General features: G+C 31.1%; 3 protein-coding genes and 2 long non-coding RNA genes across 5 annotated transcripts; 3 read left to right on the forward strand and 2 right to left on the reverse strand.

The window, feature by feature from the left end:
• The first annotated feature begins 7,473 nt into the window (after positions 1-7,473).
• LOC114166779 (protein ENHANCED DISEASE RESISTANCE 4-like) lies at positions 7,474-11,869 on the forward strand. Its single transcript, XM_028051601.1, has 5 exons — positions 7,474-7,961; positions 8,143-10,345; positions 10,558-10,618; positions 10,702-10,925; positions 11,529-11,869. The coding sequence occupies exons 1-5, from the start codon at positions 7,847-7,849 to the stop codon at positions 11,581-11,583; spliced, it is 2,658 nt and encodes an 885-aa protein (XP_027907402.1). The 5' UTR covers positions 7,474-7,846; the 3' UTR covers positions 11,584-11,869.
• Positions 11,870-15,840: 3,971 nt separating this feature from the next.
• On the forward strand, positions 15,841-17,545 carry LOC114166021. Its single transcript, XR_003599833.1, has 3 exons — positions 15,841-15,936; positions 16,054-16,127; positions 17,309-17,545. It is a non-coding gene; the product is annotated as an uncharacterized LOC114166021 (long non-coding RNA).
• Positions 17,546-29,811: 12,266 nt separating this feature from the next.
• On the forward strand, positions 29,812-33,624 carry LOC114166005 (protein trichome birefringence-like 25). The gene is made up of 3 exons (XM_028050661.1): positions 29,812-30,631; positions 31,086-31,363; positions 32,602-33,624. The coding sequence occupies exons 1-3, from the start codon at positions 30,361-30,363 to the stop codon at positions 33,367-33,369; spliced, it is 1,317 nt and encodes a 438-aa protein (XP_027906462.1). The 5' UTR covers positions 29,812-30,360; the 3' UTR covers positions 33,370-33,624.
• Positions 33,625-34,627: 1,003 nt separating this feature from the next.
• Positions 34,628-36,238, reverse strand: LOC114166309. The gene is made up of 2 exons (XR_003599891.1): positions 36,005-36,238; positions 34,628-34,994 (listed from the first exon to the last, which is right to left on the reverse strand). It is a non-coding gene; the product is annotated as an uncharacterized LOC114166309 (long non-coding RNA).
• A 10,605-nt stretch (positions 36,239-46,843) lies between these two features.
• Positions 46,844-49,158, reverse strand: LOC114167053 (probable WRKY transcription factor 46). Its single transcript, XM_028051976.1, has 3 exons — positions 48,608-49,158; positions 48,379-48,501; positions 46,844-47,717 (listed from the first exon to the last, which is right to left on the reverse strand). The coding sequence occupies exons 1-3, from the start codon at positions 48,913-48,915 to the stop codon at positions 47,078-47,080; spliced, it is 1,071 nt and encodes a 356-aa protein (XP_027907777.1). The 5' UTR covers positions 48,916-49,158; the 3' UTR covers positions 46,844-47,077.
• Between the last annotated feature and the right edge of the window lie 11,790 nt (positions 49,159-60,948).

Raw genomic sequence — 60,948 nt, forward strand, 5'->3', positions numbered from 1 at the left:
ACATTATTTAATAATTTGTGTAATAATTTAAACTAAATATACTAAAAATCACATTAATGACATTTTGACTTATTTATATTGTCCTCTATTGAATATCCATTCTTTTCATCATAATAAAAAATAATAATAATGCTTGAAGATCCGGCAAATTTGACAAAAAAAATCACTTTAAGGATTTGGTTTAAGATTGTTTCGTGTTTTTTGACTTTTCTAACTAAAATATAATAATTGATTTGAAATAACATCAATAGAATTTTAACTTGGTCCGGGGTTTGGTCCAAGAAAAGGAAATATAAAAAGTTTAAAGAAAAAAAATCAAGATAATAGGTAACATAAAATATTGTTTTTATATTTTAAAAGTATATTTATTAACTCATTTTAATCGAGCTGCAGCTGATTTAACTATTTAATCAGCTGGTAAACTAGTTACTTTTGTTGAATTTATATTATTTTAAATCAATATCCTTTAATAAACAATAATAATTTTAATATTTAACATTTATATATCTTTAAATATGTGTCATGTTTTTTTCCTGTGTATATATATACTGCTCAAGTAACAGTGTGACAAGTTTGGTAGTAAAATAAAAATTTAACACTTAAACCGGATGATTAATTATGAATTATAAAATTGGTTTAATAGTAAAGTAGAAAAGAAATGCGAGAGAAATTGTGGTTCAACTTAATATTAATGCAATATTATTTCCAACAATTTTCAACCGATAAAATGTATCTATCATAGTTTTGTCTTTTATTTAAATGAAGAAAAAATTAGTTTATTCAAAAACTCAGAAAACAAAAGGATATTTCAATGAATGAGTAAATAAAATATAAAGGATTTAAAGATATGAAACTTTGAGAGAAAGCAACGAGAGGCACACAAGGGGCAGAAAAGTCATTTTAAATTTAAATTTTTATAGTTGACTTAACTAATGTGTTGACCACTATTAATTGCCAACTGTCTAGAATATATAGTGATATAATATTAAAACATGTTTCATTGAAGTCCACATTTTAAATATTTTAATTTTTTTTAAGTTTTAATTTCAATATACAAACAATTGATTTGTTTTGGTGAAGAAGTAATATATGAAATGATGAACATTAATGGTTGTATGTTATACACGTTAGTTATAATAATCATGAGTCAATATATAATAACCTCACAATTTCGATTCGAAGGACCCATGAGGGGTTGGGTGTGTGGTTTGGTGTAATTACAATAATTAGATAATATTGTTGAAGTTGACTTTGTCTACAATTTGCATTACAATAAAAACTTGAATACACATAAAGTAGTGTCATTGCAACACTACAAAACATTGTAGCACTATAATTAAATAAATCTTGAGTATTATGGAGTTAAATCGGTAATTCTATGATTTGTGAAATATTGGAAGTATGTGTAGTGTTAATAACTATTTGTTTTGCTTGTTTTGGTAAGTTTAGTATTACCAGACAAAATTGAAGTAAAATGGTATATATTTCATGTATGAGAGAAAAACAAGTTTTGTTATGATGTTTAAAACTTGTTAGATAGATTATTTCATGGTTTTTAATCTATGATTTTTTTTTTACTTGTATCTAATGAGATTTGAACTCATTAACGAAAAACAAGTCAATTATATTACATGATTTATTTCTGACTAAAAAGAATATATCTTTAAAAAGTGCAGTTCTACATTTTACATAAGAATAACTTTTATGTTTAATCACAAGGATAAAAAGTAAATGTCGTTAAAAGTTTTAAACATGATGATTGTTCTTAAATTGTCATTAAAAGTTTTTCAGAAAAAAGGAAAAAGAAAACTAAACCCTATGAAAAAATAAAAAAATAACATGTTGCATATCACGAAGAAATTAACAAAGGCAAACTTACTGAAGCAGAGCATATGTACATCTTCATTTGAGTGTTAACAAAGTCATATAAGTTTTCCATATGTTTAGTATTTGCTTGCTTGTGAAGTCATAAAGATAAATCATAAACAAGTAAAACAAATCATTGAATAAATGTGAAGTACCAACCATAGGTAAGGAGGAAACTTTCAACGAAGGATTTGCGGAACGGTGAGGAGAGCTTCACGGAGGAGCCTCATGGTGCGGTGTGGAGAGCTTCATAGAGAGAAGTCTAGCGGCATGAGCTTTACAGCATGGTGCGACAAAGACCAACAATACTTCACAGAGATTTACCACTAGTGATAGCGGTGGTTGTGAAGATGCAGGGGGGAAAAGAAAATGAAAGTGTAAGAGAAAGAAAAAATTAAAGTTCAGGAAGAAGAAAAAATAAAAGCGTAGGAGAGAGGAAACATTTAAATGAAAGTTGCACGGAGGAAAGAAATACCTCTTCTTTTTTTTAATCAAAGTATTGCATATTAAACGACAGTTTTCTATATAACCATCGTTATTTCTCTGACTTTAATGACGGTTGACTATATACTCATCAATGTTTCTCATTTGTCACACTTGTAGCGATGGTTATTTGTATAATTGTCGTCATTTCCATTTTTAACGATGATTATTTAGCCAATCATTGTTAAAAAGTCTGCAAAAATTACAATTTTGCCACCACATATTTTTTTTTACTATTGTGACTTGTTAAATGTCATCAATTGATGTCGTAGAAAGCAGTTTTGGTACTACTAATGGGTGTTTTATGGTGGTTACTCTATTTGAATTGGAGTTTTTGTAGGTCAAGTGTTTTATATCTTTGCGATTATTTTTTGGGATCTTAATAACGAAAATGGATGAATATCTCTCCATTGTGACTCTCTTTCATTTTGCATATTGTTGTTTATTTGTGTTTCATGTAAGTAAAACAAAGTCATTGCAATTGATATTTTTCTGTATTTCAGGTTTTGCTTTTAAGCCAAAATCAATTTATAAAAAAAAACAAAACATTTACATCGAATATTATAAGGTTTGATGTTAATTACGTTGAAGATTTATTCCAACATAAATTTGTGTCACCATTATTTATGTAAGATTATTAACAAACATAAAAAATCAAAAATATTATATGCAAAAATCCTATTTTTTATGGTAGTGATTGGTTGCTGAGTAGTACTCATGCAATGGTAATAATTGTTAAGAAAGAGAATTCTCACTCAAGCACTATATTAATCACTTAAGGCTTCAAGTTCGAGCAAAATAATTGTTGGAGCAATTATTTTTTGTTTAAAATTGACATTACCTAAATGACAAGAGATCACTCATCATGTAATGAAAAATATAGTTTTGAAGTGGATTGTGCAAGTTTGTGACCGGATGTTATAAGTAATGTCATGCATGTATGGACCTTATATATTTGAGAAAGATATATCTTGGTTTTTAATTACATTAACTAAGTGTTTTAAGTGTTTCTAGAAATTTCAGGCAAAGACACATTGAAGGACACATGCAAAAACATCGGAGGAGGACACGAAGGAAGACACAATGGAAGTGCAACCGATCTGACAAGAGGCAATTACATTGCCAATGAGCAATGAAAACCATAAAGTTCTATGATTTTCTAGGTCAACATCGTCAAGATAAAGAGAAGATTTTGGAGTTGTGAAGCTTAAGAGAAAGAGATAAAAAAACAATTCAGACCGAGATTGAGAAAAATTTGTAGTACAAGAGAAACATTGTTCAATAAAAGGATCAAGTTATTACAGTTAAAATAATCTAATACAAATTATATTCATTCTAGCGGTTTAATACAACCAAAAAAAATATACCACTAATCAAAATTATTACTTTTAAGTGCTCCATCTCTTACCTTTATATTTTCCGTATCATTAAAGTGAGACTTGGTATATAATACCAACTCAAATTATAATACATGGTTTAAGCTAGCCAAATTAGGTCATACATAAATAAAAATCAAATAATTTTAAATCAAAACAATGTTCAAATAACTTAGATTCAAGTATTAAATTATTTAAAATATAAACATCCACTAAGCATAATAAATTAACTAAAATGCAATAACTTTTAAGCATAATACAACGAATTAAAAGTTTATATGCATTATTAATCAATGTTCAATACCACAACATATATATAATTCAATAATTTTCAATCACAAAATCTAATTTTAATGTGTTATGTAAAAAGTCTACTCTCAAATATAAAAAAAAAATCATAAATGTAACTTTTAACATAATTATTATATATATAAAAAAAACTTTGTATAAATTCCAAACACACAAATCAAAGGACTAAGTCAAATGCATGTCGGTAACAGATAGAGAAAAGGAAAAGTGATAACATATGGCTATTGATTCAAGAAAACAACACAGCAATCGCAACAAATGAAATCAAACAACATTAAAGAAGGGTGACCCCACTCAACATCACCCTTTGCTTCTTTCTAGGGTTTTGCAAGAAAATGAAACTAAACAGTGTCTCTATCAATTCAAAAACTAATAAGTGGTCTTGAATCATAGTTTTTAACTAATCTGTGTATAAGTGTGTCTTTAAAGTTTTCAACCTGAAAAAGAAGATGAATATCAAGTGATATAGAAATTAATAAGATTAGGTTAAAATATTTTTTTGTCCCAATTTTTTGTCATTGTTAAATAAATTTTAATTTTGGTTGTGTTCAAATAGGTTTCAATTTTTGTCAATTTTGTTCAATTTGGTCATTTTTTGTTAACAACGTTTAAATCATTAACGGCCATGACGGTCACATGTCACTTTGTGATTTTTGAATTTTATTTTATTTTATTTTTGAATTTTATTTTTATTTTTTTTAAATGTCCACGTGTCAACCCAGTAGCGTGTCACGTGTCAATGTCAATGTTCTATATTCAATTTGGTCCTTATATTTTATATTTGTTATTTTTGTTCAATTTAGTTCTAATTTTGTTTAAAATTGACCAATTTTGTCCCTATCAAATATGTGACCAAATTTAATTTTTATATCAAAGTTATAATGATGAGAATTTTAATATATTATATAAAAATATTTAATAAAAAATGTGAATTTTAATATAAAAATTAAATTTTGTTTCAATTTGGAGATGAACCAAATTGATCCATGTTAACAAAAATTGAAACTAAATTGAACAAAAATAACAAATATAGGGACCAAATTGAATATAAAATATTGACTTTGACACGTGGGGTTGACATGTGGACATTTAAAAAAAAATTCAAAAAAATTCAAAAAAATTCAAAAAAATTCAAAAAAAAAAACAACCGCAAAGTGACACTTGATAGTCACTGTTCATGACCGTTAACGATTTAAACGGTGTTAGAAAAAATATGATCTAATTAAACGAAATTGACGAAAATTAGAATCTTTTTAAACACAAAACTAAATTAAGACTTATTTGACAAAATTTGACGAAAATTAAAAAAAAAAAGGTATTTTAACAATAAAATTATGTGGTTCAGTTCGATGCTTTCTTATAACCTCCTTTCAAATAGTTTTTACATTGTTAAATGTAAAGTTTTAACATTATTAAATGTATATATTTCTCCATATGGAATTATTTACAGAGTTACGATTAAAAATAGAATCTAAGTTATAAATTTTAAAGTGAATAATAATTTAAATATAGTGATTGACAGATTGATCATAAAAAAAATACTATATCAATATATTTGAGGTCAAAACCCTATGATTTTCATATAAAATATAATAATAATTTCAAGAAAACTGATAATACTAGAAGTTTGGTTCATGGTGGAATCGTGGAAAAACGTTTGGAATTCTATTCAACACGTTTATAAAAATTGTGTCAAATTTGTGTTTTACACAGAAGTTACAGTGCATGTTTGAAAAAAAAAAAGTTACACGTGATTGATTATTATTTTTAAGCAACTTCAGTGTTATTTCTATTTTCGGAATATTAGTAAATGAAATTCTCGTATTCAAAATTGGGAATGTTAGTAGTGTCTAGCTTTTAGTATAAGTGAAAATTCATAATTTTGTTGATTGTTTCCGATGGTAAGTTAGCATTCACTTCTTTTTTAAATTTTTAATGATTGGCAATAAATACATATGAATTTAATGTTAAATTGAAATTATAAAATGAAGTTTATTTTTTTAATATATTTATAACATGGTTAAATAAATGTTTTTCTATCAAAATGGAAATTATGCATAAAAATAGGAGTTACATATTGAAAAAGAAAATTTATTTATTTAAATTAAAAAAGACATGGAAAGTTGAAACCCTCTAGGAAATTTCAACATTATATAATAGATATCCAAGATAAAATATATTCTGTATTAAATATCTGAAAATTCCAAAAAAATAATAATAAAAGGAGAAATGATATTAGAAATTTAGAGTTATTCCTCACTAAATGTATGGATTTATTAAATTTATGTTCTTTTCTTAATAATTGAATTCTTTATATATACGGCTTATTTCAATTCTCAAATAATTTTTCTTTAATTTATATTTTACTTTACCTTCGGTGTGTCAGCTCTTATTCATTATAACTTTACACTAAATTCTACTTTAATTAATTTTTTAAAAATAAATTACCTTTTTAAAAAATCTAGTTAGTTGTTTTTGTGTTTGATTTTATTATTTTATATACAAGTATAATAAAGTTTATTTTTGTCTGAATTTGAAAGAGCAAGTTTTTTTTTAAATAATAATGAATTAATTTGTTTTTAATTTTTAAAATTACTTTAAATTGAAAATCCAGTTTATACAAAAAACAAACTCATAAATCTTTTTATTTGAAATGTTCTATTTTTTATTTTCAAAACTTGATTGAAAATAGAACTACAAGAAGTTAGTATGATTTGGCATTTTTATATATAACATTCCTATTTGATGAGTTTTTGTGAATTTAATAGAAGTAGGTCAACTAAGAAGACATGAAAGAAATATATATACTACAGTAGAAGACTTTTTCACATAATAAATGTTGGTTGAAAGTGAGTAATTTCTGGAATTTCATCACTTCACACGTTTCAAAAGTACTTCCGTGAAGAGATTTTTCATGCCGCGTTTGGAAGCTGCGTTTTCAGAGACCATTTCCGATTCCTTTGGGTTGGGAACGTTCCAATCGAATCCATTAATTAACTTCGAATCGAATTCTTTGCGTTGACATGATCTCAGCCTATGTTTATGTCAGTTTTAACATTCTACTGAGGAAATAGCAGTACCATATTTTCTTAGGATAATTCTTAATGAATTAAAATTTTAAAAACTAATTAATATTTAAGAAATGTTTTCATTATAATTACTACTCGTTTTAATTTCATGTCCACATTTATTTTTTTTATAATAGGTATTTACACCTAAGTTACTTTCATTTTAAATTTAATGTCAAATGAAATTTATTAATCTTATATGTAAAAAAAAAAAAAAAGACACTTGCATGTTTTGTTTTGGTTGGAGACATAATTATTTGGTTTTGTTTTTTCTCCTTGCGGCCCAACTAACTCCACTCCGTACAACTATTTCACATTACTATTTTTCTTTCTCTGTCTAAAAATCTACCAATAATAATATAAAGCTGCGATTTTTAATTTCAGTAACTGAAAATGGAATGAAAGGATCAATTTTGCAAAGTTCTAAGATTCCGAGAGGAAATTTTGTCCCCACTGTGCTTCTCTCTTCATTACTCCTTTTTCGGTTTTTGGTGTTTGGATTTTGAGAAAAAAAACAAGAAAACCCAAAAGGAAAACCAGCACCAAAAAGAAAAAGCAGAAAACACATCAACACTCCTCTCTCTGACGTTGTTGTTGTTGTTTCCGAGAAGCCAAGCACTTCCTTTTGGACCTCTACGTGAAAGTTCTATCTTAATAAGTAACCAAGGATTCTGCTGCTGCGTCTTCTTTGTTTGGTTATGGTGCTTGGTTAGTGTGTTCCTGTATTATCTCTCAGCTTCAGCAATGGAGGACTCGGCCAAGTTGCGTTTGGTGAAGTGCCCCAAGTGTCAGAATGTTCTTCCCGAGCATGCCAATTACACTGTTTATCAATGTGGTGGTTGTGGTACTGTTCTTCGAGGTACCCTTTCGTAAATTTAGCATATGGTTTAGTTGTTTGATTTAATGTGCTTTGGAGCTTTATGTTTGTATTAAATTAGGACTTTTTTTTTTCTTTTTGTGTATTCAAAGGTCAAAGGCTCAAAAAGGGGTTGGATATTCTGATTTCTTATTGTGTTTTCCGCTTTGTTTTTCCTTTGTAGGAAAGCTTAAAAGTTCTGAAGGTGTTAGGTTGTGGGAAAGCTCAGATGAGGGACGAGGTGGAGGAGATGAAGGTAGATCAGAAAGTTTCTTGGGTAAAGGGGTAGTTGATTTGAGGGATAATTCAGATGTTGATGTTGGGTTCAATGGTGGTTTCTCAATGGAGGGTCAAAGAAGGGGTTTGGGGAAACCAAATAAAGGACTTGAGAAGTTTTTGGATGGTTCCATGGATGGGGATGAGAAAGGAGTTTTGGAGAGTGATTTTGTGAGTAAGGACAAAAGGGGTAAATCAATTGGAAGAGAGCAGCAGGAGCAGAAGACTCACATGGTAGGGGACCAGTTCTATGGGAGAGTGTCTAATTGGCCTTATGGGGAGAGAGGTGAGAGGGAGGGGTTTCGGAGAAAGTCTCAAACTGATATGGAAGGTGTCAGATTTCCCACTCATAGTTATCCTAATGAAGGATCTTCAAGTAGCTATACCAGTTTTTCTTATGGTGAACAGTGGAGGAATTTCAAGGACATGGATGGTGTGAATAAAGTTCAGCATCTTGAGCAAGATAGAGCCGATATACTAAGGAAGCTGGATGAGTTAACCAACCAATTGAACAAGTCTTCTGAGGTGGTTGGTAACCCCAAAGAAAAGGTTCTTCCTGATGGAAGAATGGTTCCTCCAGATCCTTATAATGGCCCTGAAACTTGGTTTCCTGAAGGATATGGATCATCAGCTATGAGCAGAACCTCAAGACCATTCTTTGGCCCTAATAAACATATGTCAGGTCCCCCTTATTTCAATTATCCTCATGATCCATATGCTTATGCAGCAGGTCCTGAAATGGGTATGCGCAACTTTCACCCTTCCATGCATAATCCAAATTATGCTTCTGGATATGGGGATCCTTTTGTGTCCCCAATGATGAGAGATTCACATCCTTTACCCCACCAGTTCCCACAAAAACCAATGCATCCCTACTTTCCTGGACGCTATGCTGATACTGATCCAGATTCATATGATCCATATGCTCGTAATGCCATGCTTCACCCACCTTCTTGCTCTTGTTTGCGTTGCTATAACAACAAAAGAAGAGAATCAGTGCCAGTGCCACCTGCTTCATTTGTTAACAGCAGATTCCCTCATACCCCTGCCCCAAAAGATCCTATGTTGTACGGTCATGAGATCCCAGGAGCAGTTGGTCCTTATGTTCATAATTCTAGAGCTGCCATCCATGAAAGACAACCTCGTACAAGATGGCCTAGAGACTACAATTCTGAGATGGGTGCGTTTGTTGGAAGCCATCTTCGAAAAGCAGTGCCTTTGAGTAGTACTCGGCAGTGCCTTCCTATAGCAGGCGCTTCTCCTTTCATCACTTGTCATAGTTGCTTTGAGTTACTGCAACTGCCTAAAAAGACACTGTTCATGCTTAAAAATCTTAAGCAGAAGAAAATGAGATGTGGAGTTTGTTCTTCTGAAATGAAACTTGCTATCATCAATAAGAAGCTAGTAATTTCTCCTCATATGGAGGAAGCTACCACATCCACAAGGGTTGATGATGCCACTGGTGAGGTTGTGAACAGTCGTGTTTCCCATTCCCGTGGTGATGGGAACACGAGTGCTGTGAACTTCTCATCTGATGATTATTCTGGTTATGATTTTCACTCGGTTGATAGAGAACCTTCTATGCTGGCTGAAGACTCAACCTTAAAGTCGCGAGCGACGCAAAGTTTCCATTCTTCATCTCCCAGTATTTCTGATGATGAAAATAGTCCAGAAATTATGACTGCACCGGGTGAAGCTACTGGGTCCATTCATCAGCCATCTAAAGCCTCTCCATCTCCTTCACCTGGTGGTTCATTCAATGACCATGCGGTTAATCGATTGGGGAAAGGCAACCAGAGTAGTCGCTCAGATCAAGAGCTGGAAAAAGTAGAGAAGAATGCCTCAAGGCAAAATTCTTTGAAAGAAGTAGTGCTTGCAACTGAGATGGATGTTATTGATTATTCTAACACTGGGGTCTCCCAGGATTCTGGTGATGCAAGCAGAGAACATGATCATCCTAGGTCTAACAGAAGGAGTGATTCATTTTTAGCAAACATTATTAAGAAAGATAATGGGAAAAGTAGTGTTACTGTAAATGGACAGCCAATACCAGATCGAGTGATTAAAAAGGCTGAAAAGTTTGCTGGACCAATCCAGCCAGGAAATTACTGGTTAGTATGCTTCAAAAACAGAAAAGGGTTCTTTGCTACATATAGATTCGGTTAAGTTCTTATCATCTGCACTGATTCATTTGACAAAATAACATTATCTTTTGGTAGTTTCACATGCCTTTTGCATATCATTTTGGCAAGAGTTATCTCAGTTTAGAGTGATAGTCTAAAAGTTTGCAGTGATTGATTTGATTACACTTTTGCTTCTGCAGGTATGATTCTCAGGCTGGATTTTGGGGTGTCATGGGTGGACCATGTCTTGGGATAATTCTGGTAAGTTATACTATTCTGTCACTCCATCTCTCATATGCTTATACTACGATCAATATAATTGAATATGTTATTTTCTGTTGCAGCCATTCATAGAAGAGTTCCAGCATCCCATGCCAGAAAAATGTGCTGGTGGAAATACTGGTGTTTTTGTAAATGGTAGGGAACTTCACCAAAAAGATTTAGAATTGCTTTGTCGTAGAGGACTCCCTCGCGATGGCAATAGGTCTTACATCGTTGAAATTTCTGGGAGGGTGAGGGATGAACACACAGGGGAAGAGTTGGACAGCCTTGGTAAACTAGCACCAACGTAAGTACCAAGTTTCTGATGATTTTGTTCCATTTATCAAATGATAAACTAGCTTGTGTTTCTATTCATAAAATGCTGGTTTCCTATTGTTAACAATCCATGTTTGTTTTCCCCTAGCACTCAGCATATTGATTAGTGCATGTCATGTTGAACCTATAGATAAGGAGGAATTTCTTCACATGCAGATATTTTTGTTAATAATATAGGTGTGAATTTGAATCTCACATCGAGTAGAAATAAAAAAGATGAACAACCTATAAAAAAATCCATAAATTCATTACTTTAAGGTTTCAGGTAGGAAGTGGCATCAGATATCTGATAAGAATTGAGTGAGAGGTTGAGTCATAGGTCATAAGCTCAATGAAGTGCTGAAAAGTTGTGTTTTCTTGAACAAGTGTTCTTAATCCAATTCAGGATCCCATTTGATGATTCAACAGATGTTTTCTGAGGGTGAGAAAGAAGAATATATATGGTTGACTAATATGGTCCTTGCATTTCTTACATAATTTTTATTCTTCACATTGCATAATTGATTAATATAAATATTTAGGAAGCAGAGCAGTTAGGATAGTTGCTAATCCTTTTGTTTTGGTAACTTGGCAGAGTGGAGAAAGAAAGACGTGGATTTGGCATGAAAGTACCAAGAACAGCTGCATAATAGAAATGTAGAAATAAAACTTCTGCTGAGACATGAGAGCATCTTTGTTCCACCTTCAACAGATTTGGAAACATTGTTTCGGATCATATCAGATCATGGGAAAATTTTGAAATCTTTTCATGATATTTTTATTAGAATTTTATGAGATGTAAATTTGTATTCTTGTACTGAAATTTTGTCATTCTTACGTGGTTTACCAAAACAAAGAGCATAAACATTTGTGCTCGCAGTCTTGTATGTGGTCCAGAATGTGATGGGTAAAAGAATGTAATATATTTAGTGATAATCTGGAATAACACGCAATAACAGCTAAAACAAATTCACAACTCATTCTATCGCGAACGCCTTATTTTGAGAGAAACTTTTGGGGAACATGACAATAAAACTGAATGAAACATCAGGTTATAATCACATATTATTATATTTTATAACTGTTTTCAAGCGTACAAGAAAGTTTTTTATCTTGATTTCACTATAATTGTTTGTTTACTTTAGATGATGCTTTTTCAATAGCATTTTATATTCTTATCATTCTAGTTTATGCTTAGATTAAAAATAGTGTTTATATTAACTAGATTTACGAACTTATCTACAGTTGTGAAACATAACTTTTAGGTGGTTGAAATTGTTTATATATATATATATATATATATATATATATATATATATATATTAGTGTAATATTATCATTCTATTTTGAATTTTAAAGTCAAAGAATGTATTTACACTTTGTAGTGAACGCCAGAACTATATTATCCATGTTTTCTGATTAAGATATAATAAAATAGATAGTATATAGTATTTTTAGGGTAATTCGTCTGCATCTTTATAATTTGATTAATACAGCATGACACCATTTAATAATTGGAATCTCAAAAAAAAAAAAATATATATATATATATGTATGTATATATATATATATATATATATAAAGATAATATTTATTTAAAGAAAAATATGAACTTTGAATATTTTTTCCAATAACTTTTACGTATTAAATTTGAAATAAAATCTAGATAAAATATACGCATAAGTTATCATAAACAAAAACATGAAAAAAATTGTATCATATAAATATGAACTATAATAGGCATCAAAATTAAAATAATAGAAGTTATACATAATAAAGTGAAATTATTAATGAAAAAAAAATATTAAAATTGTTACACATGTATAGGTAGAGATAAATTTCTTGTTCCAATATCACATGTGTGCAAGGTATCTTTGTAAGGAGTGAAGCGCAGAAAGTTGAACTCACTTTCATAATCCCAAAATTTATGAATTTTTTTATCTCTCAAACCATATTGGTAAACCTTCTTTTGGGTACTAAACACCAAAAGTTCTCCATTTAATAGAATAAAACTTTTTACTACTATTTGAGAAGGATCATTCTCCAACACTCCCATTGCCTTCACTCTTATTTTTAAAATCTTTCTCCACAAACTGGATTCATACTTTGTCAAAACCCATACAGTAAATACTCTCTTTCGCAATCTCACCAAACAAATGGATTGGTCTGAATCAGTGGTTTTTCCCCATTTAAAAATTCTCATCTCACAACTTTTGTCATGAGAACCCTTTCTTGCTTCCTTGGGTACCCTTAACATACTTGATTTTTCATCCTCAAAATTGTATGACATAATGTAAGGTCTAAAATATGGGTTGCTTCTTGTTAAGTAAGAAGAACAATCTGATATGAAATGAATAGCTCCTCTGTGATGCACAGGCATGTCAAATCTTAAACTTCTACTCCCAGTGGAAAATTTTTCTTTTGCTTTCCACACTCCATCTTTGTATACTTTGCAGTCAAAATAAGAAGACCACTCATCTAAATTATCAATAAAGTGATATATCATAAAATTACCATCTAATTCGCATAGAAAACCAATCTTATGATCATAAAAACTGCTATTTTGAATGTGGTCAGGAGTTGGAATAAGTGAGCAAGATTGTGTTGCTGGGTTGATGATATAAAAGTTTACCTCATTCTCACTAGCCACAGAACAAAGAACCAAACCGTTGCTTGAACATAAAATCTTGATCCGCTTGGAAAAATATGCTAGAACATTTCTAGACACCCCAGATGATGATTCTTCTCCAGGTAAGGGATGAAATTCAACTGGGAGATTGCACCATTGTGTTACTTCAATAGGAGTTTCTGGCTGGATGAAAAAACAAGTGTCATCCCTTGAGAATGCATGTTGAGCTTGTTTGGATGCAAAATAAGTTTCTTTTGGAAACTTTGACAATATCATGCATGTAGACATGAATTTGTATATGGCTTTTGCAGGTAATCTAGAGAATATTTCAAAGAAGTTGTCAAAAGACAAATTCATTGTGAAGGTACTAATGAGAGAAAAAAAGCCACAAATGTATGAAGGAAAGATGAAAAGCAAAAGAGTATGCAAATATTACTTCACAAATCTCCTTTTATAGCATTTTTTTTGAATCTTTAATTTTATTTGATCTCTAATATTTTATCTGTAATCTTTTATCTTTTATCTATTTAAAATAAATATTCATTATTTTCATATTTACAAAATATACATAGATATATAGATATGTGATAATGATATTTTTATCAAAATATATATATATATATATATATATATATAATACTAATACACAATTATTTGATAAATGTTATCTTTTTAATGTTTAATAATGAAAAGATAACAAGAAAATATATGAATTTAAATAACTAAATTTTAAAATCCTCATTATATTTTTAAATTTTTAAAAGATTATTATATAATGATTTTAAATTTGAAATATTCCTTATTTGTTATATGATGAACGCAAATGTGATATTCTGAAATATCGAATGATAGTTTTAATTTCTTTAAATTTGAATCTTCGATTAATATTTATTTTCATATTTACAAATATCTATCTATATAAATCTCTTCTCTCTCTCTCTCTATATATATATATATATATATATATATATATAAAATGATAAAAATAATAATACGTTAAGATATGAATTTAAATAACTAAAATTTTAAAATTCTGCATCATATTTTTAAATTATTTTTTTTAAATGTTTAAATCTGAAAGATTTCAATCCAGAAAAAAAAAAGAAATTTGGTACGAGTTCCTTATTTCTTTTACATTGTATGTGGTATTTTAAAATTATTTTCTTTTAATTATTTAATTGAAAATTTGCATTCAATGGGAAAATGTATCTATATTTATGAAAAAGAAAATCTTTTTTTCTAATAAATTTTGACAGTAATTATTTTGGATAAGATTCGGTTGAAATATATTCTCTATATAAATTGTTGAAGTTTTGAAAAAGAACATACAAATTCTTGTAAATATTTTAAAACTGATTTCAAATCAATATTTATATTTCATGAAAACATTAACATTTTTAGATTATATTTTTAAATATAAAAATTAAATAAATATATTATATGGTAATAGTATAACAATGTCCAGCACTAAATATGTATATCATTATTTTAAATTAATTGTGTTATTGTTGTCAGTTTGAATTAATGTATATTATGCACTATTTATTTTATATTTTAAAAATTTAAAAGAGAAAATTTTACATAAAGACATTTGTATTATGATATTTAGTTATAACAACTACTATTAAATTAATCAATAAATCTAGTAAATTTTAAATGAGCGTTAATGTTATCAATTAAAAATCGTTTCATGAAAATAATTTTTAAAATTAAAATGTATGGTATAATTATATTAACTCTTCTTATCTTGATACATATATGTTAAAAGTTTCCCTTTTAAAGACTTCCAAATATCGATGAAATTTCAAGTTAATTAGTCAAATATATTAATATTTTTTCTTACTAAACTACCAAAAGATAAAAAAAATGATACAATATATATATATATATATATATATATATATATATATAGGTATAGGGTATAGATATATGATAATGATTTTTTTATAATGATATATTATCTCTTTTTCTTTAATAGTAGATATTAAGTAAGGATATGAATTTAAATAACTGAACTCTTAAAATTCTGCACAATATTTTTAAAGTTTGGAAATATTATTTTATGAATGTTTTAAATCTGAAAGATTTTAAGATTTTGACCGAAGAATAAATTTGGTATGAGTACATTTTGTTCTTTTAAATTTGTATGTGTAAGCCCCATTTTCAGTTTTATGTGTTTGGGCCTAGCCTCTTCGTAGGCTCAAGACCAGTCCTTCCAGGGGACCCAATATCTTTGCTAGCCCCTAAACCTTTGTTGTATGTCTCATTTGCAGAAACCAACCTTTTGTTCCTCATACGTTCTCCAGCTAGAGTTCTGCTAGGGCACACGATCTCCTCCCGTCTCCGAGCTAGCAAAAACCCATTCTATTTCCAGGTAAGTTGAGCTTTAGAACTTCTCGTCTGTTCCTTCTCCTTTCGCACTGTTTAAGCACGTTGGTCAAGTTAGGGTTAAGTCTCTTAACTTCGTTTTGTACGAATCTTCCTGTTTCAGCTCTCTAAAATAGTTCTTGGAGCTGTGGTACTTTCTGTTGCGGGTCTGTGTCGTGTTGTTAGCATCTAAGCAAGGTAAGGGAAGCTAGTTTTCTTCGTCTTTCGTTGTAGGTGCCCTTCTGTTGTTGCATAAAGTGAGTTGGAAAATGTTTGCGCTTGTGTGAGATCAAAAGAAAAATGTTTGGTTTGTTTGTTCTGGGTTGCATGCGCGGAACAGTGGGGGAGAACTGGTATTCTTGCCCAGGCGAGCTCGCCTCGCCTAGGCGAGAATAGCAGAAGCTCACCCAAGATTCTGCCTCGAGTGCTCGCCCAGGCGGCCAGTCACGTTTTGAGCGACGCCTTGTCTCGCTCAGGCGAGAAGGCCTCGCTTGAGCGCGCTTGAGCGAGAGCTCGTGAATTCTCCCAGGGGCCACTGTTGCATGTCTCGCCTAGGCGAGAGCCCACATTTTGAGCGAGGCAAGCTCCTCGCCTGAGCGAGGTTCCTAGCTTGGGCGAGGTTAGTGCAGTGGTGAGTGCGGGCACTGTCTTCTTGACTGTTTTGATGATTTGATGCATGTATTGTCTAGATTATTCTTCCTAAATATGATGTACGTGAATATGCTTGGGTGTTTGGATTTATGAATGAAATTGGCATGCTTGGTATGAGGTTGATCATGGATTTGTGGCTTTGTGATGTCTTAACATGAGAATTGGATGAAGGAAATGAGAGAAGTGGAATTGTATGAGAAAAATGATTCTGAATGTGTGATAGGTGTAATTCCATGAGTCTCGTGGGGAGATCTCATGGTGGTGAGTAGTGTATATGTTAGGATAAGGATTCAAGTAAGGATCGCATCCCGAAACTCTAAAGGGTCAGTGAGTCTCAAGTAGAGCAAACTAACCTAAGTGGTGAGAGTAGCGGGAGACCCTAGTCTTTGGCAAGATAATGGCCTTAGACGCTTAAAGGCTAACCTTGTGTGTGGTAGGGTGAAACCCATTGGCAATGGCTCTGCAGAGCAGTAGAGGCCACCACAAGTGCAAGCGTCCAGTGAATCCGATCCTAGTATATGTATCCGGATAATTGAGTCATAGTGTCTTGCTTATTTGCTATAATGTGATTCTTGTGCCTACTGTGTTGTATTTTTGGACTGTTTCTAAATATTTCTCTGCAATAACATGCACAATTTAATTCACTGTAGCTTACCCTGTTATTTCTTCTGTGTGTGTGTCCTTGTTTTGATTTCCCTTTTGCGATGATCACCATATGGTGGGAGCAGATGGAAATACTTCTGGAGGTAGGCCTGATGGTGGTAGCGATGCAGCTTAGTGGGCTCGTTGATGTGGCCCGCGAAGGATAATTCTATGGCCCTGGTGCCTTTGTAATCCCTTGCTCTAGGAGCTTTTCTTTTGCATAACTGTGAACCTTGTTGTTTCTGTTTTGGCTATGGCATGGTTATATGCCTAGAACCCCTTTCAAGTACTCCTACGGATGACTATAAAAGTGTATTCCCTAACTATGATTTTTCATCAGTTTGCTTTGCTCTTTATTATTATGAATATGGGATGTTTTATTTAATAGATTAATCTATTTAAATGGGATGTCATAGTATGTGGTATTTTCAATTAATTTCTTTTAACATTAATATTTCTAATCAAAATATATGTAATGGAAAATATGTATAAGAAAAATTATTAATTTTAACTATTTTTTTCAACAAAATTTTGAAAAATTAATAATTTCGAATAAGATTAAGTTGAAATATATACTTTAGATAAATTCTTGAAATTTTGAAAAAATTATTCAAATTCTTAAATTTTGAAAAATTAATAATTTCGAATAAGATTAAGTTGAAATATATACTTTAGATAAATTCTTGAAATTTTGAAAAAATTATTCAAATTCTTAAATTTTTTAAAATTAATTTCAAATCCATATCTATATTTTATTAAAACATTATCATATTTTAAATTATATTTTTAAATATGATGAAAAAGCTTTTAAAACGGAATGAATATATTGTATGGATTAACAATATAACAATGTAAGTTATATTTTTGAACTAATTATATTAGTAATATTATTATTATCAATTTAAAAAATGCATATTATCCATATTTATTGTGTTTTTAAAAAATGTGATAAAGAAAAATTTATATAAAAACAATTGTATTATGATTGTAACGTCCCAAATAAATAGATAAAACTCATTTAATAAAAACGCCACATACATAAATATTCAGAGAGTACGAAGATTAGGGGTATGAAATACAATGTACCCCAACATATCCATAAAACATAAAAGAGGCCCCACACGGTCTAAAACAAAGTATACTAGTGAACTGATTATGCTAGGTCTTGTACAGATAAGAAAAAATCAAAACAAATAAATCCTTCAGCGATGGGCCCCATAGTGAGCCCAATACTCGTCTAGTCCATCAAGTTGTAGCATTCCTATAACCACTACCACTGCCAGGAGTTCTCACGTCTGCTCACATCAATAGAATCGATGATCATCGCAACAACAATCAACATGCAGTCTCAAAGTCAAACATGAATAGCAGACATTCACACATGGATTACCAAAACCATTTAAGACCCCCAAGACTTGACTATCCGGATACGCTTAATGAGGCACCACCACGTGGCAGTGGAATTATGTCCTAGCAATGAGGCATCACCACGAGGAATTCGCAGAATTATACCCTTACAAGAGGCACCACCAAGTGGCCTTCATGGAATTACGTCCTGGCCTTGAGGCACCACCACGATACTCACGTGGAATTACGTCCTTATGTTGAGGCACCACCAGGGACTCCCCTTAAGAAGGTCCATGGGATTACGTCCAACAGATGAGGCGCCACCAAGAGCTCTCACTACAAGAGTCATGGAATTACGCCCTTCCCACACTTTATACATGTTCCACCCACCAATTAGGAAGTTCCCATAACACTAATATCATGTATAAACAACCAATCATACAACTCATGCTTTCCAATTCATACCCAATAAAGTCACATACCATTTCCATCTCAACCTCATATATTAATCATGGCATCATCCCGCAATCCTTCTAGTAAAGCATTTAGATCAAACAAGCAAGCCACACATCAGTGAACCATTCAACAATAGCACCAAAACCTGCCCTCATTCTTGCTCAAGCTAACATGTCTCGCTCAGGGGAGAGAGACCTTCTCGCTCAGGCGAGACCCTTCTCACCTAGGCGAGGGCTCGAACAGGGGAACAATGGGTTCTGCGATGTCTCGCTCAAGTGAGCCCCTTCTCGCATAAGCAAGATTGCACCTCGCTAAAAAAGAAATCAGATCGCCTGAGCGACCGTTCGCGTAGAAAAGCTTGGGTGAGACTCTGTTAGTCTCGCCTAGGCGAGGCATGCTCGCTTGGGCGAGAAAACCAGTGTCCGCCATTGTTCATTCACAAAACAGTCACGCAAACATTAAACCCAAAGGCTACAACGACATTTTCATCAACTCACAGTAGCATGCAATTCACAGAATCATACAATAATATTAGAGCAAGCTAAAAATGACTAGACACACGGACCCTAGCTCCCCTTACCTGAAAATAGCTAGAGGAAGGGTTCAACTCCAACAGTGGGGACGCGACAGTTCCCGGGACAGACAAACAAGCTGGAACAAAAAAGCGGAGCGAGTTTTTAGAGTGGTTCACCACGAAACCCTAGATAGGAACACGAACATACGAATGGAAAAGGAATGAGGAAGTTGTAGAATACTTACAAAAATCAAGAAGACGAAGCTGGGCTCACTGGATCGAGATTGGGGTTAAACCCTAGCAGAGCTCTTGGAGAGAGTAGGGAACGTGACGGTTGTGTTTTCTGCAAAGTGAAGGGAAAGAGGTGAGACTGGGGCAGATTAGGTTTGAATCTCCTTTTTGGGCCAGCCTTTAGGCCCAATCGATTGGGGCAGCCCTTAAAATAAAAAGACAGAAAATAAATGGACCTTATAACAATTACTATTGAATTAATTAATAAATTTTAAATGTCTTTTAATATTTTTATTTAAAAATAAATTTATGACTTACATTTTATAATTATAATACATGGTATAATTATAAATTAACTATTTCTTATCTTGATTTCTTATTAGTTAAAAAATTGTACTTCCAAAATTTCATCAAACTTTAAATAAATTGAACATATATCAAGCTCTAACGGTAAGAAAATATCGTAATATCAAACAATTTCAGTTGCAAAATATTGTTAGTTATTATAGTGAGCAATTTATATATCAATTTAAAAAATAAAAAATTATTAGTTATTAAAATAGTCAATAAAAAATTATAGTTAGTTTCTAAATTAGTTTTTAAAATTTAGTTTTAAAGATTTTGACTACCAAAAGAAATTGATCATTGAACATTAGTTACAAAGATTTTTGTTACCAAAGGAATAATTTCTAAATAAGTCTCTAAATTGAAATAATTGTTCAAATATAAACATAAATGAACAACAAAACAAATAAAAAAGACAAGTAATTGAAACATGATCCCTACATAGTAAGTAAAAAGAAATTGTGTATTAAACAATAATAATAATAACTATTATAATAATTATAATTCTTATTCTTAATAATAATAATAACATAAATAATTATAGTTCATAACAATCATAATAAGAATAATATAAAAAAAATAATTATAATTTATAATAATAATGATAACAATAATAACAACTATATTTATAATAATAATAATTATTATTATTATGGATAATAATTATTATTATTGTAGTAGTTAATAATATAATATTTTTGAAATATCAATTATTTAAATTAAATATGATAATAAATATAATAATAATATAATAACTATACTTCTTAATTATAATTCTTATTAATAATAATAATAATAATAATAATTATTATTATTATTATTATTAATAGTGATAATAATAATAATTTTTTAGTACATCTTTTCTCATATAAATAATATATGATAATAAAGTTAATATAATATATATTAATAATACTAATAACAGAAATCATGTTAATAATAATATATAATAGTAAAATATAATAATAACAATAACAATTATTATTATAATAATATATGATATAATTTTACTATTATCACTACAAATAATATTTATAATCATAATATTATTAATAATTATAAATAATAATATTTATACAAATATTATAAATAATAATATTACTTATAATTAATATTATAATTGAAATCACAAATAAATGAAAAAAAATGACTTTTGTTAGATTTGAATCTCATCAAAACTTTAAAGTGACGAAAAAATTAATTTTTGTGATATTATTCGATAAAAAAGTAAGTAATATAGTAACATTAATAATATCTTTTATTTTAATATATAATAGATTATTTATTTGTCGGTAAGGATATTATCTAGACTAATATTATAATTACATCAAAAATATAAGAAACTGTATCATATTTGTTGTTATCTGGTCCTATGCGGTAATTTAAATTTCTAAAAATCTAAAATATTAATTTTAAAGACATTTTAGGTGTAACGTCCCATTTAATTATTAAGCGAAATTAAAGAAAAACGTCACACAATATAAGTACAGTAGCGTAGTCCTGGGGTCTTTAACACAACCCCGACAAAACTCGGGCACACCACGATGCCAAAGGAAAGCCGAATACGAATACGACATAGAGTGTAGCGTAGAAATACAGAAAGAGATACATGGGCCATAGCCCTAAATAAAACACAAAGGAAACTCCAACCCAGATGGCTAAGCAGCGGAATCACCATTCGCTTGTTGACCATGAGAACCTCGCCCATCTGCTCCCATCAACCAAGTTGATGATCATCGCAAGGAAAAACAGCCACATACAACACAACCATGCAACGAAACGGGTAAACTAGAGCCAACAACATATTCATATATTTTCATCATCTCATATCCACATAGCAACCAAACATGTTATGACTCTTCATTCAATACACTACGACTCGACTCGACTCATCCGGATACGTATAACTTAGTCGGATTCAGCGGATGCTTGCACTTGTGGTGGATACCTCTGCTCGACCCTGAGCTGCTCGATCCCTGAGCTATGTAATACAAGTGTTACGATGAATCAAAATCTCTCCCACCACAAGGTTAGCCCTTAATGAATTTCAGGCCTCCTGCTACTCTCACCACAGGAGTCAGTCCGCTCTAAGTGAGACTAACTGGCCCCTTAGAGTGTCAGGATACAGTCCTTACCTTGAATCCTTACTTAGTTATACAGATGGGGCACCACCATGGACACCCACTAACAGGGGCCATGGGATTACGTCCCGACCACTGAAGCGCAACCCCGAAAGTCTCACCTAGAGACCCCAAGGACTTATGCACTGACACATACAGGACACAACCGCACAACCAAAATGATATTCACTACGCATGTATATGTTAATTGTACCGACCTTTAAGTCTACGCCTTTCATGTTCCAGGCTCAACACATTTCATCTCATCATGAACCATTCATGTACCAAGGACTTCCAATTCATATCGTTATCATGCCTCTTTCATACCAACCCTTTCAATACAATCTCATGCAAAACTCATGTCAACCCTTTATACATAATTCACAACTTGCATTTCTCTATCATACTCACACATACCAAGCCTTTAACACAGATACTCAAAACCAAGCCAACATTATCCATACAAAACCAAGAAGAACCTCCCACATTACACTGTCTCGCCCAGCACCTCGCTTAGGCTGGAGGGTCTCGCTCAGGCGAGACGTGCTCGCTCAGGCGAGCCTCCCCCTCGCCTAGGCGAGAGCACAAAAGCAGGAGCATGAGCAACGCGGGATCTCGCCTGGGCGAGTTGCCTGCTCGCTCAAAAGTTGAGCGAGTCGCCTGGGCGACTTTTCGTGCAGAGGCCCTAGGCTAGCTCCCTGTTTCATCTCGCCTAGGCGAGATTGACTCGCTTGGGCGAGATTAGCAGGTCTCGCCACTGTTTCCCACTGCCACAACCATGTTTTCCGACCAAACAACACATGCAAAGTACTTTCACACATCCAATCGACAGATCCAGCCATACAATCAACAAATAACGCATAACAGTTCCAAAAAGACTCGAAACTAGAACCCTAACTTCCCGTACCTGGAAAAAGGCTAACAGTTGGGTTTTTGGGTACGAACAAGGACCACAGCAGCTCCTAAGCCCGATTCGCAACTGGAACAGTGGATGAAACGAGATTATAAAAGAGTCTCCACTATTACTGTGAAAGCTATACGAAACAGAGGCGGTAAGGGTTAAAGGTACTTACGTGAGCAGAACAATGGCCAAGCCAAGCGTGAATCTGAAGAACGTCGGAACCCTAGCAGAAGTGAAAGGCGGCTGCGGCTCTAAGACAAGGACAACAATTTTTCTGAAATGGTAAGGAATACTAGGTTTAGGGCAGACCTAAAGACTATATATGTTGGGCCGGCCTTAGGCCCACTTATAAGGGCAGCCCACTAACTTTAGGGCAGAAAAGCTAAAAGATTTTTAATGGGCCTTACATTAGGAAGTATTTTTTAGAATGTTAACCTATCCACCATTTTTTGAAGAAATATTGTACTTAAAATTTTAATTTCGAAATTCGTTTTAAAAAACAAGTGACATCAATTGCCATTATAAAACAACATCTTTCCGTTTTGTTTGGAATAATTCATTTTAATGACATGGCAAACAATCATAATATTTAGTTGCTCTTTTACTTTCCAATCTACAATGGTTTGAAATATTTATCATTTACGTGATTAAAATGTTAGATACATCACAAAATTTAGACATGTCAACACGGGTCGGCTTACCACGAGCCGGGTTCAAAATGAATGAACCCAACCCGATTCACTTTCTGGTGAGTCAGAAATTTTGTAATCCGGCTCAACCCACCACGGGTGGGTGGGTTAAGTGGGTTGGCTCACCAACCCACCAAAAAAAATTATTTTTTTTTTTTAGTATTCAAATATTTAAATAAATTTTTAAGTAACCCATGAGATGACAATCATAATAAAATCAAGGACCAATGTTTTGATCATGCTCACCACCAATATATGAAGAATTATTTCCAAGAAAGTATCCATTAGTCTAAGAAAGCATGGCTAATATTACAAATTTTCTGTCATGTTATTCAACAAAATATAAATAAAAAAACTATACATTTTTTTTCATGTTAATTTAGAAAAAATTGTTTATAAGACGATTACTTGAGTAATTTACTATAAAGATTATAGTTAAAGATTAAAGTATCAACATATATATAACTTGACAATCAAATTAATTAAACATTCAAACTATTCAAATATAATTAAGCAACATTCTAGCATTTAAAAATATGAAATTGTGAACAAATATAATAGGACTAGTAAATAATTATTAAATTTTTTTAAAAAAAATTAAAAGAAAATTTAAAAAAAAAATAAAAAAGTTGTAAAAAAATGTTGGTGGGTTAAGTGGGTCAACCCACCTTCAACCCGACTCGAACCTGTTTAACCCGTGAGTTAAGTGAGCCGGGTTGAGTTCAACCCACTTTTGAAAAAGTTGAATTTTTCTCAACCCAATCTGGCTCGAACCCGTGGTGAGCCGAGTTGGCTCACGGGTTGAAACCCATTTTGACATCTCTAACAAAATTCATGTTCCTACAACTTCTAACTGAATTTTATTTTTTTTAAATACAATATTTCAACTATCAACAAATAAAAAAATGATATTTGAATCTTACAAATATTAACAAAAATAATTGTTACAAACTTTAACAAAAAACTTCTAGAGTTTTTACTTTCTATAACTCCAAAGTTTCTTTATGCACCCCTCATATTTTTAAAATAACAATTTTAACCCTCATGACTTCCAAATTTTTGAAACAAACAGATATGAGTATTTCAAAACGCCCTACATGAAATTTGTTTGGGAAAGAAGTTTTCAGAATAAGTTTTCAGTGATGATGTAATATAGTGGTGAATAGCATTTGAATTTTTTTCTCTTATTATAGGGGTGCAGTTAGTAATTGTGAAGTTCCAAAAACAAAATCTAGTTACATTCATAAAAACTAACCCCATTAATATTTTTTTGCGAAACCTTCAAAATATTAACCGATAAATATTTATAGAAAATTAATCCTAAAATGTTATTTGTGAAATAATTCATATCATTATTGATTAAAAACAACTCTAAGTTTCTCGATAAAAAATTCTAGCTATAAAAAATTCTAAGTAATATGGGTTGAAAAATAATCTTAATTTACGTTAGGATCAACATTGATTTAAAATCGATATACTTCACATCGTCATTATATTCAACGCGACACTGAAATTATATATGAGGTTTCTTTTTCCCTTCAAATCCTTTATTTATTACTCATCCAGACATTTGATTTTGGTCCTGTCTTGTGGTCCTGTAACCTACAAGCTATTGTTCCACTTTTTATTTATTTAATTTTTTTTAAAGTGAAAAAGTTTGTATTAGAAAATGACTGTATTAATTTTAGGTTTAAATATGTTTTTATTGTCTTAATTTTTAGTGAATATTAAAATTAGTATATTTCGAAACTTTGGATCAATTTAGTTTTTCATTTTTCGAAATACATGAATATAGTTATTTTAATCAAATTTTGTTAAATTTATTTGAAATTTCAAGCGCGTTTCATAATAGTATTTGACTTAACATTAGAACAAAAATGTGTCAAACAATATAAACAACTCAAATACAAACCTGAGATGCGTACGAAACATCAAATAAACCTTATAAAGTTTGATTAAAAGAACTAAATTCACGTATTGCTAAAAAATAAAGGACTAAATTGGTCTAAAGTTTTAAAATAAACTAATTCCAAAATTTACTAAAAATTAAGGAAACAACAACGTATTTAACTCTTAATTTTATAACCTCATCGCATCATAATTTAAAGGTAACACGTTTTTGAAAATTTAACACATCATAAGTAATAATTTCATTTTTATATTTAAATTAACGATTTTCTTTGATTAACTTTAATAGTTATTAAATAAAATTAATCTGACTGTTAAATTAATATCAACATCGTTTAAAAATGATACGTAAGTTAATTAACAGAAAGATTAAATTAATTCTGTTTAAAAAATACTAAGACTAAAAATATACATGTGAATTAAAAATATAACCAAATTATATTATATAAATGAAATTTTATTAAATTAATTTTTTTAAAGTTGAATTAAAACTTAAATTTTATTATTTTAATATAATATGGTGATAGGAAAGAAAATAGAGTTGGTAGGTGGTTCCCTGGTAGTAGGGTCAGGAGTTGAGTGGTGCAGAGTGAAAAATTGTTGTAGTTCTCATTTGCCTAACAAATGATTGAGGAATAAGAGTACACTACAAAAGCACAAGACAAGCTTGTCACTGCTTTTGGAGGGCCATCTTATTACAGGATTTCACTTACAAAATCACCAATTTATTTAGAGGGTATAATTAATAATTTTAATCATTCATTAAAAAAGCAATTGATACTTTACGTTGAACATTTGTTTAAGTTACAATTTTGTCTCGAGAATTTGATCGGACTTAATTGAGACGTGGACTTATGAAATTTTAACAATATGAAATATTAAAAATCATATGATTAGAGAATGAAATATTATGAATATTGAAAATTTGTAAAGATTCTGAAAATATGAGAATATGTTATAAGAGAAACTTGTTATTTTATTTTATTCGTATATTTTCTTTATATATAACAAAATATAAAATCAAATAAAGATATGATTTTTTTCTAAAATAAAATCATTAAATTGTTGATTCGAAAAATTTCTATTTTCAAATGTGAATTTAGACGAAATATAAAGTGGATTTAAGGAATTGTTTATCATAATAATTTTTGTAATGTCTATAATTACTTGTTTTAGTTTCTAAACTGAATTACTTACTTTAACAAATTTAGACCTTAACTTTTCAAACTTTCCATATCCTTATTTGAGTTCAACTAAGAGCCTTCTAGATTGATTGATCAGTGTCCTTAACTAACATGAAGACAGGGTGAGACATCCTTATCATAGTATTAACAACTTAAGTATAAATAGCATATTATATACACTTTATGAGCCAAAAACATGGTTTCAAAAATTGGTATTTAATATGTTAAATGTAGTTAACATACATGGTTCTTTGCATACCTCTTTCATTTTATTCCTTTATTATATATCTCAATATATGGTATTAAAATCATTCAAAATATATTTTATTTAAGTTTTTTTTTTTTAAATTATGATACTATTGTTATTAAGTTATTATTAGATTATTTATAAATATTTAATTTCAGATTTAAGATATTTATTCTTCAACGTGAAAGGTATATTATATATCTAACATTAATTAAAAATAATATTATATTATAATATATGTAAATAGATATAGTTATTATTTTTAAAATTAATTTCATAAAATTGAAAGTTAGACATAAACTCACATTTAAAAAAGTTAAATAAATGTTAAATATAACTGATTATCAACATTAACTCATTTTGTTTTAACTCTTTTGTATTTGTGTATATATAGTTTAGCCAAATCCCCATTTTAACCTTTTCCGTGTCTTATTAGCACCTTTCATAAGACACCTCTTCCACCACATTTTGTTTTATGTGGTGAAATCGATGTATGAGTGAATAAATATGAAATGGGGTACACACATAAATAGAGCTCACAATATTTATGAGCCATTTGGAACAAAGTGAAGTTGGTGTTAGTGTTCTTCACAATTTATTTGATCAACTTTAATATATAAAAAGTATCTTCATACTAATATTTCATTTATTAAATAAAAGTATAAAATACGATATATTCTGATCTAGATTTTTTTTGGAATATTAAAAAGATAAAAATACTGGAAGAAAATAAGACTTTATATTGGAAGTTTCACGTCAATTAAAGATAACGCCAATTCATAATATATAAATGAGGTGTAAATTTCATCTTACAAGTCAGTTTTGTGGGCTTGAATTAAGTTTAAAGTCACTTCTAACATAGTATCAGAACTAGGTTAGAGTTATCCTAACGAACTTTTTTGAATATTTTATTCCATCCATGTGAGATGCAAATCTTATCTTACAAATCGATTTTATGGAATTAAGTTAGAGTTAAAGTCCTTTCATAAATAATGAAAAAAAAATACCAGAAGAAAATAAATGTGGAGTGAGATAGGATCCTTGTGAACGGCCTTGAAAAATCTATTATCCTCTCAATTACAAGATAAGGGAAGGGACATTTGGTCCCCACAAAGGGACTCAACTAAATTCAAGCCATTAATGTTCATCATGTCACACCAAACTCTTCAAATGCTAACACCAGAAGCTTCATTCTGCAACTTCGAGTTTCACACCTTCAATTTTTTTTATACCCTTTGTGGTAATTTTCAGTTTTGTTAGGGTTGTCTTGTCCTAAGAAAAATGTTTGTTGTTTAAGAATTTCGAACACAAAAAGGGTATGTAGTTGCCAAATTTCTGTCATACACCAGAACTTTAATAACGTTTATTATGAACTGTCATGATTGATTGGAACTAGCTGTTAGAGGAGTGTATTCTGACAACACTTTTTTTTTTTTGTAAAGGTCAAATGAATGTTAAAATTGTTTGTTCAATTCTAAAGGTCAACTAAATAAACTGAACAACTACTATTTTAATTGAATATTTAGATCTTATTTATACATCGTTCTTAAATAAATAAGCAAACTACTTCTTCACTCTAACTGTTCTCTGTTTATTATAACATTCATTACAAGTAGGTAACCGTTACTTATCATTTTGTTTTAACCAAGTTATGAGAGTTTCATTAAATGGACCTTTTCTTAAAGTAAATCATTAAAGGGGAAAATATAATTCTATCTGTCATTAGCACCGACAACCAAATAATCCCCAAATATTTAAGAATCTGTGCCCTTAATTTATAGCCACAAAAAAGGCAAAATCACTACACAAGAAGTTTCCATACATAGATCTTTGAAACTTCAAAAGTTATACCATAATAAAGTTGGTGGTTTGATCAATAACAAAAAAGGGATCAATTCAACCGAATCTCTTGTCTTAGAGGTTACCAAAACTGTTCTGAAACATACTATGTAATGTTAAAATGATGTTTGGTCATTGGAAACTATATCCTTTACAAAATATTAGTTTTTTTTTTTCTCATTTTAGATTGGTATATTCTTATCGAGTGTCATTTTTGTTGATATTGTCGATGTCTGGGTGAGATTACATTATGTTTCGGTATGCTTTATTAAGGAGTCAAGGTCAAACATAGTTTAAATATTTATCTCTTTTCACTCTCCGAAACACTTTTTAAAGATAAAACTATGACAGATCTTCATACACCAAAACAAACAATACTTTAGTTGTGACAGAACTTCATACTTCAAAGCGAACGATACCTTAAGAATATGATTATTATTATTAATGATGTTGGTGGAACACATTATTTGAACTTAAATTACATAAATGATTGATATTATTTTCAATTTAAAATTTTATAGTAATAAATTTATGAGTTATCTTTCTTAAGTTAATTTATTTCATTTTTATTAAATACACGATTAAGCTCACACTTTAATTCTCTATAAAATATATCATTAACTTTACTGAATTTATGAATCCAACTCAATATTTTTAGAAACAAAAGATGAATCATATTCACAGTGACTTTGATGTCACTCAACTAAAGACATGCAGCGTGTTTCATCAAAGAAATAAAAGTAAAGTTGGTAGCCTGCAACATCAAACTACTGTTATCTTTCCATTATGCTGTGCATGAGAGAGAAAAAGAGTGAGTGAGTTACATGTTGGCCAATAAATCATAGTTACAAAAATATTTTAATCAATTTATTTTACCAGAAGTACAATGCAAAATTCACCAAATCATAGTTTTTTTAAGGTAGAAATCTATGAACATCTCACGTGCAGATGGATGAAAAGATGAGAATTCTGTTAGACAGTGAGACCAAAGGACACACATTCTTCTCTATCAAAGGAAACGCTCTAATCACCAGAGACTTACACGCTGAACGTGTTCCTCATCGTGAAAAGTTGTTGCTTTTATATAAATATTTGTTTTTTCAAACGATATTATCTATTTTGGTTTTACTTTCACCATTAATGGCTGCCACATGGTACATGTCACGTAATGTGTTTTTTTTTTTTTGCATCAACATACATTATTATCCCAACAAAGAGTGTGCAGAAAACAGGTTCATTTATTCAATATCATAATTTGCTTCCATTTCCTATAATAATTACTCAGCAGCACCGTTTCATGAGAAAGTAGCAACAAAGTTGCTTGTGGCTGTGGTTTCATCTTTGCATCTGATACAAGATGGTGAAGAGAGTGAGGTCTGATTCGGGACCATTGTCTCTGCAAAAGCACAACCATGTTTGTGTCAAGTTAGGACTCTCAATTTTCTTGGTGGGTCTCGCTGTTCGTCTTCTCTTGTGGGATTCATTCAGTTTCTTATCAGTGGTGGAGTCACCTTCTGTGGAAGATGCAAAAGCAGAGTCCCCTGTTTTACCTTCCTCTGATCTTCATGCTTCTGATTCTGATGACTTTCCGGAAATTCATCGGAATCAGACTCAAATCTCAAAGGATGGTAAGAGAATTTTACTTGTTTTGTGATGATTGAATTGTTTTCTTTATGTGGCAAGCATGAAAGACTTGCTCGAGTTTCAAACCTGAAAATTTTGTCTATGGAAAAAATCATATTTAAGGAATAAGCACCACCCATTTCTGCTTATTTCTTCTCATTTCAGTTTGACTGTTTAGATCTTTTATGAACAATTTTCTGCAATATCAAAGATTAGGACAAAATGCAACTGTAATGGTAACAACAATTTAAAATCTTGATTCTTGGTTAATTTCCTACGATTGGACCAAGGATGGGGATTTAAGTTAAATGAGAAGTTCTAACACCAAATCTTATACAGCAACAAGTTCTTCTTTTTCTAAAGTAAGCACAGTCTTAGAGCAAATTGAGTAATGTGAAGTGCTTATGTTGATAGCTTGTAATGGGAATGGTAATGGGCATTGTAAATGTGTACCTGCAGAAAAATGTGATCTTTTTGTGGGAGAATGGGTGCAAGACAAATCTGGGCCAGTGTACACCAATGAGAGTTGCCGTGTGATTGAGCCTCATCAAAATTGTATGAAGAATGGACGTCCTGATTCAGGGTACCTGTACTGGAGGTGGAGTCCAAGAGACTGTGAATTGCCTAAGTTCAATCCCAAGAAGTTTCTTAAGTTCATGAGAAACAAGTCATTGGCTTTCATTGGTGATTCAATCTCTCGTAATCATGTTCAATCCCTACTTTGCATTCTCTCAAAGGTATTGTGGATGTTAATATCAGTTAACTAGTTTGCAAATTTGATATCATTAGCCTTTTTGCTTGAAAGATTTTTCCACCTTGAATCTTGATTAGTGTTCAGTATGTATACATTATTTGTGCTTTTGTTCACTTTCTCTTGCTTGCCAAATTTGAAGACATTTGGGTCCATTTGCTAGGAAAGAAAGAGATTGGTGGGAAATGATGTGAATGGGAATAGGAAAAATAATGAAAGAAAGTTAAAAACAGAATGGTTTAAAAAAAATATCAAAGAAGCAAAACAGAAATAATTAAAGGACCACACTTTTTTTTTCTCTTTTCATTTGTTATTTCTCACCTCTTGCTTTTTTTCTTTGTTCATAGATAGTAAAGGCCAAGATTCCAACAATTAAAAATGAAGCAATGTGATTGTTTTTTATATTAACCGAGGAGTTATGTAGTTGCACCTTCATTGTTAATTAAATGTCTTTCATTAGTAATCATGGTCATAATCAGGCAATACTTTAAAATGAAGCCATGTGATTCCTTGATTTTAAGTAGTAGTTCTGTAGTATAGTGTCTTTGTCCATCGATCATAAATCATGGTCAACATCAATCTACTATTAGTTGTTTTGACTTTATGTTACAAGCACTAAAGTTCAACAGCTTGCACTGCATGTCATTTTATACATAATCCTTTTCATTGTGAAAACAATCTGTCCATTCCTTTTTGTGGATGACAACTGTTGCTAATATTATACGATTGGTCCAAAGCCTTCACGATTTAAGCAGTATTTAGTGTCTTTTCCAAAGCAGCTTTGCCTACCAAACATTCAAGAATAGTTTTTGAATAATTAGAGTGAAAATGTTGAGATTTTACTTTCCATGATTGTAACACTTACTGCGTATAGTAGGTAGAAAAGGTTGTATCCATCACTGAACTACCTTATTGCATTGGATATTTCTCAGTTTGTGTTTGGCAGAACTCATAACAGCCCTTGTTCTTAGTTTTGTGGCAGAAAAACTTTTCTTCTTCTTCTTCTAATGTTTAGGGGAAGGGATTTCGTTGATCTGCATACTTTGTCTAACTGAATTTTACTATTTCAATTGCATTTTTCACGCTTTGGTATGTATTCATTACTGCCATTGACTTTGTGCCTACAAATTACTAAGCTGTCTATTTGTGGCATCGTGTAGTGTCTGCTTATTTGGTCCTACAAATTGGGTTATTAGATCAAATTGTGGTTATTTTATTCTGCAGGTGGAACCTGCTGTTGAAATCTACCATGACAAGGAATATAGATCAAAGATATGGAAATTTCGCTCTCATAACTTCACACTCTCAGTAATCTGGACCCCTTTCCTTGTTAAAGCAGCTATATTTGAGGATATGAATGGAGTTACCTCATCAGAGATACAACTTTATGTCGACACTCTAGATAAGTGGACCAAGCAATATAAGAACTTTGACTATGTTGTCATTGGTGGTGGGAAATGGTTTCTCAAGACTGCAATATACCATGAAAACAACACAGTAACCGGCTGCCATTACTGCCCTGGAAAGAACTTAACAGAGCTAGGATTTGACTATGCTTACCGCAAAGTACTACAAGAAGTTTTTAAGTTCTTCACAAACTCTAATCACAAGGCCACTGTTCTCTTCAGAACCACCACACCTGACCACTTTGAGAATGGGGAGTGGTTTAGTGGAGGGTACTGCAATAGAACTGTACCCTTCAAAGAGGGTCAGATTCATATGATAGATGTGGATTCCATCATGAGAGGTATTGAACTCGAAGAGTTTGAGAAGGCTGCTTCTCTAGGATCTCAAAGGGTGAACTTGCAACTTTTGGATACAACACTCCTTTCATTGCTCAGACCAGATGGACATCCTGGACCTTATAGGAAGTTCCAGCCATTTGCAGAAGACAAGAATGCTAAAGTTCAGAATGATTGTCTACATTGGTGTTTGCCAGGACCAATTGACTCATGGAATGACATAATAATGCAAATGCTAATCAATGCCTAATGAACAACGTGCTATCACCGGATCATTGAGGTTTGAAGCTGGTTACAAATATGATCATTTTAAATTCAGGATTCTTTGTTGCATGGTAGTTTCTTAATACCATTAGTAGTCTGCAAAAAAGGAAGTTTTATACACAAAGGCATTAGGTTGAACTCCGCTCTGTACATGGGACTGTATAGCTTAATAAAAGCTAGCAAGACACAAATGTAAACCGTAGCACTCAATATAAACTCATCTTATGTCCTTTTCATATAATTTTTGTGAGGAATATATACCTATTTTCTTCCATACTTAGATGTAGAAATTAAGTCTCAGGATTGAGTAGTGCTGAAGCAGCTGTGCTTAGTAAGCTGCAGAGACCAGTCCAAATTTCAAATTCATGTATTAAGCTTTTTAAAGCCCTTGATACGTTTCATGTGTACATAAAACATGTGTGAAATGACATTTTTGTTTAAGGCATCAATAAATCATACATGCTTGTTGCCTCCCCATATTGAAACCTGAAATTTCAACCTGTAATTCTACTACTATACTTTGATGAATAACAACCAAATTTTGAAATAAAACATTAGCTAGACCAGTGCCAGATTACTGTCATTCTATGATGTCCAGATACTATGTGTATAGGGATATGATTAGAATAGGTTTAAATACAACAACACAATTATTTTACCAATATATAGGGACAGTGTGGATGTAAGATATGTGTAAATATGTATAAGAAATTATAAAACAACATAAAAATACAATAACAATACTACAAATCCAAATAAAGAGCATATCTTTCAGACATAATATAATACTTTAAACAAAATAATTATAAAACATTTTTATTGTCTGCAAATAAAAATAGTACCAATGCCATTTTTTCTTGAAATTATCCAATTAGAAGACAATTTCAATATAATGTTCCTTAAAGAACAACGTTTCCATGTTTTATATTATATATGTTTTTATTCTCATATGTAGATATATTAGATTGTCAAAACAGATTTTAAAGGCTTAAATATTTCACCAAGGCATATAGATGAGCATACAAGGCAATCAGTTTCGGATTCGTATTTAATAAGGATAAGGAAGTAAAAGAAAATATCATCCTGCACATCTGCTACCCTAAATGACCAATATCCAAAACTGTGGAATATAACACCAATCTTACACTAAATTTTATAATCTATATCTATGGGGTATATCAGTCGGTCAATATAAGCAGTACGCAGAGAAAGGAGTGACTTTTGCCACAATAATTTTGCCATAATAATCCAAAAATGCAAGCGATAACAGTAAATTGATAGAGATAAAGAAAGAAATGGAAGATTAGAAACCACATTAAACATTTGCAGTTGACATTATACTGAAGAGATAAGTACGGATCTCTGAAAAATGAACCAGTTTTCCCGAACTTTGGAAGCTTAGTTCTAAAATAAGGGTCCAAGCTTCAGAGTCCAAACTTCATTGGCAATCTCAGTCTTATTAACTAGACAGCATGTCTTGCAAAACAGTATACAGAGCTCATAAATCAGGGTTTAGCTGACATCAAAACATAAACTTCCGTTATCTCTTTCCTCCTACTTGGTAGCAGGTTGATTTTCATACTTTCTCACATCGGGTTTGAGGAACGGATCCTGTAAAGTACAATAAAGATAAATTACAATCACCTAAATATATTTCAATCTTTAAAACAACAAGCAGAAAAATGCAACAGAAGAAGGTCTCAGATATATAACTCAACATTCACACATAGGAGAAACAAACCATTGAGAAAGTAGTTCTTTTAAATGATATTTGCTTTGATAGAAGTCAAAAGTCTAGGTTGATTGATGTAATCAATCTCACCCAGTAGGATACGATTTGGCTAGTACTATAAATTGGATGTCCCTTCTTCCGCCAACAAAGTGAAATAAGACATCTTTTTAGTGTAAAACTTATCTCTTCTTCATTTTAACTAGAAATAATGGATTTGAAAAACACTACTACACAATTTAGCCAGCAATTGACTCACATACACCAAAACAACACACTCACCAATCAGCACACATGCTACACCTAAGGAAGGAGCAGGAGTCCCTGAAGTTCGTACAATAAAAAACATCAAAAATGAAACCAAACCCAGTTCCCTTGTCTTCCTATGTTATGACACATAATAATCCATTTCAAAAAAATAAAGCTATATTCATTGAGACTTCGCCCAATTGATCACCTCACTACAAGCTCTAAATCAATCAATAAGAAACAGGGGACAACACACAAACCCCAATATCAAACTTTTTGTTTTAATTTTATTTGGAAGAATCCCTAATCTTCAGGATCAGGGGCAAACAAATTAACATCCATAATCCAATCGATGGAGGCAAATAAAATTAAAAAAAAAAAAAACTTTTTTCTTTTCCATTCAAAAATAAAAATTAATTAAATGAACATAGTTAATATCGAAGACTAGCGACTAGCGAGGTCACAGAAGCAAATCTCGACATTTTGCAAGAATTTCATTAAATTACTGGAAACCCAGTTCAAAAATCAGCACCCATATCCACAAAAATCAATCAAGGTCGATCCTTTGGACCGAATCTAGAAATGGCGAATTAAGTGCAGAGAGGGGGTGATGGGATTTGGATCGAGGAAGAAAGGAACTTACATTCTTGACGAATATGACGTTTGCGGCGGCAATGGCGACAACTACGCCGCCAAGGATGGTGACCGGACCGGTAAGGAGACTCCACTTCCGATAAATCATCTTCTTCCTCAAATTCTCTCTTTCAGATTCCTCTTGTCACGAATGAAAGAAAATCGGTAAAATAAACCCTGCCTATGTCCCCCAAAATATAAGACCGTGCTTTTTATTAGTTCCTTGAATTTCTACCACGACTTTAACGAGTTAGTTAAACTAAATAAAAAATAATATAGTTTATTTCTTTTATATTTGTCTTTCTTTTGAAAAATATAATTACCATCATTGAAATATAGTTTAGTTTCTGCATAAGTGAACAGATGATTTGATTTAATTTTATATAATTGTAATATAATTTCAATCCCTTAACTTTTATCTAAATTTGAATTTTGTTCTTATTTTAAACTTTAAATATTTTTATTTCTAAATTTTTTTAATGAATGATTTAATCTTCAGTGACCAAAAAACGTTAAAGGTTTGTTGGTGTGACAAATGATGATGTCATGTGGATACATGTGTCCACGTCTATATTTTTTAAACACATTGTAATGCTATTTACAACATCAATAAATCTTTAGTATTATCGGGTTAAAATGACTAAATATATTCATTAATAAAGTTTTGGATGGAACTAATTGAAAGTTTGAAACATAGACAAAATTCAGATTCGTAAAAATATTAAGGGACGAAAAATATAGTTAACCTAAAATGGTAAGGAATGATATTGTTTCCTAATGAATATTATATGTTTTATACTTGGTGTGATAGTTTGGAGTGCCATGTATTTAGTTTTTGTAAATTGAACTATTACATGGTTGAGTTTAATTTTTACAAAAAGTTTACATACACAAGACAAGAGAAGTTGACTCTTGTTGACCTATGGCACTTGACATACTAGGGAAGAGAGTTTTCTTCAAATATAGTCTTATTTCAACTAAAATCTCATTTGTACATTTCAGTTGTGGTTCAACACCAACTAGTGATGTCTCTATAGTTGTGATGGTTTTGTTTATATCGTAAGTATCGCTATGTAATATATTTGCATGTTCAAGTATTTGTTGGAAATTGTTCCTTACATATATATTTAATGTGAGTATGAAATAATCAAATAGTAACATGTTTGAACACGTTCGATGTTTCTTCCATTCATGATTCCAAAAGCTCGTGTTGTTCTCACGAAAACTTGGTCAATCTTAATTAAGTTCATTAACCATTCCACTAATATAATAAAATAAACACAAAATAATCATATTCTGAATATAATATCAAATAATATTATTAAGAAATAGAAAACTTACCAAAAAAAAATTTAGGTTTGTAGATGAGCACAAAGTTGGTTGACATCATAAACATTATGGGTAAAAAAGCTTGGTGGCCATCTTTGTGCAATTTCTAGTATTGGAATCCAACAATTGAACCATAAAAGAAGAGAGAAATGGTGAAGGTAGCTTTCAATTAATTTATTGTAAAATTTGATAGAAAATGATACTTTAATCATCTCAATTTATAGTATCAAAAGCTTTAGTGATTTTGCTTAATTCATACCAATCAATCCCCTTGGCTATTTTAACTTATAAAATAAAAGTCTCTTTTCCTAACATTCATAATTATTTATTAGTAATCCATAATCACATTAAATCAAATTCCTCTAAACTAACACACCAAGTCAGAATCATGTAATATTATTAGAATAATATCTCCCCTTTAAATTTTAAAAAATTAAATATATTTTTATTCCCTTAAATTTTTTTATAAAATTTTAAATATATTTTTGTGAACATTTTTATGAATGGATTTAGTCTCGAAACTATATGACATTAAATATTTGTTAATGTGACAAATTTCATTTATTAATAAAGTTTGTTGATAAAATAATTCAGAATTTTAACTAAAAACAAAATTCAATTTCACATTAAAGTTAAAAAGACTAAAAATATATTTACCTTAATTAATTTTTTTTATGACAAGACTAAATCTCATAACTTTTTGCTACCAATTTTGTTTTGTTGAATTAGGATTATAAGTGTATAAGGTTTGTTGGGATGTGTTTCGGGCCAAGTAAATAAGCTTGCATGACTTCTTCTATCCCATTCTTTTTCTTCAACCCTCGTTTTTTTCAATATTCATTTAGTTCTTGTGATTTATAATTCATATATGCTCCAGAAAGTCAATTGCTGTGCTACTCTCTCTGTTCGTGTACATCACCCTCTCTTTTGAACATTGTATTTGATAAAAAAATTATCTAAGATCAAAGTTTTTAAGAGTTTGATATTTGTTAGCTAATTGATAAGCACAATTTTTTCTAGTGGATTTGAACAATACAAGGTTGTCATTTATTTTTGAGTTATTTTTTGAACTGTGTAGTTTTGAGCTTTATTTAATACGAGACTAATAAAAACTTTCAACCAGACCATACCATAGTACTTTATGATATCAATTAAACATCGTACCAAAAGGGAAATAATAGGAGACAACTCCTAATCGTACCAAAACTAAAGCAGCACATCAAGACAAATCCCAATTTCTTTTCATTTTCATTTTCTTTTGTAATAATCAATTAATTATTTGCAATATGTCTAAATTTTAAAGAGAAGTACAGGGACTAATAATGGAGTATAATGCTTTTTAAGAATGATTCTTTTGTGTAGATTAGGGAAGTGTTAAGTCAAAATAGGAATAAAATACAATTTTTCATACTTGTTGAAATTGAGGACAAAACTAATATAAATAATATAAGGTATAATTAGTCGCATAGTATCCAGTTTGGTACTGAAGTTTCTAATTGGTACCCAGTTTAAAAAAAGTCTCAATTACGTACCCAAATTAGTTTAAGTGCACCAATTGAGTCCAAACCGTTAAATGTTCAGAAACGACGTTTAGAAAGTGGTGAGGTGGCAGTGCAGAAGGGATACGTGTCAAATAATAACACATGAGTGGTTGAAATTATAATTGTACAGTGACCACGTGGTATTTACATTTAAAGGAGATTTGCTCCCATTTTTCGTTGTCTTCTTCCTCCCGTATCTTCTGCCCTAATCCAGTGTTTTCTTCATCAATATCTGCACAGTAAGTGGTGCCCTAATTTCGTTTGTTCTTCCACTCATTTTCCAATTCCGCAATGTCTCGTAAAGAAGGTTGTTCGTGTTCTCCGTGGGGTTCCCAACAGCAGAGCGTCTCCTCCCCTGGTGGTTGGAATAGGGGTGGCGGAAGTTGTCGATCCACATCTGGCAGCAGAGGGAGATGTCGTCGTCTCTGGAGAGAGTGGAGGAGGAGAAACTGCGAGAGGAGGAGTGGGGAGGGTGTAGGATAGGAAATACTGGAATTGGCCGCAGGGGATTGGTGGGATTGGGGAGGAGTAGGTGGCGGAGGCGGCCGGAGAAGAGGGGCAGGCAGCGACGCATTTGGAATTTGTGTTGTCAGAGCATTGACTGGGAATGGAGTGAGTGAGGGAAGCAAAACCCACCAAAAACCCTTCTGCTATTCCACCACCTTCACTCTCCTCTTCCTTCTTCCATCTTTCTGAACATATTAAAATCATTTTAGAAAAATACTAAAATTATAACACTTCGCGAACAATCGTGCACCACTTCGTGGTGCCCTAATTATTTTAGAAAAACACTTCAGTGTTCCAAATCTGCCTTCAATTTCTCCACCACCTCGCGAATAATCGTGCACCACTTCGTCTCCCTGCCTCAACTTTCCCCAATTTCACGTCTTTATCACAACCTTCTGCCACTTCTTTTTAACTTCTCGCCCCTAATTTTTATTTTCGTTCTTTTCTTTTTTATTTTCGTTCTTTTCTTTTTTTATTTTTTCATTACAAAACATATTTAATATTCTTCCCCACATTTCCACGTCAGTAAAAATTAATCACCACGTGTTCCAAATTTAATTCAGAGACCAACTACTATCAGTGAACGTTAACTTTTCTAACAGCGTCAACTGAAATAGATTCAATTGGTGCACTTAAACTAATTTGGATACGTAATTGAGACTTTTTTTAAACCGGATACCACTTAGAAACTTCAGTACCAAATTGGGTACTATGCGACTAATTATACCATAATATAAATATCCTTTTTAATGTATTCAATCTATAACTGTAACATCACGAAAATGTTATTATAAATAGCATAATAACTCTCCTCTCACTCTCTCTCTCATTGATAATTACTTTTACTCCGAAAATGACCGAACAATTAAAGAAAAAATGGTTATCTTCGACTAATGAACCATCATATACTAAATTAACATCTATAATCTATAATTTATAATTATATATAAATAAACTTTAAAATGTGACTTTAATAAAATTACTTTAAAATGAAAAACCGTAGGAATGAGATTGAAAATTAGAAAAAACCGGAAACATTGCCACTTTTTTTAATAAAATTGTTCAGAAAAAAAGAAAGAAAGTAAACGGTTTTGACAATGCTTTATGCAACTTCTTTGTTGACCATCATTACCTTAACATTGATCTTTGAAAATGACGAAGCAGTTCAGGTAAAAAGAGAGTTATCTTTCATTGTGCAACTTTCATATCCTGAATTAACATGTGAAGAATCGTGTATGATAAAGAAAATAGAGATTTGGAATAGATCTTTCATTCCTAGTCATATTTCCCACAAAAAAAAGACAAAAGCATGTACCAAAGTAGCTAGTGTGTGTGACTTGGGTCAAATTGATTTTCTTTTTGATGTGGTCAAGGTTATCTTGTTGTTTTCGTAATTTTCATCACTTTTATTTGTGGATTGTCCCTGTGCCACGCCAATGCGAGAATAAAGATAATGTTTATTCACCATGTTCACAAATATGGAACTGTAGGATTTAGAGAAGCATGGTAGGTTGCTAATGGAGACAATCAACAGTTTTATGTCCAGACGCATATAAACTCCATTTATCCTAATGCATTTGTTTCCTTCTGAGGAATTCTGATTCCCTTTAGCCTTTTAGAGTTATGTAAGACGAGGGTTGTGACTTCATGAATGATGGTTGTGGTCTCACTAGGGAACTGTTTTTGAAAGGGAGATGGTCGGAAATTTAAGTGTGAGTTTAAGTCTCAAGTTAAGTAGAAATGAGAAAGTAAAACACTCTGTAATAATAAGATTCACAAACTCATTATCTTAAGATTTTGGGTTAAAAATGTAATTTCTTGTGTGATTGGATTCAGGTTTTATAGGTATTGTGTCTTCATTAATAGACCTAACCATGGTATGGTTGGTAATCAACAGTACAGAAAATGGATACTAGTGATTGAAAATGCTTCTGTAAGAGGGAAAATGTACCGACGTGAAGGCTTTCATCTAATAGGGCTTAATCTAGGAAGTACCTAAAACTCTGTCAATAACTATTAAAGCATCGGTTATAATTCTGTCTTTTCGTAGGTGAAATAGCTCATTGGTTACATTGTACGATTAAAATTGTTGTTCCATATGAGTTGTGAAAAATGCTGATCATAATTTTGAAAAGCAGAAGTGTGGAGGTATGTAACAGGTGTCAAGAAAGAAGGGAAATTAGTGTCAAATGTTGTTAGAAAGGGTGGACACGTGGTTGCTGATCCAGGTGAGAGGAAAATCAGGAAAGGCACTAGGCCAAGAAAAGAGAATATACGACTAAAGGATTACGTGGGAAAGACAGTCCAGGTGTTGCTCCCCTCTGCCTTGTCTCTCTGCTATTCTTTTCCTTTCCTGAAACCCTGATCATTCTTCTTTTACCCATTCTAATACTGGCTGTAATATCCATTGGTACAGGTGAATTGCAGAGCATTAGTGGAAGAAGGCAAACGGCTGATAGAATAGATTGAGTGCTGATATTCTATTTCACTGTTTTATTGAACCACTGCACTTTGTGCTTTCCTTTTCAATAAAATAATCAGCCTATGTTTCATTGGTGCTTTCATTGAGCTTCCATGGCAGACAACACTCGCCTAAAAGAGCTTCAAGCGGCGGTTAAAACCCATTCCGAGGAGATAGGTCGTATCGCTAATACGATGGATGTTAAATTCTCAGAACATAATGAACGTATGAATCAGATACAGGTACTGTTGAATCAGATCTTACAAAATACGGCGAAGACGCATGGAAGTCCGTCGAGCTCCGGGGTATCGGGAATATCGGGGATCACAACTTCCAGTGGAGTAGCGTCAGTTAAGGAGATTTCATTGGGTTTCCCCCACTTTGATGGAACTACACCAGTCTTGGAGTGGATTTTCAAGGCAGAAAAATTTTTCATGTATCACAATACTCCCGACGCTGCTAGGGTGGATATCGCTGCTATGCACTTCGACAAAGAGGTTGTTCCATGGTTTCAAATGTTGCACAGGATTGCAGCGATTAATAGTTGGTCAGATTTGACTAGAGCAATGGAGTCTCAATTTGGCCCATCTCCTTATGATTGTCCTATGGCTGACCTGTTCAAATTGACGCAAACAGGTTCTATTTCGGAGTATTATCTGCAATTTATGGCTCTCGCCAATAGATCTATTGGATTAACAGATGAAGCTTTGTTGAACTGTTTTGTTGGGGGATTGAAAACTGAAATTAAGCGTGACGTGGTAGCTATGGTGCCTCCTACATTGCTCAGAGCAGTGGCTTTGGCTAGATTATATGAGGACCGATATTACCCTACATCGAGATCTGTTAATACAAATTATACTCATCGCTATTCTGCTGTCACTGCAAATACAGCTACACCCAATGCTGTTATTTCCAAGATAGCCAGTAAACCTTCCTTACCGGGTCTGTTACCAACCCCTGTTGCACCACCATTGAAGCATACAAATGTGAAACGCATTAGTCCCGCAGAAATGCAACTTCGCAGAGAGAAAGGGTTGTGTTATTTCTGTGACGAAAAATTTTCATTCAATCATAAATGCCCAAATAGACAATTATTGTTCTTACAATTAGAAGATGAAAGTGAGGATTCTACTAAGTCCCAAGTGCAGTTGCAGACTGTTTCAGATTCTGAACAAAATATAGATCATCATTTATCCTTGAATGCTCTCAAGGGAGGTATTGGAATTGGTACGATACGTTTTTTAGCATACATAGATAAATTGGCTGTGACAGTTTTAATTGATGGTGGCAGCTCAGACAATTTTCTGCAGCCTAGAGTGGCTAAATTTCTGAAGTTGCCCATTGAACCAGCTCCCATGTTTAAAGTTATGGTGGGTAATGGTAACTACATGGAGGCCGAGGGATTGGTTAAGCAATTGAGAGTTCAAGCCCAAGGAAATCTATTTCAGCTACCTGTGTTTCTCTTACCCATATCAGGCGCAGACCTTATTTTGGGAGCAAGCTGGTTGAAGACAATTGGTCCACACATTGCAGATTATGATGCATTACAATTGAAGTTTTTAGTGGCTGGAAAATTTCACACATTACAGGGGGATTCTAGCTTGGTTCCTCAACAAGCTCAACTTCATCATATTAGAAGAATGATGACAACAAATTCAATTGCTGAGGTTTATAGCATCCAAGTAAGGGATGAAACTCCTTTACCTAAGTCCATGTTAGACTTACCTACACAGATGGAGCCTGAACTAGCTTTGTTGTTGCACACTTATAGTGTTGTCTTTGATACACCCACCAGTTTACCTCCTCAGAGATCTCATGATCACGCAATTCCCTTGTTGGAAGGATCTCAACCTGTTAAAGTCAAGCCTTACAGGTATCCGCATAGTCAAAAGGAGGAAATCGAAAAATTAGTGAATGACATGCTTGCTGAAGGAATAATCCAACCTAGCAAAAGTCCCTTTTCTTCTCCAATTATTTTGGTCAAGAAAAAGGATGGGTCTTGGAGAGTTTGCACTGATTACAGGGCCCTTAATGCCATCACCATTAAGGATTCTTTTCCTATTCCGACAGTAGATGAGCTAATTGATGAATTATTTGGAGCTAAATTTTTCTCTAAGTTGGACCTCAGAGCCGGTTATCATCAGATATTGTTGAATCCAGATGACAGGCATAAAACAGCTTTTCGTACACATCACGGTCACTATGAGTGGTTGGTTATGCCATTTGGCTTAACCAATGCCCCTGCAACTTTTCAGTCCTTAATGAATGATATTTTTGCTGGGTTGTTGCGAAAATTTGTATTAGTCTTCTTTGACGACATACTGGTTTATAGTGTAACATGGAAGGATCATTTACAGCACCTGGAAGTGGTTTTGAATATCTTGAAACAGCACCAGTTATTTGCACGATTCTCTAAGTGTTGCTTCGGTCTTCAACAAATTGATTACTTGGGACACACATTGTCGGGCTCGGGCATAGCTATGGATGAAATGAAGTTGGAGGCTATTCAAAGGTGGCCTATTCCAACCAATTTAAAACAGATGAGAGGGTTTTTGGGACTTACAGGGTATTACAGACGTTTTATTAAGTCTTATGCCACAATTGCAGCTCCATTAACTGACTTGTTAAAGAAGGATTCTTTTGTATGGAGCCCGTCTGCTACTCAGGCTTTTGAAACCCTGAAACAGGCTATGACTTTTGCACCAGTTTTGACAATGCCTAATTTTAAAGAACCATTTGTCTTGGAAACCGATGCCTCTGGCAGTGGAATAGGCGCTGTGTTGAGTCAGAACATGCATCCTATTGCCTATTTTTCCAAGAAGTTATCATGTAGAATGCAGAAGCAATCTGCTTATGCTCGAGAATTTTATGCCATTACGGAAGCGATGGCTAAGTTCAGACACTATCTTCTTGGCCATAAGTTCATCATTAAAACGGATCAGAAAAGTTTAAAAGAATTATTGGAGCAGAGGTTACAAACCCCAGAGCAACAACAATGGCTTCCTAAGTTCTTAGGATATGATTTCACTATTCAATACAAGCCCGGGAAAGAAAACATTCCAGCAGATGCGTTATCCAGGACTTTTTTTATGGCTGTTTCGGGACCCATTCATGCTTGGCCGAACCAAGTGATTGATATGACTCAAGCAGATTCTGAAATGAGGAAAATTTATCAAAGTTGTGTGCAAGGGAAACCGCTTTTCGCAGACTACATTGCTCATAATGGGTTATTGATTTTCAAAGGTAAAATTGTTTTGCCTAAAGATGCAGCTCTGCTAAAGCAAATCATACAGGAATTTCATGCTTCCAAAATTGGAGGACACGCTGGAATTAATAAAATAGTAGCTCGAATTGCAGCACAATTCTTTTGGAAGGGCATGCGCAACGATATTACTAAATTTGTGAGAGAATGTTCCATCTGTCAACAAGCTAAAGTAGATCATGTCCTCCCTGCGGGGTTGCTTCAACCACTGCCAATTCCACAACAAATTTGGAAAGATATAGCCATGGATTTCATTGTCCAATTACCGGCATCACAAGGGTTTTCCACGATATTGGTGGTAGTGGATAGACTCTCAAAATTTGGATATTTCATCCCTATGAAAGCTGATTTTAACAGCAAACTCGTTGCAGAAGTTTTCATTAACAACATTGTCAAAATACATGGGTTTCCCAAGACCATAGTATCAGATCGAGACAGAGTTTTTATAAGTTCCTTCTGGCAGCAATTATTCAAGGCTCAAGGCACAACTTTAGCTATGAGCTCATCTTACCACCCACAGTCAGATGGCCAGACTAAGAACCTCAATAAAACGCTGGAAATGTACTTACGCTGCTTTGTTTTTTAGCAACCCAAGTTGTGGGTTTCAATGCTTCCCTGGGCTCAGTTTTGGTATAACTCTTCTCATCATCAAAGTTTAGGAATGACACCATTCCAAGCTGTTTTTGGCAGGCTTCCACCATCCATAAGTCCATACATAGAAGATGGTCGAGATCCTAGTCAGTTACGAGACTCTTTGAAGCAAAGAGATCAATTATTATCCCAACTGAAAGCAAATTTATTGAAAGCTCAACACTATATGAAAATGCAGGCGGATAGAAAGAGGAGGGATTTGCAGTTTAAAGAAGGAGATTTGGTTTTGGTGAAACTTCAACCTTATAGGCAACATTCTGTTACCTTAAGAAAGCATCAAAAATTAGGAATGCGATATTTTGGACCTTTTCCAGTGTTGGCGAAGATTGGCACGGTTGCATATAAGTTGCAATTACCAGAATCAGCAAGGATTCACCCGGTTTTTCATGTGGCACTACTTAAACCATTTCAAGGAGTGATTTCGCAGCCTTATGTTCCCTTACCTCTTACATCAACAGAGATGGGTCCACTCCTCAATCCTGTTAAAGTGTGGGACGTCAGAATTATAAAAAGAATTAACAACGAAGTTTCACAAGTATTGATTCAATGGGAACACACTGATGCCATGGATGCTACGTGGGAAGATTTTCAGGACATTGTTGATTCTTATCCTCTGTTCAACCTTGAGGACAAGGTTTGTCTCGATGAGAAGGGCAATGTAACAGGTGTCAAGAAAGAAGGGAAATTAGTGTCAAATGTTGTTAGAAAGGGTGGACACGTGGCTGCTGATCCAGGTGAGAGGAAAATCAGGAAAGGCACTAGGCCAAGAAAAGAGAATATACGGCTAAAGGATTACGTGGGAAAGACAGTCCAGGTGTTGCTCCCCTCTGCCTTGTCTCTCTGCTATTCTTTTCCTTTCCTGAAACCCTGATCATTCTTCTTTTACCCATTCTAATACTGGCTGTAATATCCATTGGTACAGGTGAATTGCAGAGCATTAGTGGAAGAAGGCAAACGGCTGATAGAATAGATTGAGTGTTGATATTCTATTTCACTGTTTTATTGAACCACTGCACTTTGTGCTTTCCTTTTCAATAAAATAATCAGCCTATGTTTCAAGGTAAATATTCATTTATTTTAACAAATTTTCGCTGTATGAACCAGAAGAAGATACTTGATCATGCAACCACTGAAGAGAGAAACAAAACAACAAAAGACTATAGCTACAACCTGCAAATTATTTTCACATTGTACACGAAAATTCTTCTTAACCAGCATGAGAGGGAAAATTTACTGTCTTCTTCCCTCGGTTATGATGCTAGTTAGGATCTACAAAGCTCGCTGTTAATCCGCATATAAATTATATATGCTGTTAACTTGAGAGACATGTGATCAAATGCAAAGTTCTCTGGTGTTCATAGGGAAATCTATGTCGAAATCGATCTTATCAAGGAAGAAATCAAGGTCCATTATTGGTGAATAGGTGACTGAAGTTGGCGTGGAAACTATATCAGTGATATCTGAAGATGAGTTATGCACGTTTTGGCCAAGTCCAGTGCTCTCCCAGTGGCAGAACATGTCTGATTCTGAAGTTGTTGGAGACATGAATGAAGGAGAGAAGTTTTCCACCAAGTTGTTCTCAATCATGGAGTACGAGAATATGTTGTTGGTTTCCTCGTTTTCAGACCCTATTGATGGAGAAGAGAAGCAAAATGATGGGAAAATTTGGTGCTTGTGGTCCAAATCCAAGTCCAAGTCCTCTACTTTAACTTCACCTTGTGGTCCAAAGGAGAAAATTGTCTCTGGGGGTTGCTCTATTTTCTCTTGCGGTTGATTCTTTTCATTGTTTTGGTGCTGGTTTTCTTGGATTCTCACCTTGGTTTTTGATGGGGGCACCACTGTTGCTGCTTGGGTGCATGTGTGTCTTCCTATGTATGTTATCTCGTATATCATTGGATCTTCATCTGACTTTTGCACTTGCTTAGTGGCCAGACATCCTTGTATGTTCCTATATGTGCATCTGAAATATCCCCTGCAACAAAAACCAGTTTGTCAGAAAAACACGACCTTTAATGTAAAAAACACTTCAGTAAATGGAAGAATTAGCATGACACAGTGAACTTTTTTGCATGCTGATGCTACAGGAACACCAAAACTAACTATTTTGAACTGGTTTTGTGGTAAAAGCCTTAAACTTTTAGTTTATACCAAGAAAGGGTGTTCAGGCCATATTTTTTTATCTTCCCCCTATTGTACAATTGTGAATTCAAATATGAGTACTTTTTTTTTAATGCTTAAGAAAAAGTACATGACCTGCCAAGTTTTTAAGACCATCATAAAACTAGTAGCTTGCAACTTGCAAGATTGTCAGATTTTTCTAATGTCTGAATGAATAGTTTCTTGCACCACACATGGTGAAGCCTCTGCCATAAAAAACTGCATTTATTAAAAAGCTGCTATTGTAGTGAATTCAATCTAGCTAATATTGTCCTTTGGGTAAGTTTTTGTTGTCTTTTTAAAAGCACCTTGTCCTATGCATTATGTGGCTGTAAAGTGAAAAAGGTTACAAATTTGTTTATTTTTTTATTTCCTCCATTGGCTAACAACATGTCAAGTTCAAATCACAAATTATGCAAATTTTAATTATGGTAAAAAAGAATGCATGTTTGAAGAAAAAAACAACAAATATTTACCTTGGAAACTTGGCTCCAAGAATGTCTTTCTGCCCATATTTTCTCCAGTTATAGCCATCTTCTTTATTTCCTTCTGTTCCCAAGCACACCTTCACTTGCTCTCTCCGTCTTGGCATGGTCTTTCTGCATTCCACAGATTCAAAGAACACCCTTTTGAAATCAGACCATGAACCTTTTCACCCCATCTCCAAAAGAAACAATAATTTGCAAAAAGCACTTTTGACATTACCTTTTCTTAGAAACATGTTTGTGCTCAACCTCAGGCTCCACGACCTCACTTTTGGGACTACCATTTGTGAAAGAGCAATGAGAATCCATCATGGCCTTATTTTCTCCTACATTAGCCATACAATTCACCTTGGCAAGTGCCTTCTCCATGGTGGAAATGATTTTCTCAATCAACACTTCATTTGTGTCACAAGAGGAAGAGGATGATGAAGATGAGGATAGTTGGTCACAAAGCTTCTTTGTTAGCTCCTTCCCTAGCAGCAACTCATCAATGACACTAACTTGTTCACACTTTGCACTCTCTTCCATTTCTTGAGAAGAAGCAATAGCAAGAAACTAAAAGCTTTGAAAGAGAATGTGTGGGGGGAGGAAGCTATATCTAGAAAGGATGCCAAATGGAGCAATCATTCAGAAAAAGTTAGAAACAGTGGGAAATTGAGTGAAAATTTGTTGGTGAAGTGGCGAGTTATGTTGTGGTGAGTGGAGGGGGATATAAGGGATTGGTGATAGAGAGTGTGAAAGTGTGAATCAAATAGGAAAAAAAGGAGGCTTTCTTAACAAAGAAGGTGAGAGGAAAGGGGGTTTTAAGGGTGAGAAAAGAGAAGGAAAAAGAGGTTGATTTGACTGCTCAAACACATGTAAGTTTTCTACATTGTGGAGCCCTCACAATTCAGATTATGATTTTATCATATCTGGTAGAATAATGAATCATGAGAGAAGGAGAAAAAAAATAAAAAAAGTGGTGAAAGAGTTATCCATGAATATCCTGATTGAATTATTGACCACTTCAAATAATAAGAATGTCCCACATCGACCTCATCTCTCGAACCCTACGATGGGTAATTATAAAAACCTCAAACGCGGTGACGTACGCATCCCAGTGGTAGTGAACAATAACGCGGAAGAAGGGTTGAAGATTCTTGGTTGCATCTTCATTTTAAAATATTCAAATTCCAATTATTTTCTTTTGCTTTTATGTTTCAAAAATTTGAATCTTTAATACTGATGAATTATTTAAATGATTACTTAATTGAAGAATATTACTATTAGATTTTGAAAATTTTGAAGGAACTTAGAGGAAAATAAATTAAGAAATTTAAATTCATTTATATTATTATTATTATTATCTTTTGCGAAATGCAAAAGTTGACGTAACGTGTAAAATTTCGCTTACGTTTGATTTTGATAGTTATTGCATGACATATTTTATTAACTCCCATTGGTTGAGCCATCAAAAAGTGTAATGGTGAGGTGATGACGTGTTTTTGTATAATTTTTAATTTGGAAGTATTTAAATAAAGACCACTTTTATGGTTTTTAGTTGAGGAATATTAAATACTGTCTCTAATATACTCCTTATTATTAGATAAAAATAATATTTTATCTATTTTTCATTTATGAAACAAACATTAAAGAATATTTTATTTATTATTAGATAAAAATAATGTTAATTGATTTTCCTAGTTGTTAGCTTTTCTTTTTTATTATTATTAAAAATGAAAACTTTTTCCTAAGGATTGGTAGCTGAGAGAAAAGGTTTTGATTGGTTGCTACACGTATCAATAAAAAACAGTGACTCTGAAGAGAAAAACATTGAAAGCCATGTCATGTCTGTTGGGAAAATTTTATGATATAAGATTCAAGATGTAAAAAAATGTATAATAATTCTACAAGTGTCTAAAATTTATTAAAGTTATAAGTTTTAATAATTTAAAAGGTATGATCAAAAGTACCCACAAAAACAAGTCAAATGATATTACTTTAAATTTTTATTTGCACAAATAACTCTCCAACTTGGTCCTTAAACGTATAATTAATTATACATAGCTATGTCATTTAGCAATATATCTATAATCAAATTGCACTACTCAAAATTTAAACAACTGAACATTGAATGACAACAGGTCTAAAAATTATTTTATGCATAATTTGGAAGATTCAGCTGCAAAATGAAACAATACCACTAGTTGTATGTTACAGGCAAATAATGATTCACGTGACTAATTTTCTACCAAATGATAATTTGAGCATGAAATAATTGACCAACAAGTTCAAGTTGATATCACAAAATTACAGATATATTTGCACAATTTGATAGACAATTTGATACTTATACAATGGTCAACAATGTGCTGCATGACTCACTCAGAGACAAAAAAAAAAAATCATCACTAAGAGATAAGAATATTTTCCTAACACATATAATAAGCAAAATGCTGCTATTAATATGAAGAAAATTAAAAAAAAAATTGTGATTGCAAATTTTATTTTGTTAATGTTTTAAAAGAATTTATAATTTCAAAACTTACAACAATCACTACTAAAAATTCCCATATTAAATGAGAATTTTCTTGCAAATTTGTTAAAAATATTTGTAAGAAAAGACTTTTTCCTGATATTTTTCCTAAGAATTTTAATTAACAGGTAATTTCTTCGTGGATAATTATTTCCTACAAAATTATAAAATTTGCAAGTATTTCCTGTTAAAAACAGATCTGTCTAATTATCTTAACCACAAAGGGATCTGAATTGATTAACAAGCTTTTATATGGTTTAAGATGAATCTTGAATAAATCTTTAGGTTTTAAAGCTCAATTAATCAATTTCGCAGTTCTGGGTTAATTGACTGTTTAAATCAATCAAGAAAGATTATGAGAGAGAAGAAAGAAGCAAGACACACAATTTATACTGGTTCGATTCAAAAAGAATCTACATCCAGTCTTCTCCTAAGTAACACACTTAGGAGGATTCCACTAAATAGAAAGGTTCCAAGAATTACAAGCACACCTATGTAATTCTAACCCCCAAAACCCAAGAACTTGATTCAACAATCAAGAACTCCCCCTAGGAGCAATGCATCCACACAATTGCACCTAGGTCCACACTTCAAACACTGAAGCAACTGTAATCAGAAAATACAGAAAACAAAACAAGAAACGAATACACCTAAGCTGTGCAGATTTGACTTGATGCTCCTTGAATCAAGCAAGATCCATCATGGTAGAATCAACCATCAATTCTTCTTGGATCTGTACTTGAGTTATCTTGCAGAATCTTCTGAAACTTTGTGTCTCTCAGATGGCTCTATCTCAGATGAAGACTGCGTGATATTTCTAATTTTTCCAGACCCAAAACAGATTCCAAAACAGCTTTTATACAAAGGTTTTTGCTGTCACTAATTCGATTAGCAATTTACCTAATCGATTATCGTGAGTATACTTTCACTTACTTTGTACCATACTCACAGCTAATCCATTAGTTAAAAAACTAATCATATGCAGAATTACACAGCACGCCTGAAATACATTTGATAAAGAGAAGCTAATTGCCTAATGCATATCCTAACTGGACCAAGCTATATTTTATCCTAGATCAGTAGACATCATCAAAATTGTTCTTCATTTATGGATGAAAGGCTCCCCCTTCCAACATTTCCTACAAAATTTATTGCAAAAAGTGTTTTATATAAAATATTTTACAAAAAAATTTACAGCAATTTCTTACAATTTTTTTTTCATAACAAAATTTATAAATGTTTTTTAAAAAAAAAATTCAAAATAAAATTTCCATGAAATATAAGTTTTTTTAATAGTGAACGCATTTACAATTAACCCAAAAAAAATAAACATTGGTACTTAAAAGTAAGTTTCTTTTTGGTAATGATGGTCTTCATTAGTTTGCATTGAATTATATATAAAGACATGTAATCTTTATTAAATTATAAATTTGAATATGTAATCACAAAGTAAAGTAGAGTAAACTAATAGAAGTAGTTTTAATAGGATGAAGTATATTTTATTAGTTAAGTTTAAAAGCATAGATAGATAGAAGAACTTAATATTTTAATTGTACTTTATAAACATATTAATCATCTCTTTAAAATTTACTTGTTCATTCTTTTCAATTTGAAATTGTTTTAGTAAAGCTAAAAACAACATAAGATATTCATCCAATCAATTTTTTTAAAGTTTTTTTATCCTTTTTTTGCTGACTTGTTTACATGTGATTGATTAGCATGTTTATAGATATGTGATGTATGTGGAGTTTGATAAATAAAGATAATTTTTTATTAACTTCGTAAAGATATCTTTGATTTGTTGTTTAGGGTTTTCGAGAAGCTTCCTATATTAAATAAAACTGGGAATTTAGGTAAAATAATTTGTTGGAATTTAGGTAAATTATTATGGGTTAAATATGTTTTTGGTCTTTTAAGTTTCAGTGAATTTTTGAATTAATTTTTTTTCAAAATTTTATACTAATTTAGTCCTTCATCTCTAGAAATGCGTGGATTTAATCTTTCTTACCATATTTTGTTAAGTTTATTTGACATTTTAAACACATTTTATGATAATATTTGAGTTAACATTAAAGCGAAAATGTATCAAACGGTGTAAATAATTCAAATACTATTGCTTGAAACGTCAGATAAACTTAGCAAAATTGTATTTTTAAAGATGAATGACTAAATTGGTCGAAAGTTTTGAAGAGGGACTAATTTCAAATTTTCCTGAAATTTGAGGGACCAAAAAGCATATTTAACCCAATTATTATATAGTTAAATGTGTGAATTTGAGGTGTTTGAGCAATTTTAGAATGTGTAGAACTCAAAACTTTCTACATAATTTGCTTAGGGATTCTCAGAAGCATCTTGAGAATTTCAGACAAAAAATAAGTGAGTTTTAATGTGAAAAATTTGCTTAGGCATTAAGTGAATTAATGTTTTCCGAATTAGGTTTAGTGGTATTTGTGAACTTTGTGGTCATGGATTTAGCTTTATAATAGCTTTGAAATAAATTTAAAAAATATAAAACTCTAGTTGTGACTCTTTTAGTGAACAACACAAAAAAGCCTTTTAACATCTGATATTTTTTACTTTTGACGTCCGCCCAAACACCGACGTTGTACTAGGTGACGTCAAAATAACGTCAGAAAAATAGCAGACGTCACTTAACATCGGTCCGTTAAGAGTCTGACGTTATCCAATGTCGGGGCTAGTAGCAGCAGACGTCAATTTTCGCACTAAAAAAAACAAAAACCAGAGCAATTTAACGTCTGTCAGAGTCCATCAAACGTTAAATAACATCGGCGTTTGTACAGTCAGACGTTAAATAACGTCTGTCAAGGTACACCAGACATTAAATTGCTCTATTTTTTAAAAAATTTGATTGTTTTTACAACATCCATACACCTGAAAATCAGAAAATCCCCAGAACAATTTCATAATACGTTCAACACAATTCTTGAGTTACAGTTTTATATATATATATATATATATATATATATATATATATATATATATATATATATATATATATATATATATATATATATATATATATAATAAAACTTAAGTTTCAACGTACATTCTAAACTAATATAAATAACAACAAACTAAAAGTTTCAACGTGAAATTCTTGTACAACAAAGTTTTTGAAAGGAGTTCTAATTATATTTTTCTCAAATTAGTATAACCCTACATTATAAAATGTTGTGATTTTATGTTTTTTAGTGCATACAATGAATTAGTTGAATAATTTTGAATTGGATTAGAAATTAGAATACTCATTTTGCGTGAATTCAATTAATTAGAAAGATTAAATTTGAGAAGTGTGAATTGTAATATTAAAATGGTTTAAGTAAAAGAAATAATTTTTTTAATTAATAAATTATATATAAAAAATTTAAATTGGCACCCCTAAATTTTTTGTCCAAGTTCCGCCACTACATGTGGTATCAACTCCATCTTTCCAATAGATATGCTACCCACTCTTGTCTTAGTGTGTGGATAATATCATCTGGTAGAGGTGATAGATTCTTAACTCGCTAAATAGGTAATACAATTTTCATGTTTAATTAAAGTTGTAATTTTTTAATTTTGAACTAACTAAATACTTTTTTTTTAGAGTTTTCAGTTTTCAAATATTTATGGCTTATCATTTTAATTTTATTATGAGTTGTATTTAGACATGGATTCGATGAATGGAACTCGTTATGAATTATTTATCTTTAGTAAGTGTTGTAGAATTATTTATGTTTTATGATTTTTTTTTTTAATTTTGAGTCAATATAATAAAGTAATAGGGTATGTGAATACAAATTACTATTGATTTATGTTATTTAACTATTTTTTATATTCATAGTTTAATTTATTGTAATGGAATTACAATTATAGTTTGCATGTTTCTTTTTAATACTTGAAATTAGAGAGTTTTGAGATAATTGACTAGTAATTGTAATGGAATAACAATATGCATTGTGTAGTGGTAAAATATATTGAATTTGACTATTCTCACTCTATTATCGATTTCCATAGACTCAGATAGAGAAGGTATTAAGTGGTAAGAAATTCTATTGAAGTTTTTATGACTTGCAATTTGAAAGGAAAATGAAAAAGTCATAAGAATTTACTTTGTTTTATTAATTAGTATACTTTTCTTCCTTGGACACCATCAAAGAGTACAATAATGTGACATATTCAAAACTTTTAAATTTTAAATTCAATGCATTTATGTGATGAGATATGAATGTGATGTTCATAGGTTTTGGCATGAGAAAGTCTTATTGTATGTGGAATGTATCATGTGTGTAAGTTTTGACTATGAAAACAATAAATGTGTTTAAGTTCATTTGTATGAACGAAGTATGTTTGCTATAAATGTTATAAGTATTTGTGGAATTACGGTATTATTAATATTTATTTTATTATTATACAATTTTTTCAATTATTAACTTGTTATTATTTGTTGTGTGATTGTTTTTACTATAATATAAATGTGACAATTTTGTTCTAACCGCAGAGAAAATTTTATATATATATATATATATATATATATATATATATATATATATATATATATATATATATATATATATATATATATATATATATATATATATATAAAAGTATGTATGTATATGGTACATTTTTTGTGTAGATCATTTTTATATTCATTTTATCTTTTACACAGTACATAAAATGTAAGTTTTTGAAAATTCAGATACTCTATTCTTAATTTTTTCCAATTTAAATACCCATATTTTATTGCGATTTTAGTATTTATATCTTAGAAATTTCACAAATTTAGCCCAATTTTTTTCTTTGAAATATTTTAATTTTTTTTTGTAATTTTAGTTTAATTTACTTTAAACTTAAGATATTTATTTAAAAATACTAAAAAAGTGCTTTTATTAATTAAAATACAACGGTATAAACTACAATTATTTACACCAACAACTTGTATTAATTTATGGGTTAAATATGTTTTTGGTCCCTCAAGTTTCAGTGAATTTTGGAATTAGTCCATCTTCGAAACTTTATACCAATTTAGTCATTCATCTTTAGATATACGTGCATTTAGTCTTTTTTACTAAATTTTGTTAGGTTTATTTGACATTTTAAAGCATTTTATGATAATATTTAAGTTAACATTAAAGCGAAAATGTGTCAAAAGGGATAAATAATCTAAATATTATTATGAAATGGGCTTGAGACGTCAAATACATTTAATAAAATTTGATTAAAATGATTAAATTCACATAATTTTTAAAATAAATGATTAAAGTGGTAAAAAATTTTGAAAAAAAATTAATTTTAAATTTTATTTAAATTTGAGGGACAAAAACGTATTTAATCTAATTTATTACATGGGAAACGTGAATTCTAAAGCTTCAAACGTTATTTCTTATTTTTGTCTGTGCAAAAACATAATATCACTGTCTCGTCTTACCCTAAGTCAATGGCTTGTTTGGTTTTTGTGATGAAATTTTCGCATTCCTTTCTTCTTCTTTCCTAGTAAACGCGTTCCCACTTTAAAATAAATGATTGCTGAAAAGATAAAAATATTTCGTTCTAGAACACGACGTGGACCATTTTTTATTCACAAAAATTAACTAATGATAAAATATACTAAACAAATATATCCTATTATGCTGTTAATTGCATTGTTAATTGTACCAATAATACGTGTATGTTAAACAGAGTATTTTATTTCTTATTTACATGGGGTTTTTTAATCATGTCAACTGGTACTAGATTATCTCAGTTTAATTATTATTTTCAAATTTTAAAAAATATTAATTATACAATAATCATATTTGAATTAGACTATATTATGTAAAAATTATATGTAATTTGTAAAATAAATAAATAAAACTTAATTAAATCCTTTATATGGATGATAATTGGATTCATATTCACTGTTATTGATAACAGAAATTTACTTCTAAAAAGTTATTTTTTTATTAACCTTTTTTTTTGCCACCAACCTTATCAACACATGAAATATTATATCTGTTTATATGTAGTATATTTGGATAAAATTATTTGTGTAATCTACACATATATAAAGTAATTAGTAAGAATAGTCCTTTAGTTTTTTTTTTACAAAATCATTATTATGTGGACCCAAACATGTTAAAAATTATAACAGGTAATTATTTTATTAAAAAATAATTTTCGAAAACAAAGATCATCATCATTAAAAATTAAAAATTTTGTTCTCGTTCGTGATTATTGTGATTTTATTATCGTTTATATGTAATTAATTTATTGTAATTTTATTCTCGTTGATATGTAACTAATTTGTCTTAATTTTGTTTTTTCCGTAATTAATTTAATAATATATTTGTTTCTCTAATTTATTATTTTTTTCATCGTACTTTTCTAAATAAAATATTTTATTCCTTTACTTTGACTGATATAACAAATTAAAAAATAATAATATATTAATATCACACTAATAATATGATATTTTTATTTATTAATATTAAACAAATAATCACATATGAACAAAAGGAATCCTTAAAATATTTTCAAAGGATTACACATTCTTTCATAGAATGTATAAAGTCCACACATAAATTTCTTACAACACATTTTTAGTTTATTTTCCATAATAGTGCATAGTTTATTTATAACTAAACATAGGAAACAATGTTTGATAGAAACATTGAGTTGATTCAAATGTATTATCCAAAATCAAAATACCAAAACCGTAAAAATTATGAGTTGAAATTCTCCTAAATTTTGTTAGGTAGGAAACATCTAATTTGTTCTTAAACTGACTAAAATGGAATTTGTTATTCAACATCGTGATTGTAACACCAAAATAGAAGCAATGATTCAAACACTACCTAAACCCTAAAATAGGTTTTCTAATGAAAATCCTAAAACTTAAAATATTCGATGTTAGTTTCTTTTCCCTTCAATCTTGAAAAAAACCCTAGTCCCTTGAAAAGTGTTCTCCTTAGAAACTTGAGACAATGAAAGAGAGTATGAGTCAGGAAAATGAAAAATTAAGAATGGAATATTTATAAGATGAGAAAATTACATACCTACGAACAAGAGATTGCACTGTGAGCGATGAGACTAAGGAGTTGGAGTGTGAATGAGAAGAAATGTTGAACAATGAAAGAGGGTGATATCGAAGACAAAAACGAAGAAGAAGAAAATCAAAAATTAGAAATTAGTAAATATAATAGAATAATTAATTAACGTAATTAAGATTTGCAATTGGATGAAACATTAAAAAGATGAAGGTTTCGGAGGAGAAGTGAAAATTTTAAGTATTTGAAAATGTGAGAAAGGGACACGAAGTCTTTATTGTTTAGGGTCTTTCAACAAATTAAAAAACATATTTTCTAAATAGAGAAATTTAAAAAAGTAGAAAACAACTTTAATAATTATTTTTAAACTGTCTTAATAAATAAAAAATAATGACCATTTTTAGTTAAAGTATGTATCAAGCTATCTCTTTCTTTAATTATATTTTTCTTAAACTTATAATGTTTTTACTAAAATTAAAATGTATATATCTAATTTCTTGTTTTATTTTATTATATATTTTAACTTATTTATTAATATTCATATTTATAATTTATATTTAAATATATATATATATATATATATATATATATATTTATATATAATATATTTTAAAAAATAATTTTAAAATATTAAATTAACAAATATAAATTTATACTAAAACTAAAATAATTTTAGTATAATTTTAATTGAGAAGGATTAGTTACAAATATATTTTCTGGTAAATCTGTAACAATTTTGCTATGATCAAGCTACAATTATATTCTTTTGCTATTTCATGGAAAATTAGTGAATTTCTACGAATATATATTTATAGAACATATATTTACTAATTAGTCACTAAAATTAGTTACTAATAAGATATTTTCTTGTAGTGCTAGTAAGTGTGTAACCATTTTTCTACGAAGAAGTTACAATTGTTTTCTTTACTATTTTTTTCAAATTAGTGAAGGATTAGTGATAAATGTTTTCACGTGATAATATCTCTAGAAAGATTTCTTATAGAATTAAGAATCAATATCAATGACAATTTAAATATTTTTTCCTTTAATCCTCTAAGGTGTTTAAGCAAAATCGTGAGAGAAGCTTCGAGTTTTAAAGCAAATAACACATTAGATATAGTGATTAATCCTAACGATGTTATCTCAACGGACTTAAAATTGAAACAAAGAGATATACAAATGTCAAAGAATTCACAACTAAAAATAAGATTGTTAAAAATCTAAAAATATACTAATAAATTAAAATTAAAAGTATTATTTGAAGGGTTGAATATGTTTGTAATCCTAAACTTCGATACTAAATTGGAATTCGTTCATATTTTAAATTTTGATACATTTTGATCTCAATCTTTGATACATTTTGATTCCAAGTCCTACAAATGAATGAATATAGTCCTCTGATGTTAAAATTTTTCAGGTGTTACAAGATGTTTCATATTGACATTTGAGTTAGAATGTATCAAATGGTGTAAACAATTCAAATACCAACTTGATATCTGTTTCACACATAAAAAAATTTAACACATTTCGATTACGAGAAACGTATCTATTTATTTCTTTTTAAGGTTTAAAGACCGAAATAAACCAATTTTAATTCCACATAAAAATTCAAAAAGTAAAAATATATTTTATTCTTATTTTAATTTCTCAAAATCACTGTTGCTATCAAAATCTAATTCGAATTTAAAATCATTAAATTGAGAAGAAAAATCAACGATGTGATCAAAAGAGTTATTCCAAGTAGCCACATGTAACTTTAATATTAATAAACAGTGTAACATGTTTGGGAACATTATGATGATGTCGTGAGGATATGATATTGACAACATAATAAACAGAAAAAGGAAATGGTTGGGTTGAAACCAATGATCCACGTACTTACATGTAAATTACGCGACTAATATCAAAGTTTGATTGTGAAGTAGCTTTGACAATCATGACGTTGAACAAAGATCCAAACCTGATTTGAAAGAAAATGTGGAATTCAAATGAGACCCAAAGAGTGGAACAAATCTTTCCACCAAGTTGTCAACAAAAACAATAATAATAATAATAAGACAGGTCAAAGGTTGGGTTTGCAAATTTTCCACCATGAAATTACTAGGTTATGTTCTCGAAAGTGAGAGCAGGGAACACCATTAATGTTTGTTATACATATGTTATAAAGTTTTTTGTCTTCTTTACCTCTCAATGAAACCTAAAAACGCGTTACATTTTTGTCTTCCACATCATGGTAACTTTTTCTTAACCCTAACTTTTCTTTCTATATTGTAGAAATTGTTTGTGTAATGAAAAATCTGTTTTCAATCATTTATGGTCATCCGTTCTCACTGTGAATGATATTGAATGTCGGGTTAAGTGTGTATTTGTTCTCTAAATTTTCGTAAAATTTAAAGTTAGGAATATATATGAGGATAAAATTAATTAATTTTTAATATATTTATAAAATTATCAAATAAATTTTTTCATTTTTTAGGAGTGGTGTAAAAGATAAGGTTATATACTTGTCAAATGAATTGAAAAAAAAAAAGTCTTTTGAGCAAAATACCGTGATTAGTTGACATTTCATCAATTTTTTTCTCCCATTCTATAATTCGTTTTATTAATTTTATATTCAATAATTTAATTTTTATTATAATTAAATAATTTAATTCGATGTATTATTATTATTTACTATTGTTATAAGAAGGGTGTAAAAGGAATACAACGGGTTCAATAAATACTTTGTACAAAAGAAATAATATGTTCGCATTCATGATTACAACTTTTATGGACTTCTTATAAGAACTTATGCTATATTTTTGTTTTATTTTTTATGTTTCATGTTTACTTTAATTACAATTTTCTTTATGTTCATGTTATTTATTAATTTTTATTTGCTATCACTTTACACTCAAATCTTATTTTATTACTTTTATGATTATCAGTTAAGACAATATGGTTTCTTTTTTGTGTTTGATTATCGTTACTTTATAAACAATGTTTTTTTGTTTTATTCTATTTTAAAGATCAAACTTA

Source organism: Vigna unguiculata, chromosome 10, assembly GCF_004118075.2.
Source record: "Vigna unguiculata cultivar IT97K-499-35 chromosome 10, ASM411807v1, whole genome shotgun sequence".
Classification (NCBI taxonomy): domain Eukaryota; kingdom Viridiplantae; phylum Streptophyta; class Magnoliopsida; order Fabales; family Fabaceae; genus Vigna; species Vigna unguiculata.

Coding starts and splice junctions, on each gene's coding strand:
- LOC114167053 (XM_028051976.1), bottom strand. CDS start 48,915: ATGGAAGAGAGTGCAAAGTGTGAACAAGTTAGTGTCATTGATGAGTTG. Junction 48,502..48,607: donor AAACATGTTTCTAAGAAAAG/GTAATGTCAAAA, acceptor TGTGGAATGCAG/AAAGACCATGCCAAGACGGA. Junction 47,718..48,378: donor CTTGGAGCCAAGTTTCCAAG/GTAAATATTTGT, acceptor TTTTTGTTGCAG/GGGATATTTCAGATGCACAT.
- LOC114166005 (XM_028050661.1), top strand. CDS start 30,361: ATGGTGAAGAGAGTGAGGTCTGATTCGGGACCATTGTCTCTGCAAAAG. Junction 30,632..31,085: donor GACTCAAATCTCAAAGGATG/GTAAGAGAATTT, acceptor GTGTACCTGCAG/AAAAATGTGATCTTTTTGTG. Junction 31,364..32,601: donor TACTTTGCATTCTCTCAAAG/GTATTGTGGATG, acceptor TTTATTCTGCAG/GTGGAACCTGCTGTTGAAAT.
- LOC114166779 (XM_028051601.1), top strand. CDS start 7,847: ATGGAGGACTCGGCCAAGTTGCGTTTGGTGAAGTGCCCCAAGTGTCAG. Junction 7,962..8,142: donor TTGTGGTACTGTTCTTCGAG/GTACCCTTTCGT, acceptor TTTCCTTTGTAG/GAAAGCTTAAAAGTTCTGAA. Junction 10,346..10,557: donor ATCCAGCCAGGAAATTACTG/GTTAGTATGCTT, acceptor TTGCTTCTGCAG/GTATGATTCTCAGGCTGGAT.